The sequence below is a fragment of the Myodes glareolus genome, chromosome 2 (assembly GCF_982192425.1).
Source record: "Myodes glareolus chromosome 2, mMyoGla1.1, whole genome shotgun sequence".
Taxonomy (NCBI): domain Eukaryota; kingdom Metazoa; phylum Chordata; class Mammalia; order Rodentia; family Cricetidae; genus Myodes; species Myodes glareolus.
Genome location: NC_142027.1, coordinates 97505062 through 97573526, shown reverse-complemented (window position 1 = coordinate 97573526; position 68465 = coordinate 97505062). Strand labels below are relative to the sequence as shown.

The window sequence follows — 68465 nt, the reverse complement described above, 5'->3', positions numbered from 1 at the left end:
CTCTATAACCGCTAGGATTCAAAGAGTAGATTGTGCCAACGTCAACAGAATGAGAATGAGAACAAGATAGCCGCGTGGCACTCTGTCAGGGAGAATGCCCAATTAGGAGGGTAGCTGTGGGGGCAGGGCACGCTGGGCCTATGACACAGGGAATTCTTGAGCCCAGGAAGGATGCACACAGCTTGGGTTTCACAGCACTGCACAGCGGTGACAATGAGGGGTGATCCAGGAGCTTCACCTGCAGGCATGCTGGATGCGGAACTCGGCACATAGAAAGCCTGCCACCCAGCAACCTCACAGTCACCGAAAGTACACACTGGAAGCCAGGCCTTTCCTCAGGTTCCGAGGAGAAGTACGCGGGAGAGTGTAAGTGAAGACCCACGCAGCACAGATCATGAAGGCTCTGCCATAGTCCAGGTGACCATGGGCTTCGAATGCACAATTTTACCACCTCGAGATTTAGGGTTGGATGCTGTATATGATGTCCTAGGCGAGACCTGGGAGTTCCTCAACTCACAAACCCCAATTACAGGTGCATTTCATTCTCTTTTCAGGCTGAGTGTGCAGAGGAGGGACATATATAGCCTGCAGCTTGGAACCTAGAAGGGAGACTTCAAGGCATCTCTCTCAGTGACTAATCGTCCCTTCTGCCAATTCAGGTCTCTGGATATACAGTAGTGAGCTGCTCAGTCATTGCTTGACCCCAGACTCCTCCTTTCCCTGACAGAGCTGGTCCCTAGGGTCTAAGAATCTGGCAAAGGTCCCAGGAAGCAGGCTGTGGGGTCTCAACAAACAGGCCAAACCATAGGAGACTTCCTCTTCCCAATGGATTAACATCTGGCCTGGGCCCAGTGTCCCCACGGTGCTAGCACATAGTCAGCTGCTGGGGACCGGGTTCCTGGAAGACATGGCAGATCCCACAGGTGGCTGCTGAGGGCCCATGTAAGTTCTAACTGTTGAGTGCATGCCTGGGTCTGTCTAGATTGCAGCCCCCTGCAGTGGTAGTGAGCAGGGACAAGGGTCATTTATGGACAGTAGGATCTAAGGGGCGGAGGTTTCTGCTGCTCTGATCATGGGTCAGGTCTGTGGGTAAGCCTGGTGGATGCCAGCCTCCTGGGCACTGGGAAGCACCTCCTCGGGTTATCTGTGGACTTATCTCTGACTTACAACAGAGTCAGGGAGCTGGGGTTTCCTGCCTCAGAGTAGACGGTAACAGCCTCAAGTCTGGGCTCAGGAGGAAGCACAGGCAGGACACTCTGCTAGGTCCTGCTGACACTGAGACACAGATGAGCAGAAACAGAAGGAAGAGGGTGGCTGAGACCTAAGGCCAACAAATGTAGACTTCATGGGTTGTGGGGGAACTACTCACACAGTAGCCCTACACAGAAGAGACCCCCTCCCAGGAGGGGTCACCTCCACAGGCTTCAGAAGGACTGGTCCTCACTGCCATCTCTGTCCCATTGCAGGGTCTGCCCAACGAACTGCGCCTACTCCACTCCTAATATAACATCCTTTCCATACAATGCCACCCTTGGGCCACCTTACTCCAGAAGTAAGCCCAGCTCCTCCTAGTCCCAGAGTCCTTAGCTGTGTCTGGAGCTTGGGCTACACTAAGGAGGTGAGGGACTAAAGACCAGCAACACTTTCAGTCCCTGTAGCTGGGGACAGCCAAGGTATGAGGGTATGGAAGACAAGGTGGCATTAGTGAGGGTCTAGGTGGCATGAAGGTGCATGGGAGGATAGGTGGAACTTTCGGGATTGTCCTAGGCACTCCCACAGCTCCGTGCACTCTCCAGGTAAGTGGGGAGGTGCCAGGGACTATGGTGACAGGATCAGGGTCTCTGATCCCTTTCTCCTTCACCCCTCTTTATACAGACCACCCCAGGTTGTTCTCCTTCCCCAGCACTGACACGGCCCTAAACCCAGCCCTTAGGAGCTGTCCTCAGTAGTATCACCCTTTTCCATTGGCTTCGTAAGGCAAATCCTGCATCTCTGAGCTGTTCCTGCTTTGTACATGGTGAGCCAGAGCCAGTGGGAGGTCCAGGCGGTGCTGTGATGTTTGGCATGGCTGCTGGCAGGGAAACTTGGGACCCCAGACCCTGAGCCATGCGCATGCAGGATCCTGCCTTTTGACCCGACCTAGCACCTGCTTTATGCACAGGTCTTGCTCTGTTCTGCTCTCACCAAGTGCCCACTGGACTGAGAGTGAATGGTGTCACCATTTGCTCTCCCAGCATGCACAAGGTGCTCTGCCTGATCTACCTCTTGGAACCTCTCCAGTGCTGGCCTAGATGCGAAGATTCCCGGTCCCAGCACCTTGGCCTGGCAAGCCTTGCCTTCAATGCTCGGCTCTCGCAGTACTGAGGCTGAGCCATCTAGGACAGCCTCACTCTACCAGCCCTGGGGTGGGGGTGAGCGATCTGTGTCAGCTAAGTACAGCAGCTCCAAGGAGGGGGCTGGGCCCGTCTACTTCCCTCAGTTGTCTGTCCCTGTAGCCTCTGAGCCAGCTGTGTTTCTGTCCTTCCGCTGGCCTAGGAGGGCCTGTGCCTATGGGTAGGCAAAGGGGTTAATGAAGGACCCCTTAAATCCCTAGGTGGAGATGGGGGTGGGGTGGGGATGATGACTCTGGGTGGTGTCTGCACTGACTCTTCCGCATTGGCCAAGGTGCCAGGCTGCCTCAGTGGTAGGTGGTAGGCACACTAGGTACGGCCTACCTCTGCTGTGTAGCGCTGGAGTCCAAGGTTTTGTCCCCGAGACTAGCCTGGACAGAGTAAACCAACTGCAGTGGTGACAGCTGTGGAGTCAGTCACTGACCTGAGGTCCGGGAGTGGGCTGGGGGTAACTTTCTCCTCTCATCCAATCTCCAAGTGCAGCTACCCTGATTCACCTAGGCAGGTGGGGTGATACCATCCACGGACTGCATGTGGGCCTCTGAACAGGCCAGACCCAGTGGTGGGGTCAAGAGGGACCCAAGGAGCTACTCTCATAGGCTTTCTGGAGGGTGGCAGTAGGGGCCACAGGACACTTTCCTAGGCTGGAGTGCCTGCTCCAAGGACTTACGGCCAACTGTTCCTCTGCAGGTCTGAAGGGTTTCTTGTAAGGAACTGGGAAAGACAGGGTCCTGGAAGGTACTGGCTGGGGATGAGATGGTACGAAGGCCATGGTTACCTCCTGAGAGTGGAACAGGGAAGGGCTGGTGAGTGCAGTAGGTGACAGACAGACAGACAGATGGGCCACGAGTTTACACATGCTAGTTAGAGGGTGAGCGAGCGCAGCTGTAAGCAGGCTGACCGGTGACAGCGGTGAGATGGATCCCAGGTGGAGAGGCTGAGACAGGACCTGGGGAGGGCTGGCCAGAGCCTCAAGATGAGGCCACCCCAGGGAGGACATCTAAGCGGGTCCCTGTGCACCTGCTGCCCAAACCTTACACCCTCTGCCTCGCAGCAACTGACTGCTACCCAAAAGCCCACAACTTGTCCAGATGCACAAGGTCTGCCCTCTTACCCCTCCCCTCTCCCCTCCCTTTCTTTCTCCTCCATCATTTTTCAAGAATAATTATGAGGCAACTGTATCAGACGGTGGCCAGGCCCTGCCTCAGAACCTGGACCCCAGATCACTGGCTCAATTCGGTGTCCCCAGCTCCTCCCAGGGAGGACTGGCTGGCAGCTGGGTGTACAGAGTTTGCCCTGCAAGGTCTCCATCCTTCTCTAATTGTCCACGTTTACGGCTCTCCTTTGTCAGCAGTGCTGCAAAGCCTTGGCGGCATCATTAATGCAACTCTGGCGCTCTGGTGTGAAGAGGGGGCTGCCTGTCTGCCGCTCCTCTTCCCGCCCTGAGATGGATGTTCCTTTATTGCCCATAAATCTCTGCACAGTTCTCTGTGAAGACAAATCGGAGGCCTCCTAGTCCCTCGTGTTTGTTGGGCCGGTCGGTGGTGGGTTTAATTAGGCCTCAGCGCTCACAGGAGCAGCTCTGGAGACTTGAGGGGCAGACCACGCCATGCTGTGTCTGCAAGGGAGCAGTCCTCGGCCCTTTTGCTTTGTCTAGAGGAATTGAGGCTGGACCACATGAGAAAATAATATGCTACTCCCCCTTCACACACCTGTCTGTGCGGGTACTACGTGCTGGACCCTGTAATGTGGCCTGCTCTTGCCCAGGTGGTCCCCCTGCAGCAGCCCAGGTCCACGCTTGCCTGGGCAACCTCAAGTACTGCCTGTCAGCCCTCAAAAAGCCTTCGTTTCTGGGCTTCTGTTGGAATGTAGTAGGTACCTAATAGATGCATGAACCAGTTAGATGCCTAGATGAACGGGGCCCTGTCTCTCCCTGTCTGTGCTGAAGCATGAAGGGTATTGACCCAGGCCCAGCCTCAGTACTGGCCAAGAGGGCAGGGCCCAAATGGGAGTTGGGTGTCTCCTGATGCTGTGCGGTCTGCCAACCCTCATGCGTAATGTCCTATTTGATCCAGGGAGGTAGATGGGTAGGTGTAGGGATGTGTGTGTGTGTGTGTGTGTGCGTGTGTGTGTGTGTGTCTCAGAATGTCAAGTGGATTGCCCTGCTGGTGTGCCCAAAGAAGTCAGCTGGGTCCAGTCTGTTTCCCTTCTACCATTCGCTACATGACCTTGGGGGCCCCTTGCCCCACCCAAACGTAGAGTGTAAGCACCAAGAAGACAGGCTATGGATGATTGCATGGAGAAGACACAGGCAGCAGGAAGATGCTTATTTTAAGGCTAAAGTCACAGTGGCTTGAGATGACTTTGGGGCCTTATGACCAGACAAGTAATTGCAGGGGTCACAGAGACACCATGGCCTAGAGTGTTGTCTTTCCTCCAAAATGACATCCCAGGCTGCCCGGCACAGAGAGAGAGGCTGATACCTAGAATTTTGTGACATTTCTGTATTCCAAAGTGTCCTGGGGCAAGCTTTACTTCACAGCCAGCTATGCAGATAAGTGTGATCTCAGGTCCATTCCTTTTCAGGCACATCTCTCCATTCCTCCGGTCTTCACACCAGGGAGAGCACCAGCGTTCCTGTGGAGCCTTGAGCGGAAGGTTCCCACCCCACGCGAAGGAGGCAGAGACCTGGGGCATGGCCTCTGGCTAAGGCACACATTCCACACACACACACACACACACACACACACACACACACACACACACACCCGCCGTGAGGAGGGGCTCCCCACCTTGCTGCAGCTCCCCTCTGTGCTCAGACGACCTGACACATTCTCTCTGCTCTGCACACATGTTTCTGGCATGTTCTCAGCCTCACTGGACACTAAGTGGACATCGACCGCTGCATATTCTGCTGCTTCTATTATTTCAGAACTAATTTCAGGATTACAAAATAATTCTCCCAATTACTGTGCAAAGTTCCACCAGTGAGACACATGGGGCAGATGCTTCTCTAAGTCCGGCTGTGCAGCTCTGGAGCAGCTTCTGGGACACCTCAGTCTCCTGAGGACCTGTGAGTATTCCTCAACCCCTCCAAGGGTCCTGAGCGACTTCAGGGGATCCCAGCTCTGAGCCCAGTGCCTCAAGGGCGACATGCTCTAGATCCATTTCCCAGGGTAGCTGTAGCCCCTGTGAGCCAGGCTCCAGACACCAATCTCCAGAAATGGTGCTCAGTGGTGTGGCCTTGGCAGGGCTTGTGAACAGGGAAGGATTCTGTCACAGGGAGCCCTGTGGTTGGCCTAGAAACCTTGGAAGGGGGCCAGGTGTGTCCATGGTAAAGCAGTGGGCACCCAAGGGGGGGGGCTGACACTCTCCATAGTGCTTCGCATGACTTTAATTAGCTTCCTGCACCAACCTCAGGGACTCAGAGACCCAGGCTGGACACTAGCCAGTGGCCCAATTGCTGCCCAGAACCTTACCTAAGGGAGCCAGCTGAGCCAAGAGTGGGTCGGTAGGGATAAAGAGAAGTTAGAGTGGGCCAGAGTGGAGTCCTGGGGCTTTGTCCCAACCCCCTCCCTTTGTAGGTCCCTCCCCATCACCGGCCGGTGATCTCATCCATTCCTGGGCTGTAAATATCACCCAAATGCTCACGACTCCCAAATGTGTCCTCCAGCCGGGCCCCTCTCCTGAGCTCAGCCTGCACAGCCCACGCGACACCCCCGCCCAGATGTCTCCTGGGCCTCAGCAAGCCGCTCCTCCTGGAACCCCCTCCTCGGGGACAGGCGCCCCTTGCCGGCTGCTTAGGGCAGACGCCTGGGAGCCCTGCCCACCGCCTCCAACCATCCTGTCAAGTCCAACTTAAAACACATCCCCTGCCTTCTGGATCACCCACCCCTCAGGTCTGGCCCCTTCCTGTGTGCAGGCACCACAATGTATACCACGGCCAGAAGAGCTGTCTCAGAAAATTAGACCCTGCCCACTCCCCCTTGAGACAGTCGAAAGGATGCATGTTCTCGCAGATGCACACACCCCTGTCTACTGCCTCACACCCTGTCCCCTGCCTCACCCTTAGCCTCCATACCACCGTCACTGACAGCCTGCCTAGACTTTGTCCCCACTCCACAACATGTCCCAGATTCCTTCCTCTGGGGGAGGGGAGTGTACAAAACCTCCAGAGACAGCAGGGTCTGTAGAGGCAGGACCCAAGTGATGCATCTTAGGCAGTTGGCCTGGTTACAATATAGCATGTGGCCCCGTACCCTTCTTTGCCATCACTGGGGGCTAGTTTCCAATGGGCCACAGAAACAAACAAACAAACAAAAAGGCTTCAGGCCAGATAGCGCCTGTCAGTGCAGAGTGAACTGAAATGATGGGACCCTCTGTCCTGTAAGCCACTGACTGTGCCAATATCTGCTGCAGGTGGCCAGCTCAGGCCCCTAAGGTTCTTTGCCAGCTTTTTGGCCCTGGCTTACAGTTCAGAAAGCATAGTCTTACCTCCCAGCTCTGCCCCTCCCCTGGACTCAGCAAGCTGGGTTGGTCTTCTCAAACAGTCAGGAGCTACTTTGGGCTGGAAGTAGTCGATGAAGACCCCTGCCCACCAGGAGCAGGCCAGCAACCTCCCAGGGTGCTAGGGAGTGCTGATGGTAGCTGACTTCTTCATAGGCTATACATGGAGCCGCCTCTGCCAGGGCTGTGACAGCAAACAAGGTGTTGGAGGGTGTCAGCTAAGTGGGAGGAGCCAGCAGACCCTAGGCAAGCAGTGATCTCATCTGCGAACCTGCTCCGGTTGCAGCATCCCCAGCCTTGGGACAAGCAGTGATGCCCAAGGTCAGGCCAGAGTGCACTGAGCAGAAGGAAAAACTGCAGGGGTAAATGTGGGCAGCCTTGTGGGTATGTGTGGTAGCACCAGCAGACCCAGGCTGAGGGGGTTCCTGGAAGAGGCTCCCTGCTGAGGAAGGGCAAAGCCAGACAGGGTCTCAGCACCCCACCTTTGCTCCCAGTCCCTCCTCAGATGGTGACTGCTGAGCACATTTCCCCCAGCTCAGCCTCCTCCCCGAGTTTCTGGAAGCTTGGCCGCCCCCATGGCCATCTGGTTCCCCCAGTTTCCTCCCCCAGTCCCTGCATTTTTTCCCTCCCTTTCTCCCAGCTCTTGCTCTGTGGGGGAGGAAGACCCCCTTCCTGTTCTCCCTACCACTACTTCGACACACAGTTTTCTGGCCAGTGCCTCTTTCCCTTTTGTCTCTGAGGCCTTTCCGGTCCAGGTCTCAGGGAATCACACATGCATCTCCTTGTCTGTGCTGTTTCTAAGCACATGCAGACACACGTGTGTCTGCGTGGCTCTGCTCTGCCATGTGTGTCTGTTATGTGCTCACGTGTATTCACAGGCACATGGATCCTCAAGGGCTGTGGGGTGATGTGAGGCCCCCAGGCGTGAGGACTGGGACCTGGGGCAGCGACATGAAGGTGCACAGAGCCCTCGCATGATCTCGAGCTCTCCTTTGGGGCCACTCCATTCCTGGTCATTCTCCAGCAATGGGAGCATGGTCTTTTCATGCCATTCCCAGCCTCCTCCTGGGCTGGACAATCCCAGAGGAGATGTCCCCACAAAGATAGCTTGTTCAGAACCAGGGAGCAGGGAGCAGGAGTCAGCCCAGCCTCAGAGAAGTTAGCTGAGCCCAAGGATGTCAGCTTTGGGACAAACTCACTGGAGCAGCTGGAGGACGGCAAGAATGTCACTTCACTCCTGCAAGTGAGCCTCCCCGCCCCACTTCAGCCCAAACTGCCCCAGCAGTGAGGGTGGGCAGTTCTATCTCCTCTCAGGCCTTCTGTGCCAGTGTCTGAAGGAGATGCTATGCTGGGACCCACCCTCGTTTCTCACCGCCCACAGTACCGCAGCCCAAGAGGCCACAGCTTAAGAAAAAGCTCTTTATTCCACGTCATCCAATATTTTACACAAGTAAAATAAAATTCATATCTCTATATACCGCGATCCGGGTGGGAGGCGGCGTTCTGGAACAAACGCCACCCCCGGAACCCTGTAAACATGATGGGGTGGAGATGGGGGTGGGCTGGTGGGGAGGCATCTGTCAGGGAGGGCCTGGCCTGCCCCACGGAACCTGTCCCTGGCTCTGGCTGGCGGCATGGAGGGAGACCCCATATGTACACACACCTGATGGCCGGTGGCTGGTCAGCAGGGTCCGAGCACTGTCCAAAGTACCAGTGCAAGGCCCAGAGGAGCAAGGCTGCAGGCCAGAGCAGGCAGGGCGCCTGAACCCTCTGCTTCCCCAGCTCCACTGCTTCCACTTCCGGCCTGGCCCAGACGGCAGTGGCTGCGGGTGCGATTCTTTCGGGAACAACCTGGCCTCCTGCGAGGACCAGTGGTGGGCAGTCCCGGTGGCTCAGAACCCCCAGGCCGCAGAGCCGTCAGTGGGGGCTCTGCAGAGCTGGGCAAAGTCCCAAACGGAGAGTCATTGATGTGCCGTGGGCCTGAGCCATTGCCTGGTGGAGTGTCACCAGGAGGTACACGTCCCTTGAGGGCATTACCAGCAGAAGCTGGCCGCCCGGGCTCCAGCACTGAGGCTTTGTCTGCACCATCTGGCTGGCAGCACTTGGGGAGGCTCAGCAGCTCCTCATCAGTGAGTTGGGTGGTCTGGAAGGGACGGAAGGGCCCTGAAGCCACAACACAGCCCTCTAGGTCACTGGCAGCCAGGCGCTTAAGATCACGACCAGCCAGGCGTGGGGGCAGGCTGCAGGGCACCTCTGATGAGGAACCTCGGAACTTCTGCAGCCAGGCCCAGAGTGGACGTGCTCGGCAGTCACACACCCAGGGGTTGTCATTGAGTCGCAGGTACTGCAGAGACCTCAGGGGCACTAGGACCTCTGCAGGTAGCATGGAGAGGTTGTTGGCAAACAGGTAGAGGGTCATGAGGCGGCCAAGGTCCTGGAAGGCGTGTGGATGCACACGAGTCACATGATTCTGGTGTAAGAGGAGGCGGTCAAGACTGTGTAGACCACGGAAAGCGTGCTCCGGCACGCTGGGGATACGGTTGCCGTGCAGAAAGAGGTGTGTGAGGTTGCCCAGGTCACGGAAGGCATTGTCAGGCAGCGCCTGCAGACTGTTGTCTTGTAGGTAGAGATACTGCAGAGCCGTCAGTCCACGGAACAGGCCGGAACCCAACTCCTGTAGGCCGCATCGGTCTAGGTGCAGCGTGTGCAGGTGGCCCAGGCCGTGGAAGGTGGTGGGGTCCACGGCACGGAGCTGTGCATTGTCACTGAGGTCTAGTTGCTCCAGGAGGGTCAGGCCAGTGAAGGCAGTGGCATCAATGCGGGCCAGTGCGTTAGAGTGCAGCCACAGGATAGTGAGATTTCGGCATGAGTGGAAGCTGGCAGCCGGCACGTAAGAGATGCGGTTGCCGTGCAGGAAGATTCTCTGGCTAGAGGCTGGGATGCCTGTGGGCACAGCCTGCAGGCCCTGTTGGGGGCAACTTGTTGTCACCTTGGGCTCATTGTAGCACACACAAGCACCAGGACATGGTGCTGCTACCCGCCAGGCCTGTAGCCATAACATCCATGCCAGCAGTCGGCTTCCTGTAGGCAGAGAAAAAGGTGATCAGAGAGACGCTGAAACCAGTCCTTCTTGGGTAGACCTCAGGGAACTGGGCAGGGCCAAAAGGCTGCCAACCCTGGGAATGGGGCTATAGGACCTCTCACCCTTCCATGGCATACAGATAATATTGGGCTGTAAGCTGTCCTTGGAAGTACATATTCCACACTGGTGGCCATGTCTGCACCCCTAACCCTCATGCCACCCTCACTCACACACCTGCAGGCATGACTGGTGCACTGTAGCTCACCCTCAGAGTATTAGCCCAGCTGGTCATTAAGTCACATGTCTGAAGACCTTCTGGGGTAGCTGCATACACCACCTCTGAACTCCAGAGCACACAGCTGCTGGGACCTGGCCGTTGTTTATCTTCATTTGTCTTAGCTTTATCCTTGATCTGCTCAAATCAGTCCCACCAGGCTACAGGCTAAGGTAGCAGGGGAATCTGAGAAACCCTGTAGGAGTCTGAGATTCATCCCTAGACCTGCCAGGTCCCTTGGCCCAGGCTGCCGAGTAGGGGCTGAGGCTCACAATCCATATCCTGCCCAGGCCCCTACAGCTTTTGATAACCTCTGGCAGCTGGAATTATAGGGAACCCCCTCATGCCAAAATGGGAGCTATGCCTGAGTCCCTGAAGGGCTTTGTCTGTAGGGGGTCTCCTGAGGCCTGGGGTAGGTCTCCTCACTAGCACCCCTGCTGTCTGAGGAAGAGGAGCCTGGGTGTGGGGCAGGTGGGGGAGAGAGGGCCTCTCCCAGGCCCCCAGGGCAGGCTGCTCCCTCCTCCACACCGCCTCCCTTTTAAGCACTTCCTGACTTGGCTCTGAACACCTTCTGCAGCCTCCTCCAAGCGGCCTCATTCTCCGCTCCATCCCTTCCCAGCCTTCCTGCCCATCCATGTTGGTTGCCATCCTACTTCTCTCAGTGGCCCCAAGGCACCAGGCCCCATCCTAGGTCCCTGGGCCAGATATACCTGGGTGTGACCAAGGACCTATATACTTGGCAGCAGCCGCTAGGGCTGGGGCACCACATTCCTAGGGAAAAGCTCCTTGGTCTGCCACTGGAGCCCCATCCCTTTTGAATGCCGAAGTCTCTTTCAGGAGTGAGTCTATTAAAATGTGAATCCCCCTGGGAGGGTTATGGCTTATCAGCTAACACCGTCATTGACAGCTAACACCTGTGTTGACAGCTAACACCTTTCTTGGCAGCTAGCTAACAGCAGGATTCTGCAGCCAGGAGGCCGAGGCTGGCAAACTGCTCGGAGTTGGGAAAAGACCAGGATCCAGCCTTCCCTACCCAGCCTTGACCTCTGGGGACTTCTACTTCACACTGGGCCCTACCTCAGAGGGTCCTCTCCTGCATGGTGCAGTCTGTTGCTCAATTCTAGACCCCTCAGGCCAGGCATGCCTAACAGCTGGGCAAGCGTCCAGGCTCTGGGGCCCTCTTCTCAGACTCAGTGCCTTCATTCAGTGAGCGGATTTGCTGGACCTGGGGTCATTTGTTGACAGCTATGGTGGCAAGCCAGGCCCGGGAGCCCCCAATCCCTGGATGCCCGTCCCTGCCCCGCCCCAGGCTGGATGTATGTGGGCTGTACTTGGGCCTGAGGCTTTATCTAAGCAGCTTCTCACATTCTCTTCTTACATGCCCTCCCTGAGACAGTGGGGTGCAGCCGCATCAGCAGCCCTGATGCCTTAACTGCTGTCACAAAGGCTGGGTAAGTGGGGGGCCTTCATGCACCCAGGGCCAGGCTGAAGATTTTACTGTCATGGATGACTGGGGGGCACATTATCAGCCCTGCCATACCACAGACCACATATTACCCATAACGCCATGCTGCCAACTGGACCTCACATACATTGAAGGAACCACCAATCTCTGTGCCTTCCACCACACCAGCAGTAGACTGTAGCTCCCAGGACTGAGGTTGCCCATTGACAGTTCAGCTGGGGTCATTGGGGGTCCAGGGCTGAGCCACAGTAGGGAGGTGGGCAACTGGAGGAGCGGCTATGTGCTCAGTCTTGTCAGGCAGAAGGTAAAACACACAGCTGTGTTCCTGTTGGAAATCAACTTCTGAGAGGCGGCCCTTCTCACCTACCCTGTCAGCACAGGGGCTGGGGTAGGCTCTTCTGCTGTAGCCACAGTAATTGGCTCCAGCCTGGCCCCCCTTGGGGCCTGCCCGCTGGTCTCCATGGCAACCCCTGCGCTGAGCAAGCATGAGGGGGCATCTTTTTATGAGATAATCAAGCCCAACTTTGCAGCATGGCTTGTGCTCACAGCAGGGGTTTGGGGAAACACCGGACACCTGACCAGGCGGCAAGGATGTTCCCTGACCCCACCCCAGGGCTGCCATATTCAGTGTCTCTCCGTCTGCCACCTTACACGGCCTGCGTTGGCTCATTCTTGTGGCTTCCGCAGTGCTTTGAGCTGCAAGATCTCTGAACTTCAGGTCTGGACCCCTCCGTACTCACTTTGTTCTCACTCCAAACCTGCCCACAGATTCCCATCTGAGACGGCCTTCTTTTTGGGGAGCAGCCTGGCCCTCTTGCCTCCCTGTAGCCTCCACCTACCACCCAGCCAGTCTCTTCCATGTTCCCATCCTCAGAAGGCGCCCAGCATGCACACATGGGCAGAAAGTGGTCCTGGGGGCGGGTCCATCCATCTCACATGGAATCCACATCAAGACCCCTTAGGACCCTGCAGCCACTTGAGTCAGCCTTACAAGCTATGCACGAAGTGGTATGTCTCCAGCTATACCCAAGTCAATTTTCATCAGACTTTTGTGTGGGTCTCCTCCAGGGCTTTTCCAAGGGGAACACACTGGTTGTTGGAACTGGGTCACGGCTAGTGGCTTCTGGCTTAGCTCAGGCCATCTGGGAGGCCACAGGGATATGAGGAAAGGGGCACATGGCTCGGAGATTCCTCAGGGACGGCAATGACTGAACACAGACCCTGGGGTCCTCCTCCACCTGGGGTAGCCTGATCAGGCAGGATACAACCACTGGGCTACACTGGGCACTTGGCATCTGCGCCAACAGCTCTTTGGAGTCAAGAGCGCAGAATCACATTCACTGAGGAGGGAATAGGGGAGAGAGATGGAAGGAAAGAGGAGCAGGGAGAAAGAGGAGGCAGAAAGAGGCAGGGGCAGAGGGAAAGAAGCCAGGGAGCCAGAGGGTGTGAAGAGGGAAAAAAGGAAAGGGAGGGGCCAGGTGGGTGGAGGCTTCTGGGGCCTTGCCCAGCAGCCACTTGAGCCAGCAGGCAGGCACTGCTGAGGTCAGCAGCTCACCTCAGCAGCCCAGTGAGCTGCTGAGCCGAGATTGCCTTCTTTAGCATCTTCCCAGCCTGCCGCGTTGTTCTTGCATTCTCTCCACCACCACCCTAGCCTAGCCTGACATCCCGTGGGCATGTCCTCTTGTCCTCACCTGATGAGGCCGAGCAACGGTGCAGGCTGACAGCCTCGCAAACCCAGGGCACTGACTTTCGTCCTTCTACCAGCTGGGTGCCCTTGAGTCCCGGTGTTTCTCTCAAAGACTAACCCCACAGACTTTGGAGAAAGTCTCCCCGCCGGTACCAGTCAGTGCCACGGAGAATCACATTCTCTTTCCATCACCAGCATCTATTTACAGATGAGGAAACTGAGGCAGTGAGTAGCAAAGCCCCGCTCCTACACTGCAGCAATTTACAAGTAAGGGGAGGTAAGCATGGGAGTGCATGCTGCCTGGAGAGTTGTCAAGGAAAGTCAACTCACGAGGGACAACTGCTATGTGGCCAGGGCAGCTAGTGGGGGCTGGATAGGCCCTGGGGCACAGGAATCTCCCATGTTATCAGCGGCGGACAAGACATCGCCATGGTTCTACTGAGCTGGGGTCAGAAGGCTGTAGAAGGGGCTGCTGAGGCAGTCCAGAAGAGACCACAGTTGCAAGGCAGAACAGCTCAGCACACAGGACCAGAAATAGCTCTGGGGGAGGGGGGAGGGACCGATGTCATCCCCACACTGCAGAGAATCAAGGCACTTTTCCCTGGGCCCCCTCCCGACTCCTGCCAACCCTGTCACTACTGACCCCTACCCCATCCGTACCCCATCTTCACTTCTCACAGACACACTGCCCACCTTCCGCCCATCCTTGGGCCCACAGGCACATGAAGGGACAGCTTACATCCACACTGTCCCTCCTGGGTCCTCCAGGAAGGGATAGGGGCAGGAGGATGGCAGCGAATTCCACAGAGGACAGACCATCCTGACTCTCTGAGGTGTGGCCACCAGCATCTGCGGCCCTGTCCTGGTCCCTTGAGGCCTTGTTCCTTATTGATTTTGACTATAGAGCAAACAGGCAGGCCAGGTCGATAATGGGTAAGGTCACTTACCACGGTCGGCAGAGACAAGACCGAAGCTGATATGCCTCAAGCCCAGCCATAAGCCGTGGGGAAACTGAGGCCTTGCGTGTGTCCTGGCTGCTTGGCATCATATTGCAACTAGAGCAGAGCTGTTAGAAACGGCCTTTGATTATGTCAGGTCATCCTCTTGTCCTCCGAGAACTCAGCGAAATCCGCCTGCCTCTGTCTTCCGAGAGCTGCAGCTAAAGGCGCTCACCACCATGCCCGGTTCTTTTATTTTTATCGGGACACAGGGACATGAAGGCCCATGCCGTCTTTTAACCTGTGATACTTTTATCTCAGTCTCCCAGGTAGCTGGGATTACAGGTGTGTGCTGCCAGTCTCTCCTAGGAATTCAGTTTTGGTCACAGTCCCATTACCTAAAGGGCTTCAGAGTCTCCCCAGGCCCAGCAATATATTCTACTCATATACCAGACCCCACCCTGTGAACTCTGCTCTGTAGGCCTATGGTGCCCAGCACCTCAAGAGTTTGTCTGGCTGAAGCCTATCCAACCTGGAGACTCGGTGTCCCTTCCCTGACAAGAGGCTCGTGTTTCCCATCAGGTGGGAGCCTAATTACCTGACTCCCACCCCCAGGCCTTTGTGGTCCTGCTGCTAATTTAATCCATCTTTCGATCCCCAGGGACACTAATGAGGAACCAACCAATGACTACATATCCCTACCATAGGTATCCTATGAAGGAGACCTCCTTAGGCCATAGTCTAAGCCCCAGAACTGCCACACAAATGCCACCACCCGCTCCTGCCCATGCTGGTGCTGCCCTGGATGGAGTGCTCAGCCTGGTGAGTCTATAGTTCTGCCTTCTGCCTTCTGTGCCTCATGTCTATTTCTGGGACAAGCATCCCAAACTGAGCCCTGGGTCTCCCACCCTATCTCTGAATCTGTTGCTGACCTGTGAGGCCCAGAATGTCAGCACATGGGGTAAACATGAGACTAGGGTTGCATGTGGTGGTTATTTATACTTGGCCTCAGCTGGGAGATAAGAACATATGCTAGGGGACAAGCGGTAGGGGTGGGCAGGGCAGACACAGAAATGTGCTGTGAGTACACGTGGCATGCAAAACAGGATGGATGGGTTATAGAAGCCAGTATCCCTTGGGTTTGGGGCAAAACCAGGTTGGTACAAGGGGGCTGCGCAGACCTCAGCACCTAGACGGGGGTCTGCTACCCTGCCATGGAGGAGGTAGGTGACACCTCCCACATGTTCTTGCACTTGTAAAACATAATCAACCAAGCAGGGAGGTAGCCCTTGCCCAGGCTGAACTTATTTTGAGATGCACACACACACACACACACACACACACACACACACACACACACACACGCAGGTCTGGGACCCACCTACTGTGCCTCTTGGCCACTCATCAGGAGGGAAGCAGGCAGACAGGATCCACTGAAGAAGGTCAATGAATGGAGCCTCAGTGCACCCTCTTAAGCTGGGCTGCCCCAGCCTCCAGAGACCTCTGTCACAGAGTCAGTAGCAAGAGAGGCAGGCAGTGCCAGCGGGAACAAGGGATCCAAGAGGGAGCATATAACCCTCTTCAGCTAGATGTTCTCACTGGAATTACCCTCCAAAGCCAGGGCACTGAGTCCATGGAGTTAGAAGAAAGACTGAGGGGTCCCAGGCAACTCGGCCCAAGAGCTGGCTGCTACATTAGCTCGTTTTTGGCATTCAGTCACATCTATGTGTTCATCCATGATCCATGGCTGCTTTCTGTCCTGGGATGCCGGCACAGTGCATGAGTGGTCCACAATGCCGGGCCCTCTTACAGGACGTGCTTTGTGACTGAACGCCTGCTGTGTGGAGAGTTGCTATCGTCACACTCATGAGGACCCAGCAAAGGCCACTCAACATCCTGACTAAGGAAATGGAACCTGAGAGTCAGAGGACCATTCAATGGTTCTGCCAAGCACACATGCCTGGGTGTGCTGAGTGCAGTGTTCTCTCACCTTATTGCAGGATAGCATAGAGGAACACGGGTCAAGATCAGCATTTGAGGGGACTGAAGGCAGAGTGTGAAAGGGAAGCAGTGAATACTGAAATCCTGCTCAGGACATGGAAATCAAGTATCTTGCTGAGGACACTGTCAGCAGGCGAGAAATCAAGCATATATAATAGAATACAACTTGGAAATCAAATAGGGAAGCAGAGGCGGGGGGGGGGGGGGCGGGGGGGGATCAGGAGTTCAAGGTCAATCTGGGCTACAAAGCAAGACCCTGTCTCAAAAATTCCCAAACAAGAGGGATGTAGTAGGGAACAACTTAATCTTGCAATTGGTTGTTGGAGTTAGGAAAATCAGGAGTTCAAGGCCAGCTTCAGCTACATAGTGAGTTCAAGGCTATCCTGTCCGTCCGTCCGTCCTTCCTTCCTTCCTTCCTTCCTTCCTTCCTTCCTCCCTCCCTCCCTCCCTTCCTTCCTTCCTTCTTTTCTTCTCCCCCCCCCCCACCGAGAGCGTTTCCTGTGTAGCTATGGAGCCTTTCCTAGAACTCACTCTGTAGACCAGGCTGGCCCCAAACTCACAGAGACCCGCCTGCCTCTGCTGGGATTAAAGGCGTGCCCATTACCACCACTGGAAGGCCATCCTGCCTTAAAAGAAACAAACAAACAGGGGCTGTAGAGTTGGCTCAGCAGCTCCCAGCACTTGCTGCCCTTTGGTTCCCAGCATTCACAAAGCAGCCCACAATCATTTTTAAGTCTAACTCTCAGGGACCTCATGCCCTAAGAGGTTCACATACATACATGCAGGCAAAACACTCATACACTTCAAATTTCAAAAAACTTTTAAAAAAGAGTAAATAAGACAAAGGGCCAAAACTGTTCATAAGAAAGATGGGCTGCTGCCTCAGGTATCAGGAGGAAGTAGTAATCGTCAGTCCCCATTTGCAAGGGAAGGAAATGAGGGAACAAATCTAGGAGAGGGTTGGGGTTGGTAGTGGCTTAGTTTAGGTGGGGGTCTACTGGGGTGTTGGTCCTAGTATGCCAATATAATCACCTCCAGGATTTTACAGGGCTCTGATGACCTCTTTGCTGCAACCTACCCCAAAAGTTCTGGCATGTCCAACTGAGGCTTCCCCAACCCACTAACATCAGTCTTTGGACTGGGCAGGACCTAGGAGCTTGAGCTTCCAAGACATGAGCACATCAGCACTGATATACTGCCCAAGATAGTAAGAGTCTAGCCTTGGCTAACAGACATTCACAGTTAAGAACAAAGGTTTTATTATGGGTGAGAATAAAGGTGAAAGCAGGACTTTTTGATAAGCAGGAAGGTGTGGACCACTTCTGAAGACCTAAGAACCAGCTACTTACGCAGACCCGTGGATCACAAACTGAAAGTGGGCCTTAGGTATCTTCTGCCATCACCAATGTTAGCTTCTCCATCATCATCACGTCACCACCACCATCACCTCTAGGATCGCCACCACCACCACCAGTATTGTCACGAACATCACTGCCATCGTAATCGCCATCATTACTGTGCCGCGATCATCGCTGTCATTACCACACATCATTATCATCATCGTGGTGTTAGTCAGCTCTCTGTCACTGCCACAAAATCTGAGTCAACTTTTTAGGGAGCTAAGGCTTATTTTGGTTCACAGTTTTAGAAGCTGGGACCGTGGCAAGGCAGAACATGGCAGAAGCGCATTGCAGAGGAAGTTGATCATTTCATGACATCCAGGAAGCAGAAAGAACAAGAAGGGGATGGGGTCTTACATGGCTTCAACGGCGCACATTCAATAACTTAACTTCTTCCTCTAAGGCCAACCTTCTAAATATTTTACCACTTCCCACCATGGATTAGGGCTAGGTGGTCAGTACAAGAACCTCTCAGGAACATTTAGGATCTAGACTGTGTAAAGTACCACCATCACTATCATCACTACCATTACCACCAGTACCACCATCACCACCATCACCACCACTATCATCATCACTGCCATCGCCACCATCATCACCACCATCATCACCCTCACTACCATCAGCACCACCATCAGTACCACCAGCACCACCATCAGCACCACTATCATCATCACTGCCATCACCACCATCAGTACCACCATTACCGCCATCACCACCATCAGCACCACTATCAGCATCACCATCACCACCATCACCACCATCACTACCATCACCACCACCACTATCATCATCACTGCCATCACCACCATCAGTACCATTACCGCCATCACCACCATCAGTACCACCATCAGTACCACCATCAGCACCACCATCACCACCATCACTACCATCAGCACCACCAGCACCACCATCAACATCATCAGCACCACCATCAGCACCACCATCACCACTATCACTACCATCAGCACCACTATCAGCATCACCATTATCACTATAAGCACTATACCAGCTACAAACAAAGAACTTGGGTAGAAAACAACCTGAGACAAGCTTGGAGCACACATGGAGAGCAGCCAGCTTCACACAAAGGCAGAGAATTACAGGCCAGTGAACAGTGGCCTTGTCCCAAGGAGGTTCCATTCCAGCATCAGAGATTTGAAATCATTCAGGAGTGTCTTTGTTGAAACAACTGTTTCCTAGAAAGGCACTGTCTCTGCCACCATAACTCCAACCTGACTGGAGGCTTAGGACAGAGGAAGGATGAAGGGAAGGGAACATTCTTGGATAGCTCTCTTCTGAGGGTTTCCTAACCTCTCTACGTTACAACCCCTATGTGGTGGTTTGAAGAAGAATGACCCCCATAGGCTCATCTATTTGAATGCTTGGTAACTAGGGAGAGGCACTATTTGAAAAGATTAGAAGGATTAGGAAGTGTGACCTTATTGGACGAAGTGTGTCACTGGGGGTTGACTTTGAGGTTTCAAAAGCCCAACCCAGACCCAGTCTCTCTCCCCCTCTCCCTCCCTCCCTCCTTCCCTCCCTCCCTTCATCCCTTCCTTCCTCCCTGGGAATCAGAATGTAGGTCTCAAATACTTCTCCAGCACCTTCCTGCCTGATGCCATGTTCCCTGCCATAATGATAATGTAATGAAACTGCAATCAAGCCTCCAATTAATTTTTTTATACAAGTTGTCTTGGTCATGGTGTCTCTTCATAGTGATAGAACAGTGACCAAGACACCCACTGTACAGTGAGTAGGTGGTCATTACTTCTACTCCATACATAAAGGCCCTGAGGCATAGCAAAACCCAATAGGGTACCAGGAAAGCCAGGGGACAAGGCACATAATTTGGACCTCAGGATCCCTGCAACCTTACCCAAACCCCCAGGGATCACAGGGTTGAAATGGACAGCTACTCTGGCTTCCCTGATCCGCTGTAGCACATCACTCTTGGCGCAAGCCTTTTTCCTTGGGCTGGATGAGGGTTGAGGCTCAGACGTAGGGCTCCACCCACCTTCAGAGTAGCTGGAAAAGAGACCAGGTCCCCTGAGCCTGTCACCATACCAGCAATGTGAAGATCATGTTGGCCAGCACCACCTCTCCAGAACCCAGTGCCGCCTCTAGCCTGGAATCCCCACTGAGGTGTCCCTAGCCAGGCCTGGACTGAGGCTAGTGTCCCGCCTCCCCAGAGGCTAGCCTAGGGTCTGACACCCAAGGGCGTAGCCAGCCTCGATGTTTGGCCTGGGTCACTGTGAGTCAGGTGAGGAACTGGAAAAGGTGAGACATGGTTCAGCACAGATGTCTTGGAGCCACAGAACCACTTTGGCTTGGCTGAACTGTAGTCCCTGCTCTGTGCAGAGAATGCTGGTTCTGTACCGAAGGACAGCCCAGCAGCAAAGCCATATCTAACATACACTTGGAGTTGTGTTCTGCCCTCTCTACAATCATCTTAGCAGGCGTGTGTCCTCTATAGTCTGCCACACCTTAAAAGAGACCTGCACTCGGGTAGCATCAGCTGCTGCTGCTTCATCTCCAGGGATCACCGTCCTCCCTGCTCTGCCCACACAGCCGACTCAGTGAGCCATACACAGACACGTGTTCACTCCCCTCCAGAATGCTAGTGAGTGAGGAGCACATCCTATGGAGAGCAGGGCATAGAGAAACATCCAGAGAAGGGTTCTACTCTTGGCATATGGGGAGGCCCAGGGCATCTCCTGCTTGATGACTCGGGACTTGCCAGTTGGCATGTGCCATCTCAGCAGAACCCTGGACCTGCTTCCCTCGAAAAGGTGACCACAGCCACCACATGGGTGAAGATGGCACCAATGCAGAAAACAAAGAAGGTTAATTCAAGAAGCAGCAGATGGAGGGTCACGGATAGCCAGAAAAAATTGGGGAAATTCTTATCAGTGCACCCAGGGATAGAAAAGATTTCAAACAAGAGCAGGGTGCTATGACCAAGGAGTCACCAGAGAACAAGAAAGAGTGTCTAGAAATTAAAAATAGAATTGCTAAAATTAAAAGAATCAATAGAAGGGTTGGAAAAACAAGGTCAAGGAAATCTTCCAGAAAGAAAAACAAAAAGAAAAACTGAATGAGAGTCAATGGGCAAATATAGGTCGAATGTGTTTTATGGCAATTCTGTGAAGAGAAAACAGAAAATGGAGGATAAAAAAAAAATTACCCAAGGAATAACACCACAAAATTTCCTAGAGCCAAGGACCTAGACCTTCACTGGGTATTCACAGCAAACTTGAGGCTCCCAGTGACCAAGGAAAGCTCCATTCCAGGAGGAAAAAGCTGGTCATAAGCAATGCAAGGTAGCACTAGCACTCCCCAGAGCACTCTGGTGCCAGGTAACTGCAATGCTGCGAGACTCAGAAGAAACACTTTGAAAACAGGAAACTCTGGTCCCAGCTAGTCCAGCCTGAACACATCTGCAAACACGGGAGGGCGCGGGTGGCCTTCACAATACCTTCCTTACAGGGGCATCAGCCAAAACAAAAACACACTCTCACAGAAGCTAATGTGCACCCCATGAAAGAAGAAAGTCATGGGGCGGCAGGACAAGGGTCTAGGATGGGACTCTGAAGGAAAATCAAAGACCTTCAACCTTGACCGGATGAAGACCTTGCTCTCCTAGGAGATGGGGCAAGAGGAGAAACAAACAACGAAATCAACTGCAACCCGAGGAGCAAAGGAAGACACATGAGAGAAGAGAGACAGTGCCTCTTCCTGAGCAGAGTCAAACACGGGCTAGAAAGTAGAACTGGAGGGGTCCAGAGCGCTGGCATCCTGAGCAGGGCCATGCGGTTCACTGGAGCAGGCTCCTGCTCAGCCGAGGGTGGCCGAGAATGTGCCTGGGTCTCTGGCCCACTCTACACTCTTTATTATGGGGGCTTGAAGAGATCCTCACAGGTCCAGCTCTGTAGTCACTCTGTCCCGAAGACCCAGATGTCCCCCACAGCCACTGTGCCCTGGTTCCACCCAGACACTTCACATGTGCCAGTTTCTTCTCACTGTCACGGTGCTACCTCCCTGTGCAGGCTGCGGTCCCCGTCTCAGGCTGTCGTGGGGAGTGGGGAGGCAGCGGAAAGTCTGCAAGGGCCACGTTGTGTTGGAAGCAGGACTGCAGCCGCTAAGCCTCATCCCGAACCTGTGCTTCTCTAGTTTTCAGATCCTAAACCTGCAACGAAGCCCACAGCACACAGACAGGGGCAATGTGAATAAGTAATTGCTCTTTTATTAACGAGTGATAAATTATTCCTATATGATTGTGTGTGATAACGCTTGCTTATTTGAAATCAATTTGGGATGGAAATTGTTGGCGGCTTCTCACCTGCGCGGGTGGAAGCCAGGCACTCCTGCCTCCCACAGAAAAGGAGGTCACTGTATTTTGGCTACATCCTGATGCTGCTGAATTTAGGGTGCTGTGCCAGGCACCGGGGGGAGGGTAGTGGCCCTCGGACTGTGACGTCAAGGAGACCAGGTACCTCTAACCTCACTTTTGGGCAACATCTCTGTCCGGGGTGCAACATAGGTTAGCTCAGACTCTGCAGCTCGGGGTGGCTTTCCTGTGGTCTCTATTTGTAGCTCGGGGTGGCTTTCCTGTGGCCTCCATCTGCAGCTCTAAAAAGCACAAAGCTCTGTTGGTAAAGTGCTTACTGGGCAAGAGTGAGGACCCAAGTTAGGATGCCCAGCACCCACAGAATAGCCAGACATGTAGTGTGAACCTGTAAGTCCAGTGCTGGGAAGACAGGGGCTGGAGGTCCCTGGAGCTCACTGACCAGCCTGTCTAGACAAATTAGCAGGTTGTAGGTTTGTTGAGAGATCCTGTCTAAAAAGTAAGGTGAAAAGACCCTGTACTAGTCCAGAACCCAGTCTCCCTTTGGGCTGAGAAAGGACCAGGCTGGCAGAGTCCCCTCCCCAACAGGCCCTAGGCCCTACTGGGGACCCCTCTAGTGACCACAGCACGACCAGAAGTGTCAGTGGTCATCCCCAGACTAGCTGCATCCATCTCTCCCATGTAATCCTTGGGATCTGGGAGCCCTGACTGTCCCCTCACACAGGTCACACCCAGAGCCCAGTGCCCAGCTATAGCATTGCTCAGACCGCTCATGGCTGTCACTGTCAAGCCTCAAAAACCACTTAACTTACCTTTTTCCTGGTCGTTTCCTAATGAATCCACAAAACATGCCTCTATTCCATTCCCTCCCTGAAGCCCAAGGCAAGAGCATCCGAGATCCTCCGCCTCTGGTGCTCCTATTCCGACATGGAGGCCTATAACCAGGTTCCACTTCAGCACATCTCCTTGGGAATGCATGTTTACAACTCAGCATTCACAGACAACCACATCCTCCCTCCACGGAGGCCCCACCCCTCCTCAGCTGTTTTGGGTGGTTGCAGCGGGCACCGGTGATCATGGCTTGGCCAGTAGGTGTCAGGGGTTAGTCCAGGTCTGGCTACACTCATCTTTCCCATGTGACCGGTAAGGATTTGGAAGGCAGCAGTGAGACCAGGTCACCCTTAAGTCCAGTTCGGTCATCACTGACGCCTCATGAGTTGTGTTTCTTACCCGAGAGGCAGGAGAGCTGGACCCAGGGTGGCACACCCGTAAACCACACTCCAGAGTTTCTACCATCCACCCAGTGCCAAGGTTCCCACTTTGCCTCATAGGCTGACACAGGGGCTGGACAGACCTAGCTAGTCTCTGTGCACCCTGTTTCTGTCACTGGACCCTGGGTACCAAGGAGGCAGAGCCATGGCTAGTGACAAGCATGTAGTAGGAGCTCTATGTATGTTTGCCAGATGCAGCCACCTGCTACGGGCAAGTGGCAGACTTTGTGTAGTTGCAAAGACGATATTCCCCGAGGGTGGCCTGGGCTGGAGGGGTACTGATCCTCTCCTTACTTGGGGAGGCTCATGCACCCAAGTACTCCTGACTGGGGGAGGCTCAGGCACCCAAGTACTGAGGTTCTGAGTGGCCCTCAAGGGTGGCTTCACTTCCGCTATAGAGAGATGTTTGTACTGTCCCTCCCCACCATCACTTTTATTGATTTATTTATTTTGAGATATTGTATTGCACTGTAGTTCACATTAGTTTAGAATTTACTATGTAACCCAGGCTGGCCTCAAACTCGTGGTAATTCCCTGCCTCAGCCTTCCAAGTAGTGGGATTATAGCATGAGCTACCATGCTCATCTTACCCCAAACATATGCTGAAGTCCCAATCCCCAATGTGAGTTTGTTCGCTTGCTTGCTTATTTTGAGAGCACCAGAAGCCTAGGTTCTCAGATGCTCTCGCATTGGGCTTCAGGGACGGAACAGAATGGGGCCATGTTTTGAGGAATCATTAGGGACCACAAACTAGGAGAAAGGTAAGTGGCTTTTGAGGCTTGATGGTGACAGCCATGAGAGGTCTGAGCCGGGCACTGGGTGTGACCTGTATGAGGTGACAGCCTACAATAGCCTGGGACTCTTTATTTTATTTTCCTTTTTGAAATGTTTGTGTTTGTGGGTATTTTGCCTACATGTATGTCTGTGTACCACATGGTACAGTGCCCCTAGCGGCCAGAAGGGGGCGTCAGATCTCCTGGGACTAGAGTTACACATGGTTATAAGATGTTATGTGGGTGGGGACCCAAATGTGAGTTCTCTGGGAGGGCAGCCCATGCCCTTAACTACTGAACATCTCTCCAGCCCCAGCCTGGAACTCTCAATCTTTCTGCCTTGCTTACAATGTCAACACTTTAGGAGTGTAACCAGTACTCCCTACCCATGATGTGATGGTGTTTGAAGAGGTTAGTGGGAGGTGGTTAGGGCTGACACCTCAGGATAAGGTCTGAAGGGCTAGACTTTGAGATGGATTAGTGGCCTAGAAGAGAGCCCAAAGAGGCCATTGGCTGCATAAGAAAACCACCTGCCAGTCAGGAACAAGCAGCTCACTAGAATCTGACAGCGTTGACACTCTGATCTTGGAGCCGTAGCCTCTAGAACTGAGAGAAAATTAATTTCTGCCATTTGTGATGCCCAGTTCACGGTATTTAGTTACGGCAGTATGAGCTAATACAACTTCCTTCTCAAAACTTCAGAGTATCTTTTCAGATTTTCAGCCATGAGTGTGATATGGCAAATCCAAAATGTTCCTGGCGTGTTCTGTTTGGTCTCGTGCTGATACCAGAGCAAGCAGAAAGAGAAACAGTCCGGCAGCCGTGTGTCCTGGGGTCTCTGCGGACCACAGTCTTGGAGGGCACCCCTGAGTTACCAGGGTTCTAGAGCCCTAGCTCCATTGTAGGGGTAGGAAGGTGCCTCAGGTGGGGTCCCCAACGTCTGAATTTATTCTTTCATCTGGAAATAGAGGTCAGGAAACTTACCTGGCTCGTGCAAGACCGGTGCACCGTGGCTGCACAAGAGATGTCCAGCCCACCAGCTCCGAACTGCCAGAGGCACTTGGCCTCTCCCTGAGGAACTGTTCTCACTCTGTGGAGGAAAAAGCCCAGTCCCACCCTTCCTTTACCTCTTGCAAGCCTTTGTTCGCAACTCCCTCTTGGGTAAGCCTACCTTGTTTCCAGGCCCATGGCCTCAAGGAGGCTCTTCTCGCCTGAGCTTTACCCAGCACTTTAAGGAGACTGGATCCTGCCCACTCCTTCACCACCCCTGGCCTTGTTCATGCCCATCTTCAGACCTACAGGGGCTTCTGTGGAGCCCTCTGGAGTCAGTGCCCACAAGCTGTGTCCCTGGGCCACTAGGGTCCTGGGCATCAGCTAGGCCAGAGAAGGTCTCCACCACAGGTGTTCCCAGGCAAGGCAAGGACAATGAACCCCCACAACCTGGCCAGAAATGAGGCGCTGGGCTGAGTCTCTCCCTCCCTAACTATCTGCCATCTCAGAACCACAGGTAGCAAACCCTGCCCTCCCAAAGACTGTTATCAGCTGATAAAGACAGTCCTATGACCTGAGGGCCTGGGGATCCCTGGGAAGTCATCTCCTAGACTTTGGGTCTTTGTAGCTGTCTTGGGGTAGGGAGTGCCTTAGCCAGGGGGGCGGGGACAGGCTAAGCTGGTGGTGGAGATGCTGGGACCAACAGGGACTCGAGTATCTATGCCACTGCCCCTGGAGTTGCTGGATGGACTGAGAGCCCATAGGAGGGTGGGAGTGGAACAGGCTTCAGGGTTAGGAGAGCTCTGAAGAGGTCTGACACCCCATCACCACCCACCCACCTCGAGCCACCGTGTCAGGCCATGGCTCTGGTAGCAGTGAAAATGGAGTGCATTAGAGCCACCATCTGTCTTGGCCGTGATGGGCTCTCTCTCCTGACATCCAGGAGGTATGTAGATGGAATATCTTTATGGAAAGAGTTTTTCTTTGGCCAATTTCGACCAGGAAGCCAGACACTTGTCACACCTGTCCCTGTGTCAGCCTCTGCCTGACATAAATTGGGGCCGAGGCAGGGAGATGAAAGACAGCTTGGACACGGCCCAGTGTGCAGGGACCACGTGTCAGGCCGCAGAACACACAGAGCCACGAAGATGTCCTGCTGGGACCGGGAGCACTGAGCCTCCTCTGCCTCCTCCCTTCCCTGTCCAAAGGCCAGCCTGCCCTGGCACCCCCTGCCTCCCACGGAGCAGGGAGACATCTGCTCCAACACAGTCAACCCCCTGCCCTGTCTGCAGCTCCAGTCCTACTGGAAGGGGAGGACCCACACAGAGGGCAGGCCTCAGGGCCTCCATCGGCTCTGCTGGCACCCACATTATACCTTTTCTCCTTGGAACCCGGGACAGCTTGGGCAAAAAAGATGTTACAAAGATCTCAAGGTCTCTACTGCCCAGCACAGGGCTGGCCTGTACCTGGGGGCGCCAGGAAAAATTTGGTGAGCGAAAGGAGGAGAGGCCAATGCCACCGAAGGCCTTCCTGCAATGGGAACCTATCATGTGGGCAGCCCAGGGTCTATGAGCTTTACCAAGAGCAGGGAAGGGAAGGGCAGGGCTAGGGCCCTCCCAGAGGTATACCCAGGACCACAGTTTTCATGGTCATGCAGGTAGGCAAGGGACAGCCTCAGTGGGGAACACCATCACGCTACTTCCTCAGACAATGCTGAGTTGATGTCTACAACCCTCAAGGGAATCTGAGAGGAAAGCCCTGCCAGGCTCCCAAGCCATCCTCATGGGGGCGGGGGCACCAGCCCATTCTGCAGTGTCTAAGGATGGGGGTGCGGAACACATCTCAGCCAGGCCAGGTGAAGAGTGAGAGACTTTCAGGGGAACGTGACAGAGAACCATGAAAGGGATCTAGCTGCTGCTCGGGGCAGTGTGGAGGCGGAAGTAGCCACGAGCACTTCAAGTGGCACATCCCGGGTGACCTTGGGCTGGACTGTAGCCCTCTCTGGACGACCTTTCTGGAGGCTGGCCAGGCTCAGGACAGCAGCTACCCTGTCTTCTATAGAACTCTGTTTGCAATCACAGTTTTGGGGTCTACTGCCTGGCCTTCTTCCAAGGACCAAGTAGGAATGCAAGCAGTCCCTCTCACAGCCCGCCAGAGTGGAGGTAAGAAAGCTTCCAAAGGAGGTGCGGCTCTCCGGTCAGCCAAGCTCCTGGGGCCAGGCTCCTGCCCAAGGGCCGAGCCGTGCCTCACATTTCTCAAAGGTATGAAGACATGTCCCTACCCCAAGCCCCGACAGAGAGCCTAGCGTCTCTCTGCATTCCCCAGCTGCTGGGCCTGCCTGGGGCGAGTGTACCCCACCCTCACCCCATCATGCCCTCTCATCCCAGTGACCATGCTCCCCTCAAGCCAACCGGCGAGGACTCTCTTGGCAGACAGGCGCTGCAAGATACGGGTTCTCCCTGTACCCTCGGTGCTACACATGGGCTTCTAATCAGGAGCTCACTAGGCCCACACTATTCCCACTTTCGTCTAGGGATGGTGCAAGGGTAGGTGGGACCAATCCAGAATCAGAAGAAGTACAGGAATTGGGGACTTGGGTCTCCCACCAAGGGCTCCAACGCCATCACCAACCTGTTTCCACAGCCAGTTCCCTCGGTTTATGCTGGAGGCACGGGACTGTCGAAGCCTGCGGGAGGAGTCCCATCTTCTGGATGGCCAGGAACTGGCCGGCATGGCAAAATCAAACTCCTTGTGGCCAGCTGGCTTTCACCAGCATGTCCACCTTCACACTGTCCACATGCCAACAGGGAGGCTCAGCAGGCAGCATCCGCCTTTGGGTTCTGGAGACCTCACCTGCAGCCATCTTGGCCAAGTAGCCTGCCCTTGACTGCCAGTCCTAAGGGCCATCAGCTTGGGCATTTCCCAACAGACACAGGAGCAAGCAAAGAAGCCAGGAAGAATGTTTCTCTTTGCTGATAGCTGGCAGTCTACTGGATCCCCCCTCTACAGCTATTTGCTGGTGTGGCTGCCCACTGCTTATGCTCCCTAAACCCTCATGCCAGGGTGGGGCTGCTTGGAGCATGTGAAGATGGGGAGGCAGGCACCCAAAACCCAGATGACAGAGGGTTTCCCCTCAAGGGTGGAAGAGATGGCTCCCACACAAGATCTTCCAGCCCACCCTGAGAACAAATGAGCAAGACTTTGAGGGCAGCCAGGGGAGATTTTAAGTAGGCTCAGAGGCTACACAGCGAACAGACAGCCTGGGTGGAAGGGAGAGCATCTGTGCCTACGGGCCAGGGAGGGGTGGGGTGGAAGGGAGGGCATCTGTGCCTACGGGCCAGGGAGCGGGTGGCTCTAAGATGGGCTTGCAGTGAGGCCTAGAGAGAATGGGCAAGGGTCAGGCTGGATACTGAGGAGGAGGCACAGACTCTGGGCTTGGATGTTGGGTATGGATGATGTGACACCATTTGGCTGTATCCGGGAAACCTAGGATGCTCAGTGGAACACAGCTGAGGAACTGAGGTATCACTTGGGAGGCAACTGGGTATTAGCAAAGGTGAGCAGCCTCGCTGGTGTGAGCAAGTGCCCAGGTGCCTGCCCACCTCTGCATCACCTAGGAGATGCTCAAGCTGGTGACCCTAAGATGGGTACAGGCTGAGCGGTCTTGGGCACTAAGGACTTCAATTAGCCACACTAGGCTGGTACTTGGCAAGGAGGCAGTTATTGTGCATTAACTACTGCCAAGCTGAGGGGGGCCCCGACACGGTGGATTCCCAGATGCCGTCACCTCTTTCTCCTGTTTTCCACCCATATTTCCCTCTTCCTTGTGCACCTACAGTATGCAGGGCCTGCTCCTGGCCCAGCTGCCGAGTGACGCCACAAGCCAGCTCCACCGTTACCACTCACGGCACCCATGCCAGCCACCATCTTCCCCAGAGAACAGCACCCCTAATATTGAGGCGGACTCTGTGTTTTCCCAGTCCTTGGGGCACTAGGCTGGAAGCACCACCTCTGGTAAACAGCCACAGATACAGATGACACCTCAGTGACCAGCAAAGAGCAGCAAGGGCCAAGGTCACACAACAAGCCTGCACCGCAGGCGCTGATCCTATAGCTGCCTGGACTCGGGGGTGGGGATGGGACACACTCCTGGCAGGTTCCCAAGCTGGCCCCAGCTGGGCCCTGGCAGGAGGGTGAATAAAGTCAACATCTTAGCAAGGTCACAATAGCTGGGACAAATTGAGGACACAGTGTATTGCAGGCAGGTCAGGGACAATCTGAGAGGGCTCCCAGGAGGCAGCGAGCACCCTAGAGCCTCACTCTGGTCTGAGACCCCGAGTGTTCTAACATGCTCAGCCCTACCCCCTACCTCAGTGAGCCCCTCACCCAGCTTCAGCCTTTGCCTGACATTTCCCGTGACATTTGCTGCAAAGAAATAGAGTCATAAATCCAAAGGTTAAATTTGCACATTGCCTTACAATGCCAGAAGAAACCTGTCCTTCCATCCACCAGGTGCCCCATGGGTGGAGCTTGGTGTGGGACGGCCTACCCATCCCCCTGACCCCTCCACCCTTGCAAGGAACCCCATCACTATTTCCCAAAATGGCATCTTGCGTACACCAGGCCATGGAGTTTATTGCACAGTTTGCCCAGTTGGAGACGCCTGCCCCGTCTGAAACCAAGGCCTTAAGATGCCCCATGGCAAAGGTGTTGCACAGGTGGCTTCTCCCAGCCTATCCCAGATTCAACCTTAACACCTTTGTTTGAAGTCCTACAACATTCCATGAAACTTTAATTCTCAGGAGGGACAAAGAGCACTCTCGGGCAAGTTGTTCTCAGCGAGGCTGTGTCAGCTCGCAACACTTCTGCATCCCACTCTGCCACTTCCATGTGCCAGCGTGCTGAATGGGGCTTACTGCCTGCCAAGCCCACTTGGGTCAACACAGTGAGGCTCATTTCTGCCTGCTCAGCACCTCCCCCAAAGACACTTGGGAAGGTGTGCCAACAACCCCCACTGCTTGACTCCACTTGCTGGGGTCTGGCTGCCCTGGGGGAAGATTGTGGGGATGCATGGGGACAACCTCAGTTGCCTCAATAGCAGAGAAGGTACCAGAAGCTGTGTGAACAGGGCTGGAGAGAGGTGGCCCCAAAGGGCCAGCTGAAGAGATAGCCACCCTTACAGCTGGACTCCTGGTTTACTTACCATGTCACCCACCTGACACGTAGAAAAAGACTCAGGGGTGGGGCGGGGCAGAATTAGGCCCTGGCTGGAAGTTAGCCCAAGTGTGTAGGAAGGGGCACACATTGTGGCCCTGATGGGGGCTTCTCAGGATATATAAGGCGAGTTGCATGGCTGAAGGCAATGCAAAAGGCCAAGGCAGGTTTAAATGAGTACATTTTGGTGCCTTCTCAGGAAGGGATTCCACACTCACCATTTCAGCATGATTCACAAGAATAGTTCTCGATGTGCAAAGTGTTTAAAATACAGTGACAAAAGAAGAAACTGCAGTACCAAACACCGGGTGTGATGGGACCTAGCTAGGCCCACGCACTCCGGGGACAGGCAGGGAGATGGGGGAGCATGTCCCCCTACACCCGCTATTTGGCTTCCACTGATGGCTGTGTGGTCACCTGGCCTTCAATACATTTAATCCTGGAATCAATGAGGTAAGGATTCGCCCCCTTTATCGTCTGATCGGAGTAGGATCTGCAGGCCACAAATGAACGAGTGAGTGACGGAGAGTGGTGAGCAATGCAGCATCTGGGATCTGGCCACGTGGATGGCACAGGTGACCTTGGCTGCATGTAGCCAGGCCACAGGGCAGGCATACTGAAGGGTGCAGAGGGTGCCAGGCTCTAAAGAGACAGGCAGAACAGCCACACTGGTTCTTATGGATCTGAGGGTCCAGGCCCTGGCTGGCTGCTGAGAGTCAGGCAGCTCTGCCTGGGGTTGAAAGTCAGGGCTCACAGAATGGGGGAGACTAGTATGAACATCACTGACCAGGCACAAGGCAGTGCCAGGAGCCTTAGTAACTCCATGACAGGGTCAGGTCCTTCTCATAGACTTCTCCCATCACGCGTGCACACACAGCAACGTCTTCCTTTTCTTGACCTCTTTCATGGATGCACAGCCTGAGGCCCCGGGAGACTTTCTAGCCAAAGCCCTCAGAAGGGCTTCCTCCGCCTCTTTCCCCAGCCGAACCCCTCCTCTCCCAAGGAGGGCATGGTGCCAGAAGGCTGGCAAGCAAAGATCCTAGAAGCCAGGGCTGGATGGCAAGGGGGAGGCATGATCCCACAAACCCTGCCCCTCCCAGACAGCTTACCACTTGTTACAAACAGCAGCAAGCCTGGGCTTCTTCACAGCCAATGAGCCAGGCTGAGCCCTCCAAGAGAGCAGGCTAAGACCGCCTTCCAGGGCCCTGGGCCAATCTCGGAGTTCTCCTCTTGCTGTCCCCTTGCTAGATGACCCCTACTAGCATGTCTCTAACCCTGTCACCACATGTCAGCTCAGCAGGGCTACCAGGGCCTGTTGGCACAGGGCAGAGCCCCAGGTTTACCACCATCACGCCGTCTGCTCACAACCTCCCTCAATATCCCAACATATCTTCCAGGAGGAAGGAGGGGCTTAAATTGGCAGGAGTCCCAGGAAAACCCCTGACTAGGAGTTGAAAAAACATATTTGGGGAATTTTAAAGCAGAGATGCTGGGGGCCCAAAACTCCTAAAAAAAGCAAGGTTTGGTGGCCGAGACCAGCATTTCCAGTACTCGGGAAGCTGAGGTGATTCCAGCTTAAGGCCAGCCTAGGCTCTATGGTTACACCTGCCTCAAAACAAAACAATAAAAACTCCTTGGAGCAGGACATGGTGGCACATTCCGTTAATCCCAGAAATCAGGTGGATCTCTGAGATCAATGCCATCCTTTCTACATAGAGTCCAGGCCAACCAGGGCCACAGTGAGACCCTGTCTCAAACCAGGACAGGTCCCACGCCCAGGAGTAACTAACCAACACAAAATGGACTTTTTTTTAGCTCTTTTTTTTTTTTTGTCATACTGATTTTTCTCTTTCTTTCGTTCATTTTGATTTTCATTTTTTGGTTTTCGTTGTTTTCCTGAGTTTTGTTTTATTTTGCTTGAAAAAGAGAGAACATGAAGGTGGGTTGGTGCGGAGGGCCTGGGAGGACTGGGGAAGGGGAAATAATATTATAAAAATATATGGCATGAAAAATTAAAACAAACAAAGCCACCTCCTTGGGAAATGTGTTTAGACCCCACTGGGCATCAGCTTGGAAATGCATGCCCCCCAACAACCTCAGATTACCCGTAGCTGAGAGAGGGAGAAAGCTCTTTAAGAAGACACATCGGCAGGCCCAACGAGCTCCTCTTTGCCAGGAGGGACCTTGTGCAGACCACACCTGGTTGAGGTCCTGTCATGGAAGGACACCTTCCTCCCCTGGGCTGGAGTAGGACAAGAGATGGCAAGGCAGGTCTGGGCTTAACAAAGGCAGTGGCCGGTTGTTACCCACACACCTGAGCTAGGTGAGCACTGCAGAGCGGAGCACCAGAAGGTCACCAGGCTGGACCAACAATGTGCTAAAGGCAGAGCCTCCCGGAGGCCTTGCTGGGTCAAATTGCCCCAGTTGGCGGAGCTGCAGAGGCAGCCAAGTGTGCCCTGGCTCACACCCCTCTATTGTGGTGTTGACCTCGAGCTAGGAAAAGGATCTTTTCTACCCAGGTAGATTCCAGCCCACCATAGGCCACCACTGCCCCCGCCCTGGCTGGTGGGAGAGCGGAAGACCCAGAACCTCACAGCTTGGGCTGGGGCCACTGAACAAAACCCTTAAACGCATTCCTGAGGTCCAGATTTGGGCAGGGGAGAGCCACAGCCCTCCTAGGTACACAGGGGCACCCACACCCAGAGGCAAACTGAAATATGAAGATGCGCTTACAGGCATACACATGTGGTCATGCACACAATCACATATGGGCAGATACACATCATTTTACATACACGTTATTGCACAAACAGACCCATGTGCTGTGAAGGAGACTCCGGGACTTGCCCCACTGTCTGTGAGTCCAACTGCCCAGAGCCTCCCTACTCAGAACCTCAGCATATCTACATGTGAGTGGGTCCTGCTAAGGGGGCCCAGCATGTGCTAAGCATGAAGATCACAGCAGGCAGACTGCTTAAATGCATATGTAGGTAGGAATGAGGACCCTTAGAATCCCCTCCCTATGTGTACCCATAGTGTTTATGCATGTGCACACTAGGACAGATTTAGTATGAGTGTGCACTGGAGGTGTGCAAGACTATATGTAGCCCACACAGACACGTGCAAAGAAACGTGTGTGCAGCCTGCGGCACCACGGACATAGCAGGGTAGATAGGGTGGGCACCTGGGGAGGAAATGTGTTCACTCTACTCCAGATACTCCAGGTAAGGCATGCCCAACCTACACGAAGCCCATCCTCCCTTGCCCCTACTGAGGGGACTTCGCACCCAGATGGGAGGAGGGATCCCACAGGATTACCAGGGAGGGAGTGCTTTAAGCACCAACGCCCCTCAATGGAGCCTCTCACTCAGGAGCCCTCCCGATCTCAGAGGAGGAGGCATTGCTCTGTGTGTGTGTGTGTGTGTGTGTGTGTGTGTGTGTGTGTGTCCTCCTTGCTACCTGCCCCAAGAACAGAGCTGGGATTGCCCTGTCCCCCACGCCCTCTGCTGCCGCCGACACCTCTATTCATCTCTATTCCGTTTGACCCTAAAGAAACAGCTTCTGAGCAGAGTCCGCCGGGCAGGCGAGATACCCCATCTTGGTCCGGTGCCCACGTTTCTGTAAACCCCTCTTATTAACCCATTCGCCGCCCGCGCGCTCGCAGGTGGGACCCCGCCCTTCCAACCCGCAGCCTCCACCCGGCCCTGGTCCAACCTCTGGAACCTCCGACCCGCCATCCTTGGCCCCGCCATCGCCGTCAACTTTCCCGCAAAGCCGCAACTTTTGCGGCTGCCGCGGGCTCCGCCCTCTCGGGGCCCAGTAGCTAGCGGCCAGCGCGCGGCGTGGCACTGCGGTGGCCCTCAGGAGCGCCCAGCGACCTGTCCCCGGCTCCGGCAGCACGGGCCGTGCCCTCGCCCTCGGCGCCCCGCTGCAGCCCGGCTCTGGAGCCGCGCGGACACTCACCTCCGGAGGACGCCCTCTTCATCTTCGGGGTCGAGCGGGGCGCGTCGGGCACTGGAACCGGCTTTGGGGCGGGCGCCCGTCTGCGCGCGGCCGGGTCCGCATCCAGGCGCCGCCGCTCCGGCCAGGTCCCGGCCCGGCCGCGGGACGAGGCACGGGCGCTCCGCTCTACCGGGCCGGGCTGGGTTCGCGGGTTGCGGGCGCGCAGGGCGAGGGCGGCGGCGTGGACTGGCGGGGCGCTCGCAGCGCGGGCCGGGAGAGGATGAATGTTTTATGGGATCATGTGGTTTGACGCGCGGAATCCGCCCGGTCTCCCCGCCGGCCCGGGTGGGGCGGGGCTGGGGCGGGGCCTGGCGCCGGGCGGGGCGCTCACCTGGGCGCGCGGCGCGGGCGCGAACCGGTGGGTACCGGGTGCAGGCCCAGCCGGCGGGCGGCGGGAGGGGAGGCGAGGGTGCCTGGCGCGCTGTCCAGGTGGCAGGAGGCGCTCAGCCACCCGGTGCACGGGCCACGCGCGGCCCCAGACAAAGACGGCGCATTCCTGAAGAGGCGGCGGCCCCTGCAGGCGACCGCAGGCACCGCGTCCCGGAACGGGCCGTGGGCGCGGGCTTGAGGGCGTGGCGGTCCAGCCTGGCAGAGTCCCGAAGGGAGTCCTGAGCATCGGAGGGGCGCAGCAGGCCTTTGCGTGACCCGTCTCCTGCTTGCCCCTTAAATCCCTTTGCTTGAGGACTGTCCTCAGCGACTCGGTAAGAAAACTGAGAGGCGAGGCTAACAGTACAGCACTGTTCCCCTCCCCAGCTTTCTAGGCCTCTCTATCCCCATGTCCCAGGGAGGGCACTCGGACCATGTCTTACCCTGCCTCTGCACGGCTCCCAACTCTTTCCTTTTTGCGATGGAGATTACAGAGTCCGAAGACTCCTCTGGACCCACCCTCCACCAAGCCACCAAGCCAGACCAATATAAGACCAATAATCCTAGTGGTCTCCCTCCCCCAACACACACACACACACACACACACACACACACACACACACACACGCCCCATCTCCCGTTGCTGCGTGGGTGCTCTACCTGGAGTTCTTAAGTGCATTCTGGGGGACTTCCGCTGGCTGCCAGGTCATTGTCTGTGTCTCTCCTGCTCATGATCCAGCCTGGGAGCTGGGTAGGGCTCATGGTCTGCCGGCCTCGCTAGAGAAAGCAAACACCAAGTGTGCATGACATAGCCTTCAGGGTGGAGAGCGCTGAAGTTGCTGCAATGGACTGCCCTTCTGGTACATGCAGAGGCTACACTGCTCAGTCCTGCCTGGCTGCTGCCCTGTGTCCCCAACCACACCTTTGCCTGCCCTGTCCCAGTTGCCTTTGTCCCAGGCTTGAATTTTCAGGTCACTGAAAAGTGGGTTCAGTTTCCAGCCACCTGGGAGATGGGGTGGAGCCAGAGCGGGCATCCACAGCCACTTCTTCATTTCATTGGGTACTGGTCACTGAGTGCCATCAGGTTGGTCCTTGAAGTGGCTCTGTGAATTCTCGTCCCCCTCCCCATCACATGGGAGGTTTGCCACCCAAGGACACATGGATAACACAAGGCCAACCTCCGAGAGCCAGCAGAAAGCCATGGCCTATCATCCCGACCAACACCTTTCTTCCAGCCTCCCAAAGCAGGAGCTGAACTCTCCTTAAAGATCACCTCATGCCCTGTGACATGGCAGAGAATCTGAGGACCAGGCTAGAACCCTGGGTTACAGTCTGTGTACTGAGGCCTGGAGGACGCATGTCCCACTGAGTGTTATTATTGGTGGCCAGGCCGCCCGCTGGAGAGGTAAGGATTGTGACCCCCTCCTTCCATTGCTGGGGCATGGGATAGGTGTGGGAGGGGAAGGAGAGTCCTTGCTACCTTAGAGGCTTCTAGTGCCACGCGCCTCTCTAGCTCAAAGCTGGCTGTCCCTCAGTGCTCGGGGCTGGGGCCTGGACACTTGCTCACAGGTCGTGTGTGGTGTGAACTGGGCATCTGTAGTCTGTAGGCAGTGTTTCTATGATCTGCATACCCATTCTGCCAGTCGGCACTTTGGTGCTGTTCTCTGTCTCTGGGATACCTGGATGCCCGCTAAGGTGTCGGCCAGCTCTGAAGGGGAACTGATAGGGACCAAGGTGAGGGATGCTGACCATCTGCCTCTGGGAGGATGTGGCTCGCTTCTTAGGCATGGGGAAGTGGGAGGCTTGGAGAGGCATATTTATCAGGGTGTGGGCTGGTACTGGGTAATTCAAGGAACAGAGCCCTTCCCCAGTGGGCAGGTACTGCACCATCACCACCTAGGGCCCCAAGAATGAGGGAGGGCAGCTGACAGCTAGTGATGGGTTGGTGGGGGGCTTACTAGGACTGAAGTCCGGTTAAGACACAAAACAGCCTTAGCTGACCCCTGGGGGAAGAGTCAGAGGCCCAATTGGGGAAGCTGGGTCCCTTCCTGTCCTGCTGATGAGGTCTACAAGGATTGATTTCCAGGAAGTTTCAACAGGGGTGCTAAGATGATGGGCCCATTTGGACTGGAAGATGTGAATTCTTCCAGCCTTGTGCACATGTGACCCTGGGAATCAGCCGAGGATGTGGTGTCTGTAGACAGTTCTCCCTAAAGCTTTGGATGTATTAGTCATGCCCTCTCTGGACTGGACTTGCAGGGCCAGACTGGAGGTCTGCCTGAATTGCCCCCACCCGCAGGGCTAGCTTGCCCAGGCACTCCCTCCTGTAGTGCCCAGTACTGCTCATCTTCTCCCCTGGTCCCAGACTCCGCTCAGTGGTCTGTGTGTGGCATGAAAGCGCCCTGTCTGACTGCGTGACCTCAGCCTAGCCCTCTGCGTGTCGATAAAGCAGATGTTAATGCTTTGGGGTGTGGTCAGATCGCTGCCCATCCCTTCTTTGTCTGCTTCTCCTGTCCCCTGAGAGAAGTATGTGGGATCCTAGCAGAGATTACTGAGATGCCTCAAACCTCTAGGTCCACTCAGAGTCGAGCATAGAGCCAGCCAGGGCTGACAGGGGTGCGGTGCAGTCTTGGAAGGTAGTCACTGCTGTAAGGGCTTGAGGAGCCCATGAGCATAGGCCCTCCTGGGGCACCCTTCTAGGACACACCCACACAGCCTCAGACTGGTGGTGTTCTCTAGGAAAGGAGGAAGAAATAAGGGGACGTGGTTCTTACTGTATGGGCTCTGGGCACTCTGAGACGGTGCAAGGAGGAACCAGGAAGGCACCGAGAAGGTCAAGCTGTACAGCTGCACCTGCTGCCTAAGCATGCCAAGGCCACCAACCTGAGTGGGTGGCTGGGGATGAGATCTCAGTGCCAGGGAGCTGGGGGCCATCTGCTCTCACCACAGAAGGTGGCTTTATGCCCAAGGTCTGAGAGGAGTCTGTGCCAGGCCTGCAAAATGCATGGTACTATTGGTCCTGTGATCGGAACACCACTACCTATTTTTCCAGACAGGAAACAGGGCTGGAGAGTTTAGGAAGACAAACACTGCGACAGCCCCTCTTGAATCACCCACACCTCTGCTCCCTCAGGGGCTTCTTGCCATCACACACCTTGGGTTCCTGCCCTTCTGCCATCATCAGCTCTGAACCTCTGAGGAACCCCACCCTGCGTCCCTCTGCCCAACTTTGGTGCATATCAAGCCATAATTAATCAGCTTCCTCATCTCTTATTCATCAAAGGCACACACAGCAGCAACCGGGGCTGGTGCAGGGAAGGGGCCTGGCATGTCCCAGAATCCCACTGGGCCTGCCCATCTCCCAGCACTCCTGGACTCGGCTCTGAGCCAGGGCCTCCTATAGGGCACCGTCCTGGATTCTCCTATGCTGAGTACACCTTCTGAAATATGTGTGCGTCCCACCTCTGAGAGGTTGCTGGGGATATTGGGTAGGATGTGTGCACTGCAGGGTCAGTTCTCAGTGGTCACTGCGGGCCGTATTATATAGGTAGAGAGCCTGAGCAGGAAGAGAGGTGGAGCATCAGGCTAGGCAAGATACCAGTACTGACTCTTGGGCTCAAAGGTTGGGTCTGTCTCTTTTTCCGGCTCCCATAGGGATTAGTGAGTTCCCAGAACTTCCAGGCCTTAGGGATGCTTGCCCCTGGCGAATGCTGCTGAGCTGGTGACCTTGGAGTGGTCACAGCTAGCCTACTGGAGAGCTGGAGATGAATGCTATATCCCAGAGGGCCCAAAGTCTGGTATAGGGATAGTGTTCGGGAAAGCACAGTCGCATGGCTATCCCAAGTCATCACTGTGACTCCTTGCCCCTCCTCGGCCCCCGAGGGGAATGTGGATTCTTTTCTAGAACCACTCATCTAGCCATGATAGCTAGACTGGGAGCTGCTGTTCAGTTAGGAGCCCAGAGGGCAGTCAGAACTGGGCGGGAGGCACTGAGTGGACTCGTGCTCCCTGGGTGAGGAAGGCACAGCTCCCTCATCCAGAATAGCCATAGCTGGCAGTTGCACGAGCTGCGGGTAGAAGGCGTCTCAGAGCCCTTCCTGTGCCCTCAGTGAAGGGTTTCTGGTGGGCCAACTCCACGCCTGCCCATGCTCGGTACAGCTCTTCCCAGCACTGCCAGGGCCCAAAGCACGTGCTTGGGCAACTGCCACCCACAGAGCATGCAAATTTGCTTTATTTTCCAGAGCGGGACTCCAATGGTTAGCCTCAGAGAGCCCAACTGAGGACACATCTGGACTACCTTGACTCATCCTAGTGGTCCCGTCCAAAGGGCACTAAGGAGGGTCTTTCATCGCCTCTTCCCTATTGCCTGTAACATTTAGTCGTCTGGTGCTTTGTAGGTGGAAGCTGCTTGCAGCATGCAGAGGGAAATGCCACGTCAGTCCTTTAGGAGGTTTGTTCACACTTCTGCTGGATTTTGACTCTTCTCATCCCTTCAGGGTACAAATGAAGACCCTGAGCCCTCGCTCTGGATTGCTCAGGTAATACAGAGCAAAGAATCTGTTCGTGGGATGTGCTCAGCTGGAAGTTCAAGGGGACAGGACAGGGATCGCCTGGCCCCGGCCTAGCTGCACCCCGTATTTTGTTCCACTTTCCACAAGCAGCTCTGCATCCTGAGAGCCATGGGACAGCCCTGCTGCCAAGATTGTCCTAGACCAAGCCTTCCCTCTAATTACCGCCCTGGGCCACCAGGCCTGGCTTCCAGATGACACAGAGGCCCCAAAAGCTGGTTCTGGAGGTTAGGACACACTGAGTATAGAGAATGCGTTTTTTTCACATTCCCACTGAGGGACTCCTATGTCTCGGATGTGAAGATGGTTCAGAGAGGTGGAGGCAACAGGCAGGCCTCAGAGTCTAGGGTGGTTTTAGCCAGGATTCGTTAACAGTTCAAGATGGCCAAGGTTTGCTATCAGTTTTGTATGTAAGTCTCCCAGTTTGTGGTGGGCATCCAGGGTCTGCCCGTTCTACCCACCCTCATTCTCAACCCCACTTCCTGCCTTTCAGCCTTGGCCCATCCCATTCAGGTGCTGGCTTTACCCTGACTGGTCTCCCACCCTGGGACTGTGCTTGATGAGTCTGTGTGGCTGAAACTGGGTTAGTCAAGGCCCAGGCCCAGAGCCTTGAGCTGTTGGTGTCCTGGATCCCAGGATCCCAGCCACCACTCTCGGGTAGCAGAGTGTTAGGTTTCCGGAAGACTTCGCTCCCCAGGCTGCCGGGACAGCACCTGCTAGGGTCATCCCTCTGAGGGAAAAGGGGAAAGGCTAATGTGATGAACCAGGTGACGGAGCCCAGTGCTGGAGCTGACCCCCTGAAGTCCTGACGGATTGTCCCTGGAATGCATGAGCATCCATCCAGAGCAGTTCTGAAGGTCACAAGGCAAAGAAGAAACAGAGGAGCTAACACGAGGAAGGCTGGATGAAGGCAGTGAACATGAGCTATGAAAAAACATTTTTATAAAGTTAATTGGTTTTTAAGTTCTAACTCTGTCATGGAATTTTATTTTTGGTGGTGAAGAAGTGAATAAAAATATATTTGATAGTGAAAGTACAAGATCCAGTGTGAAGCTTCAGCGCCACTCCAAATGGCTACTCTTAACCGCACAGAACTTCATTCAGTTCTCGAGTCTTTGTGTTTGGTTAACTGTGGTATATAATTTTTTGTTTATTTGAGACAGGGTTTCTCTACATATCCCTAGCTGTCCTGAAACTCACAATATAGACCAGACTGGTCTCCAACTCACAGAGATCCACCTGCCTCTGCCTCCCGAGTGCTGAGATTAAAGGTGTGCACCACCACACCCAGTGCGACATTTTTCATAAAGTTTTGCTTGTTTGTTTTAAGAAATAGCTAGGAAGAGTGATTAAAAGTACTGACTGCTCTTTCAGAGGACCCAAGTTCAGTTTCCAGCATCCACATGACAGTTCACAACCATCTGTAACTCCAGTCTCAGGGGATCTGACACCTTTTTCTGGCCTCCAAGGTCACCAGGCACGTATGTGGTGCACAGACATACACGCAGGCAAAATGCCGTACACATAAACAATAATTTGTTAAAAGAGAAAGAAAAATTAAGAAGAAGGAGGGGGAGAGGGAACGGGGGAGAAGACAGGTGACCAACTCCTGAAACACGTTACATTCTAAGACCACGGCAATTAACACATCGTTCACATCAGACGGTAGGGAAGAAAATCCCAGAAAAGACGACGAGTATGAGAAGGAGATAGATAAAACCTAGGAAGGAAGGTGAGTCACTCAAAGGCTAACTCTAGATACACAGTCATAGAGGGTTTTAGGACAACTCAGTTAACAAACCAATTGGGAAGTGTGAGTCCCTACCTCCGTAATTCGAAACCTTGTCTCAAAAACAAAACAAAACAAGACACAAAGTCTGGCATAGTGGTGTAGAGGCAGAGGCAAGTGATTCTCTGTGAATTTGGGGCCAGCCTGGTCTACACGGTGAGTTCCAGGACAGCCAGAGCTACATAGTGAATTGCTGTCTCAAACAAACAAAAATCCACAAATAAATAACTATAATCGCAAATCACTCTTAAGAATTATAAAAACCTAGAAGCTGTACAATGAGGGATGGGTATATTCAACCTCATAAAAATAAAAAGTAGCTTCATGGGAGAAAGAAAATCAACAGATAAACGATAAAACACGAAAGTATCAGCAATTCATTTCACAAAGGACTGTTCTGGATTATATAGAGAAAAATGGGTATAGACATAAAAGAAACCCATCAATATATGTCAAACCTCACCCAAACTAAGCAAGAAGCATGCGTGTTCATGGTACAATAGGATGCAGCATCCACCTCTCTGAGCTCCAACTCTTCCCTGCACATGCAGGGGAGCAAGGGCGAGGCTCACCCAGCTGGGCTGTGCCTGGGTTGCGCCCTCTAGTGGTTGGCTAGGGACACTTGGAGGTTTGCTGGAGAGATGCGGGAGGGGCTGTCTACAAAAGGAGAAACACCTGCTGATCCAATGGCAGGATAGAAAGGTTTCCACCAGTGAGCTGGGGCTGTGAGGTGACTGGAGCAGGCTGTGGGAGAGTGTCCATTCACGACAAGAAACATTTAAACAGGAGACGCAGATACTTGGCCCTCGATGCTGCCACCAGTGAAGCTGCAGTGGCAGGGGACCCCTTGGCTGTCCCATCTGCTCAGAGGTCCATGCTAAGCGCTCACAGCTGCCTGCTCAGCCTCTTTGTCTTCATTAGCACCCGGTTAGCAATGGCCTATGTTAATTAATTAGCTCTTGCCCTGCTGTTCAGGAGCAGTGCCAGATTCAGCTGGGGCCTCGCCTGGTCCCAGCCCTGACTGTGAGCACCTCTGTCCTTCCTGACATAGCCCACGTGTGTCATCTGGGACCAGGAAATCCGAAGACTTCCAAAGACATGCCTGGTTAGTGTCTCTGTATTTTCAGCCTCCGTTTTTCTGAGAGTGAAATGAGGTGTATTATCTTTACAGGCTGTGACAAAGATACCTACCAACATGTGTGCGTGTGTTCATGTGCATGTGTGTGCCTGTGTGTTTGTGTGTGTACGTGTGTGAGTGTGTGCGCGCGTGTGTGGTGTGTGTGTGCCTGAGTGTGTGCGTGGTGTGTGGTGTGTGTGTGTGTGTGTGTTGAGATGAGATCTCACTTGGTAGCCCAGGCTGATTTTGAACTCCCAGCAGTCCTCCTTCCTCAGGCTCCCATGTGCCAAGATACAGCACGCACCATCATGTCTGACTCTGGCACTCCAGCTTTAGTAACAAGAAGAATCTTGAGGCCTGGTGTGTGGACTGTGTAGGGAGGGCCTTACAAATGGCCTTTATTCTTGTTTTGGAGGTGCTGGGGTTTGAACCCAGATGCTCTGGTGTGATAAGCAGTTTTGAGACCTGGTGCGTGGACTGTGTAGGGCCTCTACAAATGGCCTTTATTTTTGTTTTGGAGGTGCTGGGGTTTGAACCCAGATCCTCTGGTGTGATAAGCAAATGCTTTATTACTGAGTTATATTCCCAGCCCTACCAGAAGTTAAAAAGAGTGAAGATTCATTTTGGCTCAAGGTTTCAGAAGGTTCATCCTTCCTGGAAGGAGGGAATAGCGATGCAGAACAGGTCATTTTATGAAGGACAGGAGATGGAGAAAGGAGATACAGGAAGCAGGCAGGGTAAGATACAGCCCCCAAGATCATGCTCCCAGCCCCTACTTCCTCCCATCATGCCCCACCTCATACCTTTCACCGCCTCCCAGTAATCGTGAAACCAACCCACGGGCGTGTCTAGTCTGTGAATATCACAGCATGATGTCATCTACAAAGTTCACACAAAAATAGCAAAAACAGAACAACAAAATAAAACCTCGTAATGTCTTAACTAACTTTACAGATTTTGTTGGCCACATTCCTAGCTGTCCTAGGGTGTGTGCTGGCCCATCAACCACAGGTTAGACACACCTGAGTTAGGCTAGAGTCCTTGCGGTTGGATTCCCTCTGGAGATACTCAGACACACCCACACACCTCCACAAGTGTCATAGGTGACTAGGAAATCTTCCATTGATCCCTTAGGTGGTTTTCAATCCAAGGTGACAAGACTGATCCCCATAGAGAGAGACCTACTCCCTGTGAGGGAGAATCTTGAAAATGGAGCGGGCCAGAGGGGGGTTCAAGAGAGGGGGTCTCAGAGAAGGCAGGGGTTCTTAGCACTTAGAGCCGAGGGATGGCTGACCTGCGGTGGCTAAGACCATTTGTCCACCTGTAAGGGGACTAGGCCTGCTCATAGATTAATCCACGTGCTGTCCTGCTGGCTTCCACACGGCTGTAAGTTCCTGTGTGTCTGGAGCCTGGCTGAGGTCAGCCCTGACCCCATGGCTGACCTTATGCACAGACAGACTTTACCATGTAAAGACAAGATGCCTGACAGTCCTGAATGCTGGGTTGCTGCCGTCCTGAGTCCGAGACACTGAGCAGGACCCGTCATCAGTCCATGGCTCTGCCCATTCTGTGCCTTGATTTTCTAGGTAAAGGTCACCTTTCTGGCTGGGGTTGGTCTGGAGGCAGGAGGATGACTGTGCTTAGGAGGTGACAGCTAGGCATGATAATTTACGGTTCTCACTTACAGAAGTCACACCATCCTTGAGGGAGTAGCCCTGCCCCCCAACCCCACCCCATCTGGATGTAGGAAAAAGAGACACCATGGTGGGTCCCTCAGGTTCCTTAGAGGGGGTGCCTGCCCCAGAATCACAGCACAAGTAGGCCCCTCAGGGTGCCAAGGGTGGTGGTGCCACAGTAGCAATCCAGACTCATGTCATAGATGAAGAAACAAGCGTGGAAGGATGTCTCCAGTTCCTCTGGAGAAAGGGAAGCATCCTAAGCAGGCCTGACCCCCAGAGATGCCCCTGGAAAACCCAGAAAAAGGGTCACCGAGTGTCTGTGGGAGGCCCAGCCAGTCAAATATGTATCTGTCTCTGTTCTTGGGGAGTTTGGGACCAACAGTCAGATAGTGGAACAGAAAAAGAGAGAGAGAGAGAGAGAGTTTGGGTCAGAACTAAGCGAATCTGGAGAAGGGATGATTTTGTTGCTAGGATTCTCAGTGTTGGCTCATCAGAGATGGCAGGAGTGCGGTATTAACAGCAGGAGACTGGCTATGTGGCATATGGGAGCTCTCTGTACTGTCTTTGCTGCAAATCTAGAACTAGTCTCATAAAAAGCTTATTTTAAAATGATGACTTTATTACCAATACCAAGCACAGTCTACCCCAGTCTCTGCCTGGGACAGCTCTTGCCCCTACCTCAGGCAGTCGGTGACTATTGCCCCTGAGTCCTGTACTCCTCCTGTGGGAGCCACCAACCCTAGCCTGAAGTACTCCAAAGTACTCTCCTTGGTGGTGAGAGACCTGGTGAGTTTAATCCATGTGTCTGTCCTGCTGGGGTCCATGTCAGGTGACTTTCACATGCTGTCGCCTGTCCCTTTGTGTCTGGAACCTGGCTGAGGTCAGCCCCATTATGCACAGACATCAGATGCATGGTAGTGGCCTCATCTGAGCTCTTGGGAGGGCAGCCTCACATCCAGCCACATAGGTGAGGCTACAGTGTAGACTCCTGGCCTCAGTGGCTTCATTCTGATTCTTCAGCACAAAACAGAACATGGTGGGAGATGTCTGAAGACCACAAAGGCCAGGGTCAGACCCCGTCCCCTAACTGAACCCCTGCCTGGTCTTGCTACTCTTGGTTGGAGTGTCTTAGATAGACTAGCCACTCCCACAGGTGCGGGCAGCCATGTGGACAATGGGGGCATATCCAGGCTGACCCAAGGAGAGGCCAGTTAGGGCCCCATCTATGACAGGATTTCCTCTGCTAAGCTCAGTTAACATCTGGCAGCTTGTTTGTGGAAGTGCAAGAAGGAGGAAGGGCAGGCATGCTGCTCTGCTTCAGAATGGCTGTGGGCTGAACCTCGGGGATTGGCCTATTAGGGCTTAGGGGTAAGTCCCAGTCTCTGGGCCTTCAGACATGGCCATGTAGGCCTGCTGGAGCCTCACACAAGAGAAAACTGGGTCCATAGTTTGGGGCTCCAAGGATACTGCAGAGGCTGGGGAGTGGGCGGCCAATACACTTTTCTCCTGGGGAAGCCGGAGTCTGAGCTAGTCCAGAGGCCACACATCCACTCAGATCTCCTAAAGTCTGTAGCTCCTTGTTGACTTTCTATGTCTGCTCCTGTGCAGCTGGTCAGAGCACAGCCCGTCCTGGGTCTGGCTGCTCAGGTGTCTCGGAAAGGTGAGGACTGGGGCAGAGCTCAGATGCTGCAGGACAACTCCCTCTGGGTGAACTTACAGGAAGTCTTTGGCTCAGTGGGATGGCAGGCCTGCCTTGGGACCAGGGAACTCCTAGCTTGGAGCAAGACTCAAGATGTCCCTAAAGAGACTTATTGTTCCTGGGAGCAGCACAGAGCTCAGTTCCCAAAGACAGCCAAGGGCATTGGCAGGAGGACAGAGGCTTCCTTTCATCACCCCAGGGAGAAAACTGAGACTGGGTGGTCCCAGACCTGTCCTAAGAGCCACTGGGAAAAGGTGACACTTCTCTCTTCCTACCTTAGGACGTGAGGGAGGGGGCCAGCTGCAATCATAAATTCTGCCGTAGATTTTTCTAGTTCTAAGAGTTGAGATGATTAAAGGGTGGATCGTGGGGAGATAAAACCCATGAGTGGCACACAGGACGGAGAGGAAGTAGAGGAGCCACAAAGACCCTGCTAGGCTCTCGACCGGTGACTCAGAGACAGCGTCGACATGCGTGACGCATGGAGGGGGCTAGCAACCAGCTCAGTTGCCAGGTTAGATGTCCCTAGGCAGTGCAGCTGACCCAACCCCCCATATGTCAGCTATGTGGTTCTGGGGCCTGGAAGAAGGACACCAAGAGCCTTGGGGCCACATCCTGGAACTCAGAGTCCCAGAAGGATGCTGTTTGGGATAGGGATGGCACTTTGGACCCAGGGAAGGAAGGGTATCTCCGCCGGGCTGGCTGCCTGTCGGTGTCCCGTGTCACAGGCTGCAGGGTGACCAAAGAGCCAGGCCCCCTCACAGACTTGATGTTTCTGTTTCCCTCATTCTGCTCACTTTGGATGTCTCTGGAAAAGCACACCTGTTCCTAAGGTAGGGCTCAGAGTCAGCCACCCACACCAGAGTGAGAATCCTGGGTGTGAAATGATACACTTGCCTTGGCAGGGTGTGGCATTCAGCTGGACTGAGAGAGGAGGCAGCTGGGAACTCAGGCCATCATCCCAGCTACTCACTCCCTAGCCCACCAGGAGAGGTGGGAAGCCTTGAAGTACCAGGCTTGTGAATGGCCCATCTCCATGGCAACACATAGGCACAAAGGGCTGGGCTGGTGAGCAGGCAGTGGCTGCGCCAGGCTGGGAAGAGGAAGGAAATCTTGTCTATGGGAAGGGAGCATCAGAAAACTGGGCTGTACTCCAGCCCTGTTCTTCAGGTTGTAGTCCTATGCTATAGCCCAGGGTTCAGAGCCAAGCCCAGCAGGCACAGCGCTGACCCATGGACAGAGACAGGTATCCCAAGTGAAGGAACCTCCACCAGTCACCACACCAGTGTCCATGCACATAGACCAGGACAGGGGCCATGATGGTTACCTGTGTGACCAGCGGTGAGGAGATGAGACCCTCACACAACAGGCTAGTGCAGAAGTGGAACCTAGGAAAGACCTGAGTTTGGTTCCTAGCACACATTTGGGAAGATGATAAGGAATCTAACACCTTCTTCTGGCCTCCACTAGCATCTATGCATATGTGGTATACATACACACACTCAGGTACACACACGTGCAAACACACACACACATGCACACACTTAAAAAAAGAAAATTCTAGAAAAATCTCAAACAAGAGACCACTGTGGGGGAGAGGGTTGGATCCAGGAGTTAGAGGGATGAGTGGGGCTGGGTATAACTAAAATTAAACAAACATTGTATGCATACATGAAGTTCTCAAATATTAATAAAATATTTTAAAAGAGACTGAAAAGAGCCAGACAGAGACAGAAAGAACCACCCGTGCAAAGGCACAGAGGCAGACAGGGCTGGGAATATCTGAGGATGGCTGGAACGGTGAGAGGCTCAAGGGCAAGGCTCGTCCACTGTAGGCATCCCGCCTCCTTTTGTCACCCTAGCTATGCACATAGGGGACCTTGAGCATTTGTGGCAAGGTCCCTCCTGTTGCAGGTGAGGCTACGACCCACCGATTTCTAACCTTTGGCCTCACCTTTCCCCCATACCCTATTCTCTGAGAATACACCTCCCCCCATATCCTATTCTCTGAGAATACACCTTCACCATGCCCTTCCCCCATACCATATTCTCTGAGAATACACCTCCCCCATGCCCTATTCTCTGAGAATACACCTTCCTCCATGCCCTTCCCCCATGCTCTATTCTCTGAGGCTCCACTATGTGGGAACTAACATTCCTGGTACCACGTATGAGGGGAGTTCTGACCCCAGATACAGGAGGCAATGAGAACTGCCACCATGAAATAGAAATTGCTTTTCAGGTTTGTTTGTTTGTTTGGTTTTTTTTGTGGGTTTGTTGTTGTTATTTTGCTTTGTTTTGTTTTTGAGACAGGGTTTCCCTCTGTAACACCCCTGGCTGTCCTGAATTCGCTCTATAGATAAGCTGGCCTTGAAGTCACAGGGATTCACCTGCCTTTGCTTCCCAGGTGCTGGAGTTAAAGGTGTGCGCCACCACTGCCTGGGCCTACATTTCAGTTTTTTAAAGGATCTAATTCAGATTGAAAGGAGGGAGGGAGGAATAGAGAGAAAGAGAGAGGGAGGGAGAGAGGGAGAAAAGGAAAGAGGGAAGGAGGAAGGGAGGGAGGGGAGGGAGGGAAGGCAGAAGAGAGAAAAAGGAGGGATGAAGGATGGAAGGGAGGGAGAGAGGGAGAGAAAGAGCCCTTTATCCACCTGCTGTCCACATTCCCATTCCCATCTCTTCTCCCCAAGCATGGTGCTTTGTGAAACCGATGCTCCAGCCGCATGGGCAATTCAAAGCCAGTGCTGTACTGAGCCGCCGGTTCATTCTGTCTTCTCTGCCACTAGGTGAGGCAGGAGGAAGGGTGTTGGAGGTCACCCACTCTCAAAGTTCTCCGACTTGTGAAAAACTCAGTCATGGGGCTGAAGGAGCAAATGAAATATGTCATCCTTTACACCTTAGGCCAGAGCTCTGGAGTCTCAGAAATCCTCAAGCCTTTGGGGGGCCTAGAGCCTGGAGTCTGAGCACCCCAGCTATCTCAGTGTGCTCACCAGACTGCACCCGGTACTGGTACTGTCCCTCATGCCTGGTGCCTCACCGAAGTGCAGGCCTCTGTCTCCAGGGCTAAGGCTGGGATCACTTTAGTCTTTGACATGATAATGTTGGGGTCTGAGGGAAAGCTCAGGGGCCCAGGGAGGGCTGGGAACACAGCGGGTAAGGGCTACCTACACAGAGGGAGCTGGCCAGGCATTCAGAATTCCTTCTGTTGGTCCCTGTTCAGGAATGGCCGTGGTCTCTCCATTCCATGAGACCCTTCCGCAGCGTCACACGTATTTTGAATGGACTCTGGCCACAGCCCACAACTTTGAGCTTCAAGCCCCCACAAGGCCCTGGCTCCTTGAGCACATGCTTCCTGTTGCTCACTGTGGAAGGCTTTGCCTGCTCTTCTCCCACCCCACCCAAGGCTCCCCCTTGCAGGGGACATCATTTTCCTTTCATCTCACTTCAACTCACTCTCAAAATGGGGAAGCCATGAAGCTTGGGGGCCAGTAGGGAGAGGCAGTTCAGCTAGCCTTCAGCTTACCATTGTGGAAGCCCAGACCCTGCTTGCTCAAGAAATTATTTGGAGCAGATTGTCCCAGACCTCAGCCCCCGGTGTTCCATCTACAGAAGCCTCTGGGGCTCTCTCTGAGCTGCAGTGGTGCCCAGCGGGGCCAAGAGCTCTGAGCTTCCTTCCCACCTTCCTGCGGACTCCTTGCTTCAAGCTGCTCTGGTTGCTGTAGGTAGTGGCTCTATGCATAGGCCAGGTAGGAAGTGGACAGAGATGCCCAGAGAGTGCCTTACACTCAAAAGAAGGTGCAGTTGGGTGGGGGTGGGGCTCCTTCCAGGACAGTGGGGTCCAGGAAGTCCAGCACATGCAAGAGTGGAGTTTGCACCACAAACTCCCAAGGGAAACAGGGTCAGGACCAGTGTCTTTAAGTCACCAGAAACTCAGCTAAGACCATGGTCCCCAGCATGCCTCCCGTTGCAGCACAGCGCCACTCAGGCCCCGCCCAGCCTACCCAGTGCACCATGTCATAGAGAACTGTGGGTGGTCCATGTAGGCTCCTAAATGCCGAGACAAGGGATCCTGAGAGTGGAGCGTGGGCAAGGCCGGCACCTACGGAAACTTTTATATCAAATGGCGCCTGGAGTAGCCGTCTGTCTTCAGATAGGGGCAGCACATCTGTAGAGGTCTTCCTGGTGTCTGGGCAGAGTTGAGAGCAAGGCAATCCAGGGCTTGATGACCTCCAGGGAGAAGTGGCCTTCTACCAGCTGCCTCTCCAGAAGGTCAGCTCTGGCAGCAGGTACGGGGACTTTGGCGGCAGGGACAAGGCTGCGCAGCCCTGCTCAGCCAGGTCCCTAACCCCAACCCACTTAGTCTTTCCTCCAGAGGCCCAGAGCTGAGGCAAGCTGCAGGAAGCCAATTCTCTCCTAGACAAAGCCACTGCAGATAATTGGAAAGACAGCTTTTGACTATAGAGCCAAGCTCTGGGGTTCCTCTGCTACACTGGGACCAGGAGACTTGGTGGCCCACGGAACTGTGGCCTAATTGGGGACCCCTTGTGCTACTGTCGGTTCGGAGTGGTGACGTTTTCCTAGCAATGGAGTTGGGGAAGCCAGGACTTTAGAAGAGAGATCTGGGCTCCTCACCCCTCTGCTGACTTCTTGCTTGGAAAACCACAATGTAGTTTACCAGGAGTTCACTTCAGGTGCCCTGCTCAGTAGAGGTGATATCGGCACCTCACCCTGCCAGGGGAGGGCAGTGGCTACACTCCTGCCCAGACTGCTGTCTCTGAGAGAAGCAAAAAAGAGGAAATACAGAAGTTGGTTTTGTTTTGTTTTGTTATGTTTTTCCCGTGGGGAGGGGAGCTGGAAAGATGGCTCAGCAGTCAAGAGCACTGACTGCTCTTCCAGAAGACCCAGGTTCTGTTCCCAGAGCCCACGGGATGACTCACAAGGATCCGATGTCCCCGCTTCTGACTTCTGCAGGCATCAGGCACACACTGGGCACAGACACTCACATATATAAAATAAATGTAGAAAACGTGTTTCTTATTAAAACAAGCGGATCCCTCCAGCCATAGTCACTTACACAGTGTCCCAGAATTGCCACACCCCACTCTACACCCTAGATGTGAGAAAGTCAGGCAGAGAGGAATGAGAGCCGCCACAGTTATGGCCACAGAGCAGGCGGACACTGTTACACTCTCCTCCCAGCCCTGGGTCAGGCGACAGCTACAGCTTGGGGAAAAGATATGCAGAAACCTCTGACTTCAAACTTTGGCCTTTGAAGCAAGCATCCCTATGCAGGTTTCCCTATCATGGGACATCTAGAGGGAGGCAAAGGCTGTGACAGGTAGACCCAGCTGGGATCCCCTCCGGCTGACTGCATTCCCAAACTGAAAGGCGTGGCCTGTGCTTAGCAGGGGCCTGTCTGGGGTGCGGAAGAGGGGAGGCGTAGAACCTATCAGGTGGGGTTGTGGCCATACCTGAGACTACCAGGCAAAATAGCAGTGGTTTTGGGAAGTTGCTTTCAGTGCCCCATGGGACAGGGGCCAAAAGTGGGATACGACACGCAGTGTGTCTCTAAGCAGCAGAGCTGAGTGGGGTAAAGGGACTCGTGGGAAGGGTCCCGGTAGGGTGGGTTTCAGGAGCGCCTGTTCAGGAGTCAACTCTGCTCTTCCAAGCTTTGTTTCCTTGGCCATGCTATCCTATGAGTCAGTTGCATCCCCTGGGCAGCCCCCAGCTGTCCATCAGCCACCCTGGACTCCAGCATCATTGTACCGACTCAGACCAGTGTGCCATAACCATCCTGGGCTGGCTTCTATAACAGGTAGAGTTATCCGGCCCAGACAGGTCTGGCCACAGCAGGTTGGGGAGCCAGGTGGAGTAGGGGGTAGGACAGGTCCTCGGTGCAGTACGTCTCTCCAGGAGGGTCCTGGTTAGTTTTTGTCAACTTGATAAAACTGGAGTCAATTGAGAAGAGGGAACCTCAGTTGAGAAAATGCCCCACTAGCCTGTTGGCAAACCTACAGGGTATTTTGTTTTGCTTTCTTTCTCTGTCTTTCTTTCTTTCCTTCTTTCTTTTTTGTTAATGATTTATCTAGGATGGCACAGCCCACCGAGGACAGTGCTCATCGTCCTGGGTGGTCTAAGAAACCAGGCTGAGCAAGCTGTGGGGAGCAAACCCATAAGCAGCATTCTTCCCCTGCATCAGCTCTTGCGTTCAGGTTCCTGCCTTCTGTTCCCGCCCCAGATTCCTTTGGTAGCGCACCATGATGTGGAAGGGTAAACAAAACAAGCCCTTTCCTCCCTGAGTTGCTTTTGGTCGTGGTGTTTCATCACAGCGATAGAAATCCTATCTAAGAAAAGAGGTTTGGGAATAGGACGGTTAGGGACTTCAGGGCAGGAGGTTGCCGGGAAAGGCAGAAACCGGCAGAGCTGTGGGAGTGGTGAGGCCAGCTCTAGCCAGGATGTGTGGGTCTGGATGAGGGAGTAGGACCGAGGAGTGGCCAGTCTGGAGCAAGGACTCGTCATCTGGTCACCAGAGAAAGATGGTCAGTGGCTTAAGGGAGGTCTCTGGCAATTCTGAGACCCCATCTTAGAGGCTAGCAGGAAGGAATAGAGCCTTCTATCTTGAAGGAGTGAGATCCACAGCCCTGGATAATGACAAGAGATTAACCCAGCTCAGGCCACAGTACTTATGATCCTGGGTCCAAGATAATAAGGGGGGGTACCTCTACAGGGACCCCAGAGCGAAGGTAGCTTGTAAGGGTGTTTACACCTACTTCAGTGTGTGGCCATAGGCTTGCACAGGACCACCACCCTGGAGGAGCCATGCTATTACAGATGTTGGGATGTGTTCCCACTGGCTCAATTGCCATCTGGGTCTTATGTTACAAGCTGCGGGGGTGGGGGGTGGGGGGCATATGTTTGGGAAGGTTAGGGGTGAGCTCTGGGGCTCATATGTTCCTGCGATGACCTGAGGGGGCTCAGAGGGCGGTGACAAGGTGCAGTTGGTATTGGGGTAGGTTGAGACGTGAGAATTGATACTCTCCTGCAGAGCTGGGCCAGAGTCTGAGGCTTCCCAGACAAGGGACAAAGTCCCAGGGTCAGAGACAAAGCTGCTCAGGGACACAGAAGCCAATGGTTCCGTGGCCTTCTGCTGCCCTCTGCTGGCCACCTCTGTCACTTCGGGTCTGGCCATCTGTGGGATTGGAAGCACTGTTAACTTTGCTAGACCAGGCAAGGATCTAACAGGGCTGATGTTATCTGAAGAGGTCAAGAGCGTAGGCCCATCCCTGTGCTCAGCCTGTCTAGGCCAGCAGGGCCGGTGGGCAACTTGACGGTCTCCAATGGCTGCAGAGGAAGAGGGCCCAGAGACTCAACTGTCATCTAAGGTTAGCTGTTGGTGGAAAGAACTTTATTCCTCTCTCCATTAGGGGTCACGGAGGCAGAATAGTTTCCAGAATGATGCGTTTACGAGACAGGAAATCCCTTGTTGTGGTTTCCATTGCAGTACTTCAGGAATCTAAGGTGATGCCATCTTCTTTGGCCTCTGCCCTTCAGCTGCAGCCTGAACCGGGACCTCCAGGGCGGAGGGAGGTCCTTTCATAGCGTGATTGCTTGGTGTGCCAGAGAGAGAGAAGCACTGGATATAAAAGGGAATTCCTGCCATCTTCTCATTCAGCACAGTTCAAGTTGAGCAGCCCCAGATGCAGGACTCAGGAGTGTGCTTAAAGCGAAGCAAACACCAGGGAAGTGACCAGGCTGAACTGGAGCTTTGCTCCAGGGTGTAGCCTCCTGGGCCCCTGGACACTCTTGTCACTCCTAGAGCTGGAGGTAGGGGACTCAAGGAGGCCACACCCAGAGCAGGGGCAGGATGGGACTGAGGGAGGGGGGGACTTAGGAGAGTGGATACCCAGAATAGGACAAAGGCCTCTGGAAGTTGTAGGGAGGCTGTTGGGAGGTTGGTTGTAGGGAGGCAGCAGGGAGGGAATAGGGAGGCCATAGAGCCCTGGAGAAGCTGGAACCTGGACACCAGGTAGGAGAGACGCTGCAGACCTGCTGGCACTCTGGCCTCCTCTGGTCCACTGCATACTAGAGAAAGCCCCATGTTCTCCGCACCCACTCCTGCTGTGAACTGAGCATGACTGAGACCTCCCTGGAGACTTCCATGGAGACCAGCCTGATGCAAGGGTGGCAATGCTCATGAATGGCGGGTACTGTCATAAAAATATGGGTGCTATCCTCCGCTGCCTTCTGGGGGACTGATGAGCCTCAAAGGATGCTCCCATCCCAACTATGCAGGGCTGTCCACCCAGCCCGGGTTGCTGCTGCCAACAGGGTGTCCTGCTGCCTGCATGGATCAGTGGCTGAGTCTGACTGAGGCTGAGTTGTTCTGCATGGGCAGGAGAGCACCGTGGGTCAACAGACCCTGTTGGGCAGAACCCCTCAGACCTCCAAGCCTGGCTCCCTGCCTGCCTCCCTCTTCCCTTCCTCCTTTCTGTCTGCCCCTCCCCCAGCTCCCATCAATCATGTCCCACCAGGACATCCATCTAGAACATGTGTCAGGGCATCTCCCAACTGTTGCTGCTCCACCCGCCCCCCACGAGCAGCTAGTGGGCACAGCTGCTAAAGTCTTCCAGTTTGCCCAAGGGCCCCTTGGCAAACGGAGAGCCATGTCCCTGATGTGGCCTGTCCAGCATCTGCCACTTGTAGCTGTCCCAGGCTTATTCTGGGATGTTTAGGCCCCTGTGGCGATGTGGAGAGACAATGAGCGGGAACACCAGTAATACAAAACCAGGACAAATGAGGTATTCAGCATATCAGAAGGGAAGGAGGACAGGCAGGTGACAGACAGGTAAGGCCTGAGGCGAATGCATCGAGGAGAGTACTTAGTGACCTTAGGGTCATGCAGAAGGTGGCCTCCATTGTGTGCATGTGGCTCTTTCTTTTAAAGGTGGATTGCACACACTCCACCCATATGGCCTGGGACAAAGGTCCTCCCTGTGTGCTCACAGACATGTGTACATGTGTGCTCAGGCAAAGAGACTGGATCGAAATGTACTCAGCATCCTCTCTGACAACATGATGGTGTCAGGGGCTTAGGGCAGCCATCCATGCTGTCCTTCTTCCTCTCCTCGGTGTCTACTGAAGCTTGCTGCCACTTGACAGCCAGCCGAAGAGGAGACAACGGTGTGTGGAGCAGACAGGCAGTGGGCTGGAGGGTGGGAGGTGCCCAGGACTGGGGGCTGGAGGATGAGAAGTGTCATGGCTGGGGGCTGGAGGATGAGAGGTGCCCAGGGCTGGGGGCTGGAGGATGGGAAGTGTCATGGCTGGGGGCTGGAGGATGGGAGGTATCCTGGGCTGGGGGCTGGAGGATGAGAGGTGCCCAGGACTGGGGACTGGAGGATGGGAGGTGTCCATGGCTGGGGGCTGGAGGATGGGAGGTGTCCATGGCTGGGGGCTGGAGGATGAGAGGGGTCCATGGCTGGGGGCTGGAGGATGAGAGATGTCCATGGCTGGGGGCTGGAGGATGGGAGGTGTCCAGGGTTGGGGACTGGAGAATGAGAGGCGTCCCAGGGTTGGAGCTGGAGCAAGGTTCTGCTTACTTGTCTTCTAAGGCTTTATTTGTAAGCAACACATAATTATCGTGCATATTTGGCTGCTTAGATATTGTACATAAAGGATGTTCAGGTATGTGGTATAATGGTCAAATCAGGATATTCAGCTTACCTATCACCTCACACAGTTACCGTGGCTTTGCAGCAAAAACATCCAGACTCCTTTCTTGCAGCTCTTTGGAAAGCTGCGCCATGGTCTTATTGACCATGGTAATCCTGCTGCGAAACAGAAGCCAGAACGTCTTCTAATCTGGACGCCACAAATACCCACTGACCACCTGTAGCCACGATTCTACTCTCGGCATCAAGGGGTCTGTTTCCTGGCCTCCACATGTAAGTAAGAACAGTGTTTGCCTCTCCACGTCTGGCTTATCTCAATAGACCATCCTCCAGGTTCATCCGAGTTGTTGCAAATGACAGGGTTTCAATTTTAATGTCCAGATAGTATTACAAACTACATGTACCTTATCCATTCATCTGGAATGGACAAGTAAGTTGACTATACACTTTGACTGCAGTCAACAGGAACGAGCTGGTGTCATTGCTTTCCGATCCAGATCTAGTAGTGGATGGATCTAGACTTTAAATTCTTGTGCAACCACAAAAGATACAGAGCGAAAGATCAAAACTGCAGGCACCACACTGTTTTATATATATATATATCAAAGTCACCGTAGCCAACACAACATGGTTCTGACCTCAAAATAAGCACATAGGCCAATGGGGCAGAATTGAGAGCCCAGAAATAGGCTAACATCTGCAGCCAAGGGTCTCAACGTGAAAAGAGACTTGGAGTCCGGGGCGCACTCTATTGCATGTTTGTGTTTGACATACCTACACAGGTACCTGTGGCCATAGGTGAGCCGCCTGACTGACTTCCTCAGTGCTGTGCAGCAGACTGGGCGTCCTGTTACATCCTTTGACACCTCCCACATGTCTAGAGCTACCGAGGCTTCCAATTCTCATGGGCTTGTCTGGGATGGGCACCCCACATTCAACAATCCAGGATCCCTGGGAAGGGCTTTTGTGTGAGAGACTTCCTGGGGAGACATGACACACACATTTAGCCCATTTAGTCACCCCAGAACAGGAACCCATGACAGACTAAAATAAGGTGGCACTGATATCCAACGTGGTGAACCAATGAGTTTTTATTGGGACTACTAATGGGGCTGTGCCTAGGAACTGGTGCCGACTCTAAAGCAGCCCTGTCACTGTAAAGCACACCCATGCCTGGTGATAACTCCCAAAGCCTACAACCCTGGAGCTCTCTGCACAGCTTGCAGGCCTGAACATCTCTTCTCTCCTCAGCTGGTCAGAGTCCCCTCCTCATCAGCTGCTCACTCCTATCACGTTAGAGGGGCCTTCCGGAATCTTTCTAATCTCCCAGAAATGGGACTTTTTGTCTAGCTGGAGTCTCGTGAGCCTCCCTCAGGAGGCATTTCAATTCTGTCTTAGTTACTGTTCCATTGCTGTGAAGAGACACTATGACCAAGGCAAGCATTATAAAGGAAAACATTTAATTGGGGCCTTGCTTACAGTTTCAGAGGGTTAGTGCATGATCATCACAGCGAGGAGCAAGGCAGCATGCAGGCAGTTCAGCTGGAGACTAAGTATGCAGACCTAAGAGCCTATGTAGGACGTTCTCATTCAACCTCCACAAAGTTCAATAACACTCCCATGCAACCAGGGCTCAGACAGCCCAACACTCCATTGCTCTGCTTCTGTTAGCTCTCCTGGCTGCAGTATTAGGAGGTCAGGAGTGACTCCCCTCCCTCCTGCCACCGTGCTTGCTGCTGCTGGGTGCAGGAGCAGGAGAGGCCTCTTGATTAACTCTGTGTCTCCCGTGGCAGCTCAACATTAGCCAGTCTTCTCAAGAGAGGGACACCCTCCCCCAGCTACCCACGCCAGCCCATGCCACTTCTTACCCTGTTCCTTCAAGACATTGCTCTCTCTAGCTCAGGGGAGCCCTGTAGGCTTAGATATGTGAATGTCTGGCTTTCAGCTGAAAGGCTGTTTAGAAAGTACTAGGAGGTGTGCCACTGGGGTGGGCTTTGAACTTCCAGAAATCCATGCCAGAAACAGGCTTGTGTTCTCTCTGCTTCCATTTTGTGCATCAGATGTGAGCTCGGCTGTTGCTCCAGGACCACGACTGCCTGCCTGCCACTGTGATCCCTGCCTGGATGAGCATGGGCCCACTTTGTGAAACTGTGAGCAAGACCCCAATTAAATGCTGTCTTTTATAAGTTGCCTTGGTAATGGTGTCTCTTCACAGCAATAGAACAGTGACTAAGACAGAAGCTGGTACCAGCGACTGGGGTACTGCTGTGAACATGCTGCTTGTTGGAGAAACATGGAAGACTTGGGGCCTTTGACTGGAAAAGCAGTTAAATGCTTCAAGTGGATCTTAATAGGCCATTCTAGTAGGATCTTGGAAGACAGTGTTGCTGAGAGCATTGTGAACTGTGGAGGCACAACTAAAGAGGTTTTAGAGGGGAAGCAATATTAGCTATTGACCTAGAGACCATTCTTGTGATATTTTGGCAAAGAATGTGGCTGCTTCCTGTCCTTGTCAAAAAATTCAGCCAGAGGCTAAATTGAAAAGTTTTGGACTAGTATCTTCAGCAGAGGAGATTTCGAGACAGCCTAGTACTGACCGTGTCACATGGCTACCAATCACTTACACAGATCTACAATGAAAACGAGCAGGCAGTGCAAAGAGAAATACAAACCTTACAGCCTGAGCAAAGAAGCACAGGAAATGTAATGTTGGAGCAAGTCCTGTGCTCAGGGAGACGAGACGGTTGAAGAAGAGTCTGCTGTGAAATAGAATAAAGGGAGTGAGACCCCACCCAGCTAATTCTGCAACTTGTGAAAAGAACAGGCCTAAGAATAATCTGTTCCTAAAGAGCACCAGCAAAGGAAAGCTGTGCAAATGTCACTCAAGCAGGGGCCTGACTCCTTCAGAGCAGGCAAAGAGTTTGTCAGCATCAGCTCCATGGTTTTGGATTGAGAGTCATGAAGGACATAGGAGCAGAGGGGTTGTGGAAAATTCCTCAAGATGTTGTAGATACCAGAGCCAGGATACCTGCCAAGGAGAGCTGCAGACAGGGCGTGGAACTAGCTCAAGAGAGGGAAGTAAGTGTGCTACAGTCAGCAAAGCTGGAGGGAGTTGGAGATGTGAAGAGCCTTCTAAGCCCTTGGGCATCAGATGTGGAGGGTTTAGAGTTTGCCCTGCTGGGTTGCAGCCTTGCTTTGGTCCAGTGTTTCCTCAGTGTGTCCCCTTTCCTCCATTTTGGAATAGTGACGTATAGTGTGTGCCATTGTGTGTTGGAAGTATGTAATTTACCTTTTGATTTTGCTTTTACAGGGGATTATAATTAAAAGATTGTCCTGAGTGTCAGAAGAGACTTTGAAACAGTGTCGAGATTGTGAAAGACTACGCAGTCCTTTGAAGTCGGACTGAATGCATTTTGCAGTGTGTTATGGCTCCAAGCCCGCGGGGGCCATGGAACGGAATGTGGTGGTTTGATTGAGAACTGTCCCCATGGCTCATATATTTGTATGTTCGGTCCCCAGTTGGTAGGCTGTTTGGGATTAGGAGGTATAGTCTTGCTGGAGGAGACATGCTGTTAGGTGGGCTTTGAGGTTTCAAACACCCCAGACCCAGTCCCTCTCTTTCTGCCTCTTTCTTTCGGATGAGATGTGAGCGCTCAGCTCCATCTCAGTCTCCAGCACCATACCTGCCTGCTGCCATGTTCCCTGCCATGATGATATGGACTGAGCCTCTAATGCTGTAAGAAAAAAAAAAGTTTCCTTTTATAAATTGCCTAGCCATAGCTTCTCTTCACACTAAGACAGAGTGTGATAGCCAGAGTTACACTTTAAGTTTTAATTAATTACTATGCTTAAGAAATCCATGAAACAAAAAATGCACAGGACCTGTAAGTCCCTTGCCCAAGGGCAAATAGTTCCTGAAATGCTGGAGGCTACTTTTGTTTTGTCTGTCCTGGAATTTGCTCCGTAGACACAGAGACCTGCCTGCCACTGCCTTCCTGGTGCTGGGATTATGGGAGATAATAAGCTACAATTTTCACTTCCCTAAACAAGCTTGTTTGACCCAAATATACCATACGAGCTTGATGACATGTGGGCGGGTTCACAGGCAGGACATACATCAGAATGTATGCTTGCCCCTGATTGGACCTGATGGGAAATATTTTAAGCCCCTGCAAGCTATGACTTAGGGCCATTTCCTGGGAAGCCAGGTAGGGACCTGGCCAGCCCATCCACCTGACCAGTATTTAATTAAAGCTTGCTTCAAATTTGGCTTTAGACTGTGGTAGTGGTCTTCTTTTTCAACTGATGGGGTTAATAATGGGAGGTGAAGAGAGGGCTCAGTGCTTAAGAAACCTGACTTAGTTCCCAGCGCCTCCATTGGGGGATGAGTCCAGCTCCAGAGACTCTGCTGTCCTCTTTCTGCCCCGTGGACTCCTATATGCACAGGGCATATGGACATGCATACGTACACATACGTGAACATAAAAGCAAATATTAAAACAATTCAAAGTATACAGAAGGATGTGAAATGACACTCCTGTTCTGGGCTAACCTGCTAGCAGACCCTGGTGACCTCACTAAGGCTACCTGTAGCCAATGTCCCACCCTAGGGAGAGCTAGATGGGTCTTGTGGGAGGCCAGCTCTGCTTTTCTGAGAGTTCTCCAGGTATCGTATGTCCCTCATGCAGAGGGACATGATGCCTCAGGTGGGCTTAATCAGACAGGAGTGAGCTAGATAAGGAGACAGGCCATCCTGAGCTGCTAACTCCAGTTCCTCATGTACACCACAGGATCCCAGGAGCCCATGTGAAATAATCTCAGACATCCTGAATGTGTGTGTGCGCGTGCGTGTGTGCACGCGTGTGTGTGTGCATGTGTGCGTGTGTGTGCACGTGCGCGTGTGCGCGTGTGTATGGTGGAGGTGATCCAGGGAGATTAAAATAATAGCATTTTGGAATGGTCTCACTCTTTCAGTTCTGCCTAGGACTTGTCAACTCTCTTGGTGAGGTCCCTGCCAACATCACAGTTCCAGGGTGCTGTGGGATAATGCTCTTGTACACTGTAAAGATTTGTCACTCATATTGGCTAATAAAATGTTGATTGGCCAGTAGCCAGATGGGAAGTATAGGTGGAGAGACCAGACTAGGAGAATTCTGGGAGAAGGAGAGTCAGCACCGCAGTCATTACGGTGCTATTCAGGGGTGCTCCTGCCGATAAAGGCATCTTGTACCTCAAGGCTTCCTCCTTCACACTCACAGAGAGACACATTTGTCCAGCTTCCACTCCACTCTCATTCTCACCCTCCCATTCTTGTCAGACCAGCTGCTTCATAGTCCTGCCTCCTGGGCCTGCGTACCTTTGGGAAGGAGCTGGTTATCCGAGGAGGCCCACGGACCTATCATATCCCAGACCCTGGGAAAAAGCAAGAGACTCTCATGATGGCACCTTTGCCTCTAATCTAGGCCATAAGGTCTCTCTGAGCCTCAGTTTTCCTATACAAATGGGGAAGCAACCATAGAGCCTATGTGGAAAGGCTGGGAATGTAGCTCACATCAGTCGATGGTGTATACAATTTTACAAGGGAAAAAACTGGAAGTTAAGAGACTTTCCCGAAGGTCTGGCAGGCACAGTGACTGCCGTGGTGACATATGACCGCATTCTCACAGACACAGGCCGTCCCAACCCAATCATATTTTACTACTGAAAAAAACGAACCAAATGACACAGCTAAATGGATTTGAAGCAGGGTTTCTGGATGGGTAAGGGGAAAATGTGTAACGCAGGATTTACATGCAGGGATAGTAAATACAGGACCAAATTTGGTGTGGGCTGATATCAAGAAAAGACAAGCCCCAAATTAAACAAATGTGAATGGATGCCCCTACCTGCAGACAGAGGCATCTACCAGGAGAAGGGGGTAGAGAGCAAGAAGCGGAAGGTTACACATTAGAATGAGCATAAGGAACCGGTAGACAAATATTTCAGCAATGTAGGCATACAAGGAATACAAGGCGGAAATATAACTCAGATGGAGCTCTACGATGGTTTGAATGAGAACAGCCCCTACACTCTCACGCTTGGATGGATGGTCCACAGTGGAACGGTTTGGGAAGGATTAGGGGTGTGGCTTTGTTAGAATAAGTGTAACCTTGTTAGAAGATATCTATATCTACATCTATATCTGTCTGTCTGTCTGTCTATCTAATCTATCTATCTATCTATCTATCTAATCTATCTATCTATCTATCTATCTATCTATCTATCTATCTATCTAATCTATCTTCATCTTACCTGTTTTCCTAGAGAACCCTGACTAACACAAGAGTGGTACCCCCCCCACACACCAGAGAAGCTGTCAACCTGTGAAAAGGAATAAGAGAAAAGATTACACAGAAAGGGAAAATATCAACAAAGGAAGGCTTATGCAACTGTAATTCAAGGAGGGGCCAGGCTTCAGCCCCAGCAGGCAGAACTTGGCAGCTTCAGTCATGTGGCTCTGGATTTAGAGTTAAGAAGGATACGGGAATAAAAGTGTTGTGAAATCTTCCTCTGAGGTTACGGAGAGCCACCGAGGCCAGACATGTAACAGGGGAGTCCCTGCACGGAGGCTTGAGAGGCCATTATGCAAAGCTGAGAAGGTGAAACCTGGATTGCACTGGAGACCCCACGTGGTTGGAGCTGCCAGAGCTGTGGGACCCCTGCCAAGGAAGCTGCTAACAGGGAGTGGAACCAGCCCCAGAGAGAAGCGTGTTGTAATAAACAAAGCTGGAAAGAAGTTGGCGATCTGAATAATGCTGAAGACACAGAGATGCAGAATTTAGAGTTTGCCCTGCTGGTTTCTGGTTCCGTTTAGTCCACTGTTTCCTCACACATCCCCTTGTCCCTTTAGGATTGGTCAACGTATATTGTGCCATTACATGTTAGAAGTATGCATTTTGCTTTCTTAGGTGGTTACAGTTAAGAGTTTGCCATGAGTTTTGGAAGAGACCCTGAACTTTTTTTAAAAAAAATATTTATTTATTATGTATACAATATTCTGTCTGCTTGTATGCCTACAGGCCAGAAGAGGGTAGCAGACCTCATTACAGATGGTTGTGAGCCACCTCGTGGTTGCTGGGAATTGAACTCGGGACCTTTGGAAGAAGAGCAGGCAATGCTCTTAATCACTGAGCCATCTCTCCAGTCCGAGACCTTGGACTTTTAAACAATTTTAAAGACTATGGGGACTTTTGAAGTTGGATCAAATGCATTTTCCATGATGAAATAGCTTCAAACCTAGGGGAGCTAGGGAATGGAATGCTGTGCTTTGAATGAGAGGGGCGCCCACGGTTTATATATTTGAATGCTTGATCCACAGTTAATGGAACTGTTTGAGAAGGCTTAGGAGGTATACTGCTGGAGGTGGACTTTGAGGTTTCAAAAACACACGCCAGGCAGTCTGTCTCTCTCTCTCCCCCTCCCTCTTTCTCTCTCTCCTACTGCTCCAGCGCCATACCTGTCTGCTTCCCACCATTATAATAATGGACTAAGCTTCTGAAATAACTGTAAACAAGCCCCGGGTCAGTGCTTTCTTTTATAAGAGTTGCCATGGTCATGGTGTCTCTTCACAGCAAGACAAGCTCCAATATCATATTCAAAGCTGGAGGAGAAATTGTTGTGGAATATTCCTTTACACTGTGTGAAGATGTGTCACTCTGATTGGTTTAGTAAAACGCCAAATGGCCAATAGCTATGCAGAAGGTATAGGTGGGATGTCTGGACAGAGAGAGCTCTGGGAAGAAGAAAGGGGGAAATCACCAGTCAGATGCAGAGAGAGCAAGAAATGCAGGAAGAGAGGTAAAAGCCATGAGTCACGTGGAAACACATAGATGAACAGAAATGGGTTAATTTAAGTTATAGGAGCTAATGGATCGAGCCTAAGCTAAGGCCAAGCTTTCATAACTATTAATAGGTCTCTGTGCCATGATCCGGGGACTGGTGGTGCAAAAAGTCTGCTACAAAAACCAGTACATTCCTGAGAATCAGCAGAGGGAGAACTAAGTCTGGGGATGTAGCCCAGTTGGTGGAGAGTTTGCTTAACGTGCATGAAATTCTAAGCTTGATTCATGGCAATGCATAGACTGGGCATGGCACAAGCCTGTAATTCTAGCATTTGGGAAGTGGACACAGCAGGATCAGAAGTTCAAGGTCCGCCTTTACTCCCAGCACTTGGGAGGCAAAGGCAGGTGGATCTCTGTGAGTTCAAAGACAGCCTGGTGGTGTACAGAATGAGTACCAGGACAACCAGGGCTATATAGAGAAACCCTGTCTCAAATAACCAAATCAAACCAAAACAAGGTAAAAACCATCTCCCCCAAACAAAAAACAGTCTCTGCCATGCCAGGAACTACCCTAGGCTCTCAATTTACTTGTTGATCTGTCCAGCAAATGTATTTTGAAGCAAACAGTGTGACTTGGACATGCACACGCGCACACGCGCACACACACACACACACACACACACACACACACGCATGCACACACACCAGTTTTATTGAGGCACAACTCACATGGCATACAATTCATTCATTATAGGGCACAGTTGAACCATTTTACGATACAGCTGACCATCTGTATCCTATTTTCTGGATCTGTGGACTCAACCAACCGAATACCAAATATAGCTGAAAAAAAATTGCATCTGTTATGAACAAGAAGGGGCTTTCCTTGTCATCGTTCCCTAAATGACATTGTGTACCAGGGACTCACACAGCATTTTCGTGGATGAGGTACGGTAATTCATCTAGAGGCAACTTAAGTATCTGGGAGGACACATATAGGTTATATGTAAATTCTATGACATTTCCATTATGGGATTTGAGTTTCCCTCCATCCTGGAATCCATGGAGGGCCTGGCACCGATCTCCTGAGACTGCTTCGAGATGACTGTGTTACACGGCTGCGGGAATGCCACTACTGTCTAGTCCCAGAATATTTCCATACCTAAAAGAAACTCTAGGCCCATGATTATCGGTCCCCTTCCTACCCAAGCCACGATTTCCATACAATTGCCCATCTATTCTTTGATTTTGATTATGTGGTCGCTGTCCCTATGAACTGGCCTGTTCTGGAGATTTCATATACATGGAATCATACAGCATATGGTCTTCTGAATCTGGCTCCTTTTAGTAAGTTTAAATTTTGCCAGGTGTCGTGGAATGTGGCTTTCATCCCAGTACTTGAGAAGGAGACGGAGGCGGATCTTGAAATTGAAGTCAGCCTGGTTTATATTGCAAGTTCTAGGCCAGCCAGGGCTGCATAGTAAGACCCTGTCTCAAAAATATCTAATTTTTGTTTTAAATACATTTGCTATGTAGCCAAGTTCATAAACTTGAGATCCTCCCGCCTCGGTCTCCCGAGTGCTGGGCTCGTAGGTGTGCGCCAGCATGCCGGGTACAGTGATATGTGACTGGTATGTGTCATAGGTGTGCGCCAGCATGCTGGGCACAGTGATATGTGACTGGTATGTGTCATAGGTGTGCGCCAGCATGCCGGGCACAGTGATATGTGACTGGTATGTGTCTAGAACGGATGGGCTCTCAGTGTGCTATGCTGAAGATGCCATAGTGATGTCCTTATCTCAGTGGGACAACAACATCCATTTCACTCCTCTCCATGACCCAACAATGTTCTATTGAATGGATGGATTGCATTTGATTTTCCCAGTCATTTGTCAGTGGACAGCTGTGCCACCACCACCCAGGACAAAATAGTTTTTTAACTTATAAAAACTATTATTTTCTTAGTAACTGTTCTTTTACAGTGAAGAGACACCATGACCAAGGCAATCATTATAAAGGAAAACATTTAATTGGGGCCTGGCTTACAGTTTTAGAGGGTTAGTCTGTGATCATCACAGTGGGAAGTGGACAGGCATGATGCTGGAGCAATAGCTGAGAGTTTTCCATCCTGCTCCACAGGCATCAAGTACACACACATACACACACACACACACACACGCACACATACACGCACGCACATGCACACACACACACACACACACACACACACACACACACACGGGGGGGGGGAAGGTGGATGTGGTGTGAATTCTAATTGGTTTTAATAATAAAAACCCCGAGTCTGATATAGGGGTAAATGCTGAACGATCAGAGAAGCAGAGCAGCCAGACACTAGTTCCTACCTCTATGAAATCCTCAGACCAAAGCGGGCAAGATCCTGTCTCTGTGAATCCTCAGACTGAATCCTGAGCTCTTGTCTTCTCCCGCCTTATATTCTTTCCTCTGCCCAGCCATATCCCTTCCTGTCTCTACCTCCCAAGTGCTGGGATAGAAGGTGTGCGCCACCACTGCCTGGCCTCTATGACTAACTAGTGTGGCTAGCTCTGCACTCTGATCTTCAGGCGAGATTTTTTTATTAAAGCACAAGCAAAATATCACAGAAGGAAGGAAAAGAGTGTGTGTGCGTGTGTGTGTGTGTGTGTACATGCTCGTGCATGCCTGAGAGACAGAGAGAGAGAGAGAGAGAGAGAGAGAGAGAGAGAGAGAGAGGGAATAAGATTGGCATGGGTTTTTCAAATTCCAGTGACACACCTCTTTCGACAAGGCCACATCCTAATCCTTCAATTTCTTCTCAGACGCTCCACTGTGGAGCAAGCATTCATCCATGTGTGTCTAGGGGACCATTCTCTCTCAAGCCATCACATTTGTCACACCTAACACTGTGGAAGCGTCATGGGGGGAGCTGCTTAGATGCTTCCTTCAGGGAATAAAGAGAAGAACAAGTCTGTACATGTCCAGGAAGGTTGCAAATTTTTCCTTAATATATTTCATCCTTGGAGCAAAGCCAAGCATAAAGCAGAAATGTGTGCACACATGCACACACAAAAAACAAAATTTGAAGGGTGGAGATGTGGTTTAGTTAGCAGAGTGCTAGCCTTGCATACACAAAGCCCTGGGTTTGACCTTCAACAAACCAAGGGTGGTGATGCACATCTAATCCTAGGTAGGAAGAGGCAGGAGGACCAAGGTCATCTCTGCCTACTCAGTGAGGTGTTTTTGTTTGTTTGCCTTTTTTTTTCTTCTAAGTCAGGGTTTGTCTGTGTAACAGTCCTTACTGTCCTGGAACTTGTTTGTCGACCAGGCTATCCTTAAACTCCCAGAGATTCACCTACCTCTACCTCCCAAATTCTGGGGCTAAAGGTGTGCACCACCACCACCCAGCCAGTAAATTTTAATAACAATAACAACAGCAATAGACCTGGCTTTAGAAACTGTCCATGATTACTGGAGAGTTACCAAACTTTAGCCCACCCCAGAAAATCAATTCAGGGAACTATTTCAGAATGGCCCCCTTTGGTCAGTGGTAGGTGTCTTGGGCTTGATCAGCCAGCTGTAGCTGAGGTTCCAATGAAGGAGCCCTGGCCATCTTGCTTGTAACACATGGCTTGGTCTCATTTTGTCATAAGTGGAGATAATGAGGAATTCCACCAGTCTCCCCATCATGGTGCAGTGAAGGTTGGCTTAGATGGAGGGCTAGGGACCCCTCTCCTCCACGCTCATAAAAGAGCATTGGAGTGGGGCTCCTGGTGGGCCAGTAAGACCAACAACAAATGGGCACATTCACAGTGTGGTTTCTTTTTCTGGGCACACATCTCTTAATCCACTGGTGTGCACCTGTATCTCTCCTGCCAAATGTGATCTGGGCAAAGTTGGGGCTCAGGAACTTGGGGTTCAATACTGGTTACCAGGTGCAGGAGCTTGGAATGTAGCCAAACCATTTGACACATGACATCAAAGGGTGCCTAAGTCCAACACAGGGACAGAGTTATCTGGAAGTCCGTGGGTCCAAGCCCTAGCTGTGCCCAAAGAAGGCCCCAACTATCTAAATCAGCCACTTGGCCTTCAGGTGCTGGGTGAAGGCCAAGTGTGGTCCAGGATGACTCAGAGACGATGGTAGGGGCTGGAGGATGAGCCAGACACCTAGAACCCATGATAAGATAGATATTCTATGTCACTCTATCCTTCCTTCTCTCAACAAAGCCACATAAAGTATCAGCTGGAATGCGGCAGGGAGTGAAGGAGAGAAGAGGGCCTTGGCTGCTGTGGAGGATGGCAGGGCCTCCAGAGTCTCAGGAGGAAGAAAGTGGGCTACACCGTGAGCATAGCAGGAGGGGTGGATGTCCCACAGACACATGCGACAGACTGCCCAGAAGCTCAGCGGGGTGGAGGGGTGAGGTGAGTGTGGGATAGACCTGAAGGAGGATGGATAGATAGTCATGGTGACCGTTCCAAGGGTCGCCTGCTCCCTATGGTTAAGTTTCTGAGCTGTTGTAGGGTCCTCCCGACTTCCTGCCTCCGGACTTTGATGCCTCTGACATGCTCTGCTTCTCCCCATTAAGTTCCAGCAGGAAAAATCTGGGTCCTGCCTTAGGAAGTCATCTTCAGCCAAGACAAGTGGGAATTGTGCTTTCCGGGGGCATCTGGGAATATCAGAAATGGTTTAGGCTATTTCAAGTGTGTGTGTGTGTGTGTGTGTGTGTGTGTAATTGCCATCTGAGGCCAAAGATGACGATAAACATTCTCCAAAACACTGAACAGTACCCAACATGAAGAACCACAAAGATAGACAAAAGAATCCAAGGCTCCAAAACTTTTCTGGAGAGGTATAGAAAAGGCGGGGCCATGCCCATAGGGGATATTGGGGGTCATATTCCTACCCACAACCGTACTAGATCTCTGTGGGAGGATGGGACGTCAGAAGGGAAACATGGGGTGTGTGACAGCAAAGTGTGTGCCAAGGTAGAGGCAGTTAGGGTCCCTAGGTGACATCTGCTGGTGGTGGTACTGGATGTGCGGAGGTGAAGGAGGAAGGAACCACTAGAGCTCCAAGGGTTCACAGAGGAGCCTGGGGTCCCTTGCTTGTCCCTTGTCAGAGGTGGGTCTAAAGGACAAAAAAGAAACAAAAAAGGGCATTTTTTTTTTTTAAATTTTTTTTTGAGACAGGGTTTCACTGTAACTTTGGAGCCTGTCCTGGAACCCACTCACTCTGTAGACCAGGTTGAGCCTCGAACTCACAGAGATCCGCCTGTCTCTGCCTCCTGAGTGTTAGGATTAAAGGCATACGCCACCACTAACCCACAGAGAAGGCAGCTTTTAAAACAGCACTTTAGGCAGGGAGGAACGATGGGAAGAGGACCTTCTGGGACCGAATTTTTGCAGGCTGGCCTCAGCTGTGAG

General features: G+C 52.9%; 1 protein-coding gene and 1 long non-coding RNA gene across 5 annotated transcripts; one reads left to right on the top strand and one right to left on the bottom strand.

Annotated features, from left to right (window-relative positions):
- Positions 1-8301: 8301 nt before the first annotated feature.
- On the bottom strand, positions 8302-35506 carry Rtn4r (reticulon 4 receptor). Of its 4 annotated transcripts, none has more exons than XM_085684338.2 (2): positions 35368-35506; positions 8302-9977 (listed from the first exon to the last, which is right to left on the bottom strand). In XM_085684338.2, exons 1-2 carry the CDS (start codon positions 35384-35386, stop codon positions 8578-8580), a joined length of 1419 nt encoding a protein of 472 aa, XP_085540464.1. In that variant the 5' UTR covers positions 35387-35506; the 3' UTR covers positions 8302-8577. The 4 variants fall into 4 exon arrangements, with proteins under 4 accessions (XP_085540464.1, XP_085540459.1, XP_085540474.1 ...); XM_085684333.2 differs by lacking the exon at positions 35368-35506 and adding an exon at positions 34303-34599; XM_085684348.2 differs by lacking the exon at positions 35368-35506 and adding an exon at positions 31449-31690.
- Positions 35507-35660: 154 nt separating this feature from the next.
- Positions 35661-40308, top strand: LOC146895516 (uncharacterized). Its single transcript, XR_015737250.1, has 2 exons — positions 35661-36112; positions 39105-40308. It is a non-coding gene; the product is annotated as an uncharacterized LOC146895516 (long non-coding RNA).
- The last annotated feature ends 28157 nt before the right edge of the window (positions 40309-68465 follow it).

Excerpts from the sequence above, each read along its gene's own strand:
- Rtn4r (XM_085684332.2), bottom strand. The coding sequence starts at position 23,069 with ATGCATTCCCAAGGAGATGTGCTGAAGTGGAACCTGGTTATAGGCCTC. Across the intron at positions 9,978-22,903 it reads AGGAAACGACCAGGAAAAAG|GAAGCCGACTGCTGGCATGG; the intron begins GTAAGTTAAGTG and ends CTCTGCCTACAG.